Below are 72,089 nucleotides of genomic sequence, written 5' to 3'. Positions count from 1 at the left end.
TTTCTCATTTTGCTTGTATATAGTAAGTAGCAAAACCACACAGGAGCAAACTTATTCAGATATTAATCTCCAACAAAACATTCTCTTAAATTCAATTTGCCTTCTCTAATTTTTTTTAATTTTAAATTTTTTTAATTTTAATTTTAATTTCTGAGAGAGAGAGACAGAGTGAGAAGGGGAGGATCAGGGAGAGAGAGAGACACACAGAATCTGAAACAGGCTCCAGCCTCTGATCTAGCTGTCAGCACAGACCCTGACGTGGGGCTCGAACCAACGAACCATGAGATCATGACCTGAGACGAAGTCGGCCACCCAACCAACTGAGCCATCCAGACGCCCCTGCCTTCTCTAATTTTTAAAGGTTCCTCAGGAACTGTTGGTAGATCTTCTTCTCTCTATCTCTATCCCCTTTACTTAGATGATCACTCTTTTTAAATACTTCGTACGTTATTTCACTGATCTGCAGTTTCCCTACACAGTGCCTATGCTGGATTTATTATTTTTTTTTATGTTTCCTATTCTTCAGTTTGAGAAGTGATGTCTTTGATCAGTTTTGGAAATGTAGCAGCATTGCTTTTTCAATTATTGCCACTTTTCTCTTCATCCGATCCTATCTATCTGTTTGGAACTCCTAAGAGATATGTGCTGGTCCATTTCACACTATCTTCCATAAATAAGTAATCTTTAATCTTTTTGATTGTTGCCACCTATTATTTATAATCTGAGATATTTCCTCAGCTCCATCTTCCATGGCTGAAGTTTCTGCAGAGCAAGAGCCTACTATTTAATTCCCATTGCATTTGTAAGTTCACTTGTTATAACAGTCTTTTCAAGAATTCCATCTTGTCCTTTTTTTTTTTTTTCCTGTCCTGGTCTCTCGTTCTTCTTCTATATTTGTTTTAATATTTTTAATTACTTTCCACATTACTGATTCATAGTCAGCTCCAGGTTATTTATTGCTTCAAGTGATTAGAGCAATAATTCTCCAGTGTGTTGTGCCTATAAATTTTGTTTCATGATAAATGAGTCCTTTATATTTTAACTTTTAATTCTGCACTCTTGAAGAGGGACTTGGTTTTTGCTGGAGCCTGGTTGCTGACTGGTTGGGAGACTGGTCCTCAGAGGAAGTTTTCCCTCACTTCTTCTATTTATCCAAAAGGCATCACAAGGACCAACTTTTATGTTAATTTCTCAGCTGGATGACTCTGGCCTTCTCAGATACTGCAGAGTTAGACTCCAACCAAAATGGGACAGAACTTCAGCTTCTGATTGCTTGGTGTAGCTTTTTTCCCCACTTGACACTTATGAGTTTCCTCATCAAATGCTGGGTCATGGGGCAGATATTTATGTCCATGTTTCACTGAAGTTTCAGTCTTCTATGGTTCAGATTTTGTGAAAGAGTATTTTTCACAAAGATTCCTGAACCTTTGCCTTGCACTGTCCATATATAAGAACTAAAAATCCAGTCCTGTGCTATTTTCACAAGGAGTGTGGAACCCCTCTGGCTCCTGTATCAGGGCTACCACAGCATCAGCTCTGTGTTTATTTACTTAAGCTTCATTCTTCTTTATTATTTATTATTATTCTATTGCTTGGATATTTTCTTTCTTTCTATGTTCTCAATGTTAAATTTGTGGTATTGTTGTATTTTACCAAGCCCTTTAAACATGGTGGGAGAGTTTCTGCATTTATTTGATATCCTCCAATGCTTTTCCTCCAATTCTCAGAGTAAATGCTGCTCAGTCTTCAGGTCTCAGTTTAAATACCCCTCCTCCAGAAGGCCTTAAGTTGTGCCCCAATCTGTAACACATCTTCTCTATTATTTCTCACAGCATTTATTCAACTTTTAGTGTTATTGTTCATATTTGCTCCTAAATATAAGTTGCTGCACATAATCAAGAACCATGTCTGTTGAGTTCACTATTTTTTCTTGGGCCTGGCAGGCATTCAGAAAATATTTGTTGAAGGAGTTAATGTGTACCAGAAATTCAACAGGAATCATCACTAGGCTAACACCAGCTTTAGAGATTCTGGAATCTTGAATGTATAAGGACTTCGAGTTTTAGGTGTATGCCTGAATACAGACTATGGAATAAGCTATTTACAGCTGCTAAATAGTTAATGCAGTGTATAATATAGATACATATAATATGCACATATATATTATAAATGTCTGTGTATATATTATATACATACATATATATATATATGTGCATGTATATAAGATGTGTATATCTTACGGGTATATATGTGTATTAAATATATGCATACACATATATAATATAGTATGCACAACATATAACAATGTTTCTAATATAGTGCATGTACTAAATTCATATTTATATGTATTCTATAATATGAATATGTTTTATATATTATAATTTGGTTTTAATCTTCAAAACCAATACTGGAATTAATCAAACTTTCATATGGCTTTGATATCAGAGACATTTCTTTCCCACATATTTATAAATCCTTTACACTTTGGTTGTCCTGGTCCCTAAGTGACCTGCTCATTTTTTTCCTGTTTCATAAAGTCCTACATCCAATGCCAATATCTTCAAAATAATCACTTTATTTCCTATCTCTTTCTTTTCTATTTTCCAAAATCCAGGTTTTCAGTGTTTGTCATTTCTATTTTTATAGCTTTAAGTATTTTACGACTCCTACCTGGAAACTAGGTAATTGCAATCCTTTTTAGAATGGCATAGAGATATACATTAATAAAAATAAATCACTTACCATATAAATGCATGTCTTGATAGGTAAAATATAGAGCTTTGTGTTTCAACAGTCGCATTTCATAAAATGGGTTTACTAACTAATACTTTGGGGATGGCTTCTCTCTACCATGTCCACATTATGGCCATGAAATAGATTTGAGAGACTCTATTAGCTTTATAAGAAAGAATATGGTATTCTTAAAAAGCACCTCATAACCCCCTCCGAAGAAACTGGACTGAAGCCATGAATTTCATATTGTTTCATGCGTCACAATCTCAGATACCCTATTGGCTATAAACTTTGAAGCTGTTTCACGCTCACGGTGAGACAGCTGCATAGAGAGTCCCAATGTTCTTGAAGACCTGTGCACGCCTATCTATAAAATGAGATGTGTATATCTGACCTCTCAATCTTCCACAATCCTCAATATAAAGTTCCAAAGCTTTATTTAAGCCAACCAAATAGATATTTAATTGTTGAGCATGTACTGGGGACTTATTACTGTTTTTAGGAGTGCTGTCACTCACACAACTGGAAACAAGAATGCAAACAATGTTTCAATCACAGCAATGGCATAAAATTTTATAAAGTTTTACTGTTTAGTCATAAAAATAAGCTTTTTTGTATGACTGTAAGTGAAAGTAAGAATTCTTTCCCAGCACAGAGCTGATTTTATATGAGTTTAAATGTGTTCTTTATTTTTTTTTCAATCTCTTGCTTTAAAACACACTAACTAATCAGTTGACCAAAGCTCTACTGGCTATTATATCTACTTGCAAACTAGCAAATTCAATTTTCAACATAACAACACAAAGTAAAATGAAGTGGAATGCTGTGATTTTAAGGGGGCTTTGCCCTCCTTTGTTCTGTGAACTTTACTGGCTTTCACACCACAGCAGTCTCACAGCTCTTTGTTCAAACTCAACATCGAATGTAAAGAATGGCTTTACATTGTGATTTTCTTACCGGAGGAATCCAAATGCATCAAGGAAAATGCTCATCAAGGCTTGGAACAGACAGAGGTATTTATTTTACATGTGCCCTAGTTCTGTGTAACTCAACATCATGACAAATGAATTGAGATGACAATTGAGAGTTGAAATTCTCTTTGTCTCCTATGAATAGTAAAGCTGCAACACATGGCCCAATCTAACACTTTTAATATTAGTTACCGATAGTGGGAAACATGAAGCATCACCATCTCACATACATCAGTAGAACCAGACATGTCTGAGATATCACAAACTTGAGTGGCTTCTGCTTATCTCTATCAGATGTCTATTAGCCCATTTTTCCACTTAAACACCTGCCATAGTTTCTGCAGTTTATCTCAGTGTATATAAGAAATAAAAATTCTATCAGGGAGGTCAGTCACTGTGACAGAGGGGAGAGAGCCCTGGATGGAATTGGGAAGGCAGTGTGGCCTAATCATAATAAGCATACATTGTAAAGTCAAGTAGATTTGGATATGAATCCCAGTTTGATCACTTCCTTCCTCTGTTGCTGGACAAATTATTAACTTCTCCATTCTTCCATTTTCTCATTTGTCAGATAGAGTCATGAAGACTAAATTGGATGGATAATATTTTTAAGTGCATCACACCATGACAATTTCATACTAGGAACTTGATGTGGGTGGCTGTTATTAGTAAATTAGAAGAAATGCCATATTTTTTTCACACCACAATTTTCTGGAACTCATATGTAATCATTTTCAAAATATAAATGAAAAACTTGTACCATAAAAGCCTAAATAACAACCAGATCTCCAACTGTGTCTGTGCTATCCATTATTTGCCTCTTGCTTTATCTCATCCTTTTTCAGTTGATTTAAATGGTGACTATACTTATATAAGAAATTTTAAAGTGTCAAAAGATAAGAAAAGCAAGAGTTTTTTAAGGTACTCAGTAAGAACAAAGCTAATTTAGTTGTCATTTGTCTAAGCAGCAAAAACAAAGCTATGGACTTTTTGAGAAAAAAAAAACACAGAGGGGGGAAATGTAGATAGAGCCTTAGGGGAAGTGAGGAAACCATAAGAACACAAAGAATTCTAAATTCTGCTTCTCTGTGTCCTAGAGAAAGAGGGGGGAAATCAGCATTAATGGAAAAGAGAAAGAATCACTGGAGATTTTGCAAAAACGATATGGCTGTATATTGCAGAAAAGTTATTCCAATGGCCAGAAATTATATATATATATATGCATATATATATATATTTTTAGGCAGTATATATTTTTTTATTTACAAATAGTTTATTGTCAAATTAGTTTCTACATAACACTCAGTGCTCATCCCCAAAGTGCCCTCCTTCATGCCCATCCCCCCCTCCCCCCCACATCCATCAGTCCTCAGTTTTTGTCAGCATTCAAGAGTCTCTCATGGTTTGCCTCTCTCCCTTTCCCCCACCATTTCCCCCCTTCTTCTCCCCTTTGTTCCTCCGTCAAGTTCCTCCTAATCCTCCTATACGTGCAAACATATGATATTTGTCCTTCTCTGCCTGACTTATTTCGCTCAGCATAACACCCTCAAGGTCCATCCATGTTGCTACACATGGCCAGATTTCATTGTTTCTCATTGCCATGTAGTATTCCATCGTATAGATAAACCACATCTTCTTGATCCATTCGTCCATTGATGGACACTTAGGCTCTTTCCATGTTTTAGCTATTGTGGAGAGGGCTGCTATGAACATTGGGGTACATGTGCCCCTATGCATCAGCACTCTTGTATCCTTGGGTAAATTCCTAGCAGTGCTATTGCTGGGTCATAGGGGAGTTCTATTGTTAGTCTCCTTAGAAACCTCCACACTGTTTTCCAGAGGGGCTGCACCAGTTTACATTCCCACCAAAGGGTGCCCGTTTCTCCACATCCTCGCCAGCATCTCGTGTTCTCTGATGTGCTCATTTTAGCCACTCTGACTGGCGTGAGGTGGTATCTCAGTGTGGTTTTGATTTGTATTTCCCTGATGAGGAGGGATGCTGAGCATCGTTTCATGTGTCTGTTGGCCATCTGGATGTCCTCTTTGGAGAAGTGTCTGTTCATATCTTCTGCCCATTTCTTCACTGGGTTGTTTGTTTTTCGGGCGTGTAGTTTGGTGAGTTCCTTATAGAGTCTGGATATTAACCCTTTATCTGATATGTCATTTGCAACTATCTTTTCCCATTCTGTTGGTTGCCTATTAGTTTTGTGGGTTGTTTCCTTGGCTGTGCAGAAGCTTTTAATCTTGATGAGGTCCCAACAGTTTATTTTTGCTCTTGATTCCCTTGCTTTTGGGGATGTGTCAAGTAAGAAGTTGCTGCGGTGGAGGTCAAGGAGGTTGTTTCCTGCTTTCTCCTCTAGGGTGTTGATAGTTTCCTTTCTCACGTTCAGGTCCTTTATCCATTTTGAGTTTATTTTTGTGCATGGTGTGAGAAAATGATCTAGTTTCATTCTTCTGCATGTTGCTGTCCAATTCTCCCAACACCATCTGTTAAAAAGGCTGTCTTTTTTCCATTGGATATTCTTTCCTGCTTTGTCAAAGATCAGTTGGCTGTATACTTTTGGGTCCACTTCTGAGTTCTCAATTTTGTTCCGTTGGTCTATGTGTCTGTTTTTGTCAATGGCCAGAAATTATATTGAAGAGGCTTCTAGAAAAGAAAATAGAAGTAGCAATTCTGCAATGCAGTTAAAAACAAAATGTAAAGAACAAAGAATACTGCTCATAACAGAGCAATGATCTGAGATACAGAAGGCTCTTGAAAGGAACACCAAAGAAAACAGGATGCAGAGGGACAGCTTCCTGAACTTTGCTGTCTGGTTCCCATTACTCTTACTCTCCCAAAAATGTCATCTATTTCTTTCAGAGCGGAACATTTTGCCAAATATGTTATTTAAATATTGATCGTGGAACATTTCCTTGATTTGAAAGTATACTACCATGATTGTCAAAAATCCAAACTCTCTTTCTGTAGCCTTTGTCATGATTTATATGGGTAGTTTTTCCTACCAAGACAAAATGGAAAAAGAGCAAAATGTGAACTGCACAATACACACAATTCCTGATGAACAAATGCATTGGCCAGAGGTATTGTGGACTATATTGGAGATTTTACTCAAGAGATTCTGATTATGTACACAAATATATCTGAAGAATCATGTTTCAGTTTTTAATAGGAACATTTTAAAGCAGAAAGGGTAGGGTAAGAGAACACTGTAAAATTAGTTCTTCCTATGTATGAAAAAATTTTGGTTATTTTGGCTAATGCCTCTGATTGCTATTATACCACATATATACAAATATCAACCATGCAGTTTAATTTTCAAAGATTTGAAGAAAGGGGGCTGCTAAAGATGCGTGTGCTCACTTATTTTTTACTCCTATATCTCAAGATCTAAAGCAGTGCTTGGTACCTACCTGGCACTCAACAAATATTTGTTACCTGAATGAATAAAAAAGCCCCCCCCCCCAGAAATATCAAATTAGCAAATAAACTCTGTAATCATCACTAGCTGAGAGCTAATTAGGCCAGAACATCCTGAGATATAAATTTGATCTCATGGTTTGGGGCACCCCAACCTGAGTTCCGAGCCTCAATCCTGATTATAGTAAGTAGTTTGGTTTATAATCAACTGAGAAGAGAAATCAGCTTGTTTGCTATGAAGAAAAAGAAAAAGAAACAATCTAGCTCCTTATCTAGGTTTATTGCTTCATGTATTTGCCCACGTGTGTGTATGCGTGCACGCACGTGCACGTGTGTGTGTGTGTGTATGTGTTGCTTCATCCATTCTTCTGATTGCTTCTCAATAATACAAACTCAAGTGACCTTCTTTGGTTTATATAAGCCTCTTTAGATAATACAGATATGGCGACTATATCTGAAGAAAATATCTCTAAAGCCCTAAGCAGCCTGTTTTATGTAGTGTTTCCAGAATATCTTTTCAAGTTGTCTCCAATAGCAATATTTTTGCTCAGAATTGTTAGTTAATTCACTTTGGATCTTAAAGTATGCAATGGTCCACAATTAGGTGTGAAAAATACTTTATAGTTAGACCCATCTGACCTAATCCCTTGATTATCTTATGCCTAAGCAATTTCTTTTTTTTCTTTTTTTTCTTTTTTTTAATGTCTATTCATCTTTGAAAGAGAGAGAGACAGAGCGTGAGAGGGGAAGGGGCAGAGAGAGAGAGAGACACAGAATTTGAAGCGGGCTTCAGGCTCTGAGCTGTCAGCACAGAGCCCGACGCAGCTCAAACTCACAAACCACAAGATCATGACCTGCGCTGAAGTTGGAAGCTTAACCGACTGGGGCACCCAGGCTCCCCATGCCTAAGCAATTTCCAAAACTTTCTAAATTATTTCTCCATGTCTTCCCTACCTTGTCCTCCCAACACACATGCCAATCAACTCTAAGAAACACTTTTATGACATGGCTCCCTTGCCTAAGAACTTATAATGGCCTCTCAGTAAACATGGCAGGAGAAAAATGGCATAATGTTATTCTTAGGACCACCCAAATTAATACAGAAAATAAAAACATGAGAAAGAATGATATTTCTAGTAGAAAGCTGTAAAACGACTTATCACCAAACCAGAAAACACTGTGTAGATTTCCTTGAAAATAAGCGATAGGGTTCTAAAAGACGTAATTAAAAGAAAATGGGATTATACCAGCAAAGACACTGCCAGTGTGGACTAAAAGGGACAAGAGAAAGCAGGACAGAAGAAGGGAGGCTCTCAAGTTGGCTGACTGCAGTTCATGAGACTTCTCAACCTTCATTACTGCATAATCAACAAGATGAGACTATAAAGGGCTATAAACGTGTCCTATTACTCAGAAAGAAAAGGGAAGAATGTGCCAAAGGTGATTCAGAGATCATTAGTACTGCTGTTTTCACCAGAGGCCAAGGGGGCAGAACTGGAGAGCTGCCCTCCCAGAGAGTCAGGAGTGCAGGTCCCTTGCCAAGAGCATTGATGTGATGACAGACTAAAGGAGTAAGACCAAGCCGTGGACCTGTGAGGGTGAAGTTGCCACCCCATTGGGCCTTGGAGGTGGGACATCAAGCCAAAGAGAAGGATCGTTCTTGACACTTAAAAGCCAATGAAATTTGTCTTTTTTAATTTTTTTATGTTTATTTATTTATTTTGAAAGAGAGAGAGACAGCGTAAGCAGAGGCGGGGCAGAGAAAGAGGGAGAGAGAGAATCCCAAGCAGGCTCCGTGCTAGCAGCTCAGAACCCAGTGCAGGGCTTGACTTCATGAACTGTTAGATCATGACCTGAGCTGAAATCAAGAGGCAGATGCTTAACAGATTGAGCCATACAGGCACCCCAAAATTTGCCTATCTTTCAATTTACTTGGGACCCATCACCCATTTCTTCTTTCCTATTTGTCCCTTTTGGAATGGGAATGTTTCTCCTATGCCTGTCCCACGTCTGTATTTTGGAAGTACATAACTTGTCTGGTTTCACACATTCACAACTGGAGAAGAATTTTGCTTCAGAATGAATCATAGCTCAAGTCTACCCAAAATGTGCTTTAGATGATTTTGAGATGAGACTTTGGACTTTAGATTTTACAGTTGATGCTGGAAAAAGTTAAGACATTTTGGGCTCTTTGCATATAGAATGAATGTATTTTGTGTATGTATATGTATTTTGGAAGGGCTAGTACTATGGACTGAATTGTGTCACCGTGAAATTCACATGTTGAATCCCTCAGTGTGATGGTATTTGGAAATGGGGCCTGGGGAAGGTTTAGATAAGGTCATGATGGTGGAATATTCATCGTCATCTTAGTCCTCCTATAAGCAGAGACACCCAAGAACTTGTGCTCTCTCCACCTCCATACACCAAGGAGGTGAAGGCCATGTGAAGACACAATAAAAAGGTGGCCATCTACAACGTAAAGAGAGAGCCCTTTCCAGACACTGGCCCTGCTAGCATCTGGATCTTGAACTTCCACCCTCCAGTATTGTAAAAAATATATTCCTATTATTAAAGCCACCAAGTCTGTGGCATTTGTTAACACAGAGATCAAAACCCTAACCTAGATATGCTGCCTGGCAGATCAGGTAAGGGGGAGGAAAGAGGGGAGCCAGCAACTGCTGCTGAAGCCAGAAAATACAAACCCCACCACACAAGAAAATATGCAGAGACCTGTGTTCTACAGCAACACCGGCCAACACACTTTTCTACAAAGCTGGAAATGTTCTACATCTATGCTGATATGATAACATGATCTCCCGGAAGCACAAAGCATCTGACCGGTGGCTAGTGTGACTGAGGGAGTGAACTGTTTAATTGAACTGAATTTGAATTTGAATAGTTTTAGAAACTATTCCCTACTGTCTCAAAGAATATTTTTAAAAGTTCTTTGAAAAACGAGTTCAAACAAGAAGCGTGAAAAATGAAAAGTCAATAAAGAGTTAAGAAAGCAGCAAAAGATCAAAGCTGGGCTCTCCAAAAAAGAAATTTGAAGATAATAAAATCATTAGGAGAAATTAAGACGAATGGGAAGCAGGAAGAAGTGAAACAGATGGGGCTGAAAGAAAGAAACAGAAAGGAAACCCTTGAAAAAATAGTCCATTATGTTAAAAAAAACTTGCAGAAGTAAGCAAAAAAGGGAAATACAAATGATTCCGAGGCAGAGTCCATACACACATAATAAATCTCTTTACCTGAACACAAAATAGAATAGAACCAACAAAATATTCAAATATATATTGTAAAAATCTTCCTAAATTGAAAGAATCTAGAAATATGTTGATTCCATGTTATGCTCCAGGAATATTTGATGCAGAACAACTAACTTACGACACATACTACTGTGGGGCGCCTGAGTGGCTAAGTCGGTTAAGCGTCCGACTTCAGCTCAGGTCATGATCTCGCAGTTCGTGGGTTTGAGCCCCACATCAGGCTCTGTGCTGACATCTCAGAGCCTGGAGCCTGTATTCGGATTCTATGTCTCCCTCTCTCGTTGCCCTTCCCCCATTCATGTTCTGTCTCTCTCTGCCTCAAAAAGAAATAAACTTAAAAAAAAAAAAAAGACACATACTGAGAATTTATTAAAATTAAAGAATAAAAAAAGAATTCAACACACATCGAACCCAGAAAAGCAAATGACCTACTAGTTAAAGGAAAACACACACACACATACACACACACACACACACAACCTGGCCTCTGAAATTTTATCTGCAATGTTCAATGCCAAGTGACAGTGTTATAATGTCTACAGACTTCCAAAGGTATTTTGTTTTGAAAAAATAAGTGTGGAATCCAAATTTTAAATCACCAGGCTGACATTTACCTACCTAAATAAAACAGAATGCTATACACAAATGAGCAAATCTCGCTGAATATGGAACTCATGGGTAAGTCTGCAAAAATCATTTGGTGATGAAGCTAGTCAGCAAAGAGATGAATGAGGAAAACAAACAAAAACCTCAAGAATGAAGAAGCTGTCATTGATGGTGGACAGTAAATCCATTTAAATATAGAATTAATGCACCTATAACAAAGTGAAAAGCAAAAAGTAAATATTAAGAAGATTAACATCTAAGCATGATGATAAACATTTTAGAAGTTTTTTTGTGAAGGAAAAAAGTTGGGTGGCTTGGCGAAATTAAGAGCATGAACATCTTTATCTGTTATAGGAAGAACTCATGATATAATTTCTGAAACTGATAAATTAGAAAAGGACCTAATTACCTTAGAAACTAATTATAGGTTTGCCATCCATTTCAATGATCACAAAAGCTATCCACCTAGATTAAGTTGAAGCAAAAAAGTGAATTAAAAAAGAACTTTGAGGAAACCAAAAATTGGAAGGGATCTCCAGAGCAACTAACATGACGGAGTAAAAAGGCACCGGACCTCCCCATCTCACCGACCAGGACCTCTGAGGGTTTCACTTAATCTGTCCTCTGTCTCTATACTTAATTTTCTCCACTCACATAGAGGAAAGTCTAAGATGTCCATAAAATGAACCATAGTTGCTTTAGTCCTGGGCCTTTCATCTTTTTCCATTCTAAAATTCTGAGCAAGTTTTCCAATTAACCTACTTAAGTCAGGTGTTCAATTTTGAACCAATCATGAGAAAAAACAGAGTTGAATAGAGAGACTGTGATTGGCCCAGCATTAAGCATTGAACTTAACAACTATGGCCTAGGAGCCCAGGCCGAGGTGAAGTTGGAGGGTGGCAGGAAACCGGGATATCCTTAAAGAAGAGGGTAATTTGATAGACAGTAATAGATTTAGGATATGTTTGCTTCAAATATAATCAGAACCACCACTGGAAGTTTTCACGATCTGCTGTAGTTATCAACATTACTTATCAGACAGTTCAAATTTCCCTGCTCTCCAGACTGTTTTTGTCCAGTTAGTTGAGGCAAAGTGTAAAGCCCTTCGGAACTTTCTTTCACTCTGGTACAAAAGTGGAAACATCCAGGCTGCCTCATCTGGTTGAGTCCCTAGGTGTTTATGCATAGCAAATTCTCCTGCCAAGTTGTGGTGGACATATGCTGTGAGAAATCTATGCTTATTGCTTTAAGCAACTGAGATTTGATGGCATTTTGTTACTACAGCATTACTTAGCCTACCTCGTTGATATTCCATTCTTCTATTTCCCACTGTGATTCTTCACTGTCCATTGGCTACTAACTATATCACAGCAGAACAATTCCACTCCAATGCACTTTGCTACTCTTTTTCCCGTGCTGCAGGTAAGGAGACACCTTCCACTTCTTTTGACCCTTTGTCAGAGGAGGCTCCGACACAGCTGTCAGGCTCCTGGTGAGAATATGGCTTCTTTATATTCCAGGCATCTTCTCCAAGACTATAGACACGGGCCTCTGGAACAGAGGAAGTTAGGGCAGATTTTCAAGCACTTCTGCCTCAACCACCATCCATTCCAAAAATTTTACCCTGATACTTAATTTGTTATATGCTCCTAGATTTATTCTTCACCTAAAATTTTTACTTGAGAGCCCAGTATGTCCCTTCCTCCCTTTGTATGTTTTCTTTAATTGATCTCTTTCTCCAAACCATCAGACCTCTTAGGTCTCTGAGTGATGCCATGTTATGAGGCAATACAATCTAATACAAGGAATATGACAGAGAAAACCTTCATTAGCTGAATGCAAAAGGACAAAAAAATTAAAAGGTTTACTGTTTATGGAAAGATAGTACTTTCTACCAACGAATGTACTAAAGCATAAAGGACGAATCGTTCTCAACCGGGGAATGGCTTTACCTCTTAAGAGGACATTTTGCAATATCAGGAGACATTCTGGTTGTCACAACTTGAAGGGGCATTACTACTGACATCTAGTAGGTAGCCCAGGCTAATGTCAAGATTTAATAAGCAATTTATGTCTCTAATTAGAAATTTGCTATACTAGACGCTGCCACATCACTCATCTTTAAACATAACATGCTATCTCCACTTGCAGCCAGCAATAAGTAAGACAAAGGAAATGATACAATATGAACAGCGAATAGTATTGTCACCATAGTCACCAAAACTCAAGTTCTATATTATAACTGTCACTTATTACCTGATTAAAAGAGTGAAAGATAGCCTTAAGAGAAGATATAAATTATTTCATCACTCTCTTAAGAAAGGCCCAAATCTTGCAAGCTTCACGATAGTGTATTCTCACAAAATTGGATAAGATATCTGAATCACAGTTTTTGTTTTATACAAAGTTACAATGAGGTAAAAAAAATAAATGTTGACCTCAATTTTAACACCCCTGAGGGCCTGGAAACAAGGACACAGAACAAGATCTCTTGTTCTCCTAAACAGAAGTTGAGCCAATAACATAGGGTACTTTATGAGCCAAATAATGTCTGGTGTCCTGGAGCTAAAGAAAATGTTGGCACATCTTGCAAAATCACAGCTGTTTCGGTCTCATTTAGTGACTGGTTCCACTCTCTGCAGCCCAGTTTGCCTTTTGAAATATAGCCCAGCTAGCTATTCTGCAGCATGTGATTAAAGACACTGACAAGGGAGGTTTTATTTTTTAGCTCTTTGTCTCAGAAGCTTTAGAAATCTTGACAAGTACTGCTAAGAAATACAGATTACCTTTTTTTTAGAAAGGAGATGCATAGAGATTTCTTAATGTGTACATAATCGTGCATGTTTTTATCAGTAAATTAAATGCACTTGGGAATTACGATGGTAAAAAGGTAAATTTCTAAGATGAAAAAAAATAGTTAAACTAAGTTAACCATATGCAATGCTGTTGTTAAGAAAAGATTTCTGTGACTTCATTCACTTACCATGTACAGTTTTAGGTTGCAAGCCAGTCTGCCAGCAACCCTTCTGAGTCAGACCTTTGAACTAGATAATCAACTGATAATCTTTAAAAAATTAAAAGAGTAAATGAAAATAGCTCAAAGTGCTAATCACATGGTACCCTTCAGTTCTTAAAGTATATAATTATGTTTTGCAAGATTGTTAAAATTTTCAAAAATTTAAAACCATGACTCTCAAGCAAACAGAATATGACTCTGTAGTCAAAAGTGTATAAAGGCAAAATTTTCAACAACAACAAAAAAGTAAAACTGCAATCCCTGTGCAAATATAAAATGAACATATGTCAAAGATTTTATTTAAGTCATTAATTAATGCATGGACCAGTAAGTTGGTAAAACCATTTCAAAGAGTATTTTGAAAACTAAGTATCTACAGACAATGTTAGGATAAGATTGCTGGACTAGTTATAAAACTGGTCAATGTCCAACAGGGTAATAAACTGCAAACCCATTAGGGTTGTCTTTTCCACCAGGCAGAAATTATTTGCATCTCTATGGGACAAAAATCTACAAGTTGACCTCTGCCCTACCACATTGTTAAATAGACCATTCAACACAAAAGCAAGCCCAGCTTTGCACTGAAAGAACACTCAAAAATCTCTTCTGGCTATTTCCAAGTGTTCCAACTTTTCTAACAAGTCAAGTTATCTTTCATGAATGAAAGTTCTTAATTCTTGATGATACTAGTTTTTAGAGGAAGGTCTTTATCATCTTTATTTGACCCATGTACAATTTCCATATCCTGTTTTCAGACTAGTGCTCTAAATGGGCCCTAACTTGTTCTGTGCTGAGATAAACATTAGAATGTCGTAAGACACTGTAGATAATCCACATCTGGGTTATTTTATTCATTAGATATAATGTAATGTATATTTAAAGATACAGTGGAATAAACAGACTATTATACAAGTTCAGAGATTATAAATACTTTGAGCATAGGCTGAAGATACTTTATATTTTGATAAATTCTCTAGTTGCCTAATAAACTTAATAAATAAGAGTGTTCTATGGAAAACCTTAACTCTAAGCCTCATCCCCAGCAAAGAAAAACAAAAATTAACCTCTTACAGTTTGTGATACCTGTTAACTAATTTGCATACCACCTAAAACAATGCTATACACACACCAAGAGAAAGCATATCACTAGTAACAATACCAAATATATGCATACACAAACACATTCCAATAAAACTCTTAATTGTTCAATTGTTTGTTTCATCATGGACAACGGTAGCAAACAGTCTTCTACCCTTAACTTCTGAAGAGTAGCCTCTGTACAAAAGAAAACTCATTTACAAAATAAAAAGCATACATCTTTAATTTCTAATATTTTTATTATAGGGTTTTGAGCTATGCATTTATTTTCATATTATCAGCTTGAAGAAAATAAGTCACATGACAACCAACTTTTGTATGTCTGCCAAGGATAATTGTTTTATTTTAAATTTATCAAGTTATAAATAAGCCACATAATATGCTTATGTGAACCAAACCACAGCATAATCTGAGTATATTTGAAATGTTCAGAGTACTCTCATTGTTTCAGTAAGAGAAAAGAGCATTACGTAGAATTAAAAGCCTGGCCTTGCAGCTATCCATTATTCAAAAATAATACAGCATGAATTATTCACTGATTATAACACAAAATACATTGTTATAAAGCAAAGGTGACTAAAATAAACATGTGTTCCTGGACCTTTCATTTAATAATAAGCATGTCAGAATAACTGATGAGAAATAAGGAAAGCTAGATCCTGGTAAGGAGAACTAAACTGCCCAAAAGCAGTGTAGCTTGAGACACAAAATTAAAGTTCATTTCTAAGGAGACTGGAATTCCCACCACCAATTTCACAAATTTAGGTAAAGAGGATATATTCCATAAAAAGCATATTAAAATGCAAACATGACACCTCAATAAGGCAAAGTCTAAGGCAACGTCACAAAGAGTTATTTCAAGTCAATGGCTCAAAATAAAACCTGGGTCACCAAACTTTTGTTAGGCCAATTTTTTAGTAATATACTGATTAATGAGAGAAAGAAGGACTAATACAGAAGGTAAAAGTGAAGATGCAGGAGAGCCAGAGTTTGCTGAGTGCATCGAATCAAGGAGGAACTCAGAGCTGTAAAGGGATAATTGAAGAGAAGAATGGTCTGAAGACCACTTCTCCAAGGGTCAGCTGAACAAATAAGGATGCTAAAAAATAGCACATGAATGTGAGCCTAGAAAAGTTATAATCAGATAATCAAATGACACCTCTCTCCTTGGCCTTACCAAGGCAACTACCTCTTATAGTTACCCTGTGTTGCTTTGACATTTTGCCCCTACACTTTTGGATAAATTAGAGTCTATAGGTATGTTAAAAAAAAATACTAGTCTTCATTGTAATGCCTTTAATAGTTCTAATTTATGGTGATATTAAGTTACCCTTGATTAGAACAAAGAAAATGCAGTGGTTTAGCAATAACATGAAGCACTGAGAAAACAGAAGATAGAATGTATTACATTCTTGTATTTTTAAACTTCCAGGGAAAAAAGAAGTCACTATATCAGCTTTTAAATAGTCTGAGGGGGTGGGGAGAAATGACTTATTCCAGATCTGAAAGCTCTATATGAACATCTATCATATGTGATGACATGGGTATCTTCCCAAAACCCAAAGGCCCAATACGTGAATACTATATGTCCATGTCCCTATGCCTAATTAAAATGATGGTAGAGGGAGCTTGGGGAAAATTATTTGAGCTTTAATATTTTCCAAATTCACTGTTTTAGTTCTAGTCATTGAGGAGAATTGAAAAGAGTCAGGTTTTAAATTATTTTGTTCATATCTCTCATATTAGAATAAGTCAAACAATATATTTAAACACATTCAATATCTGGTTCTATTGCCAATATCTGAGCAATATCAATTAAATCAGTCTAATTATAATTAGAACAAATTTGAAGAAATCCACTATTATTAATAAAATATACAAAAACTATAGTATATCCTCTGTAAAAATGACAAAATTTTTCAAAAGAGCATCCATTTAAAAAGGCACTCTATAATTATAGTTTCAAATAGGTAACATACCTTAAAATTATTTAATTTCTAAACCACTAGACATAAATTGGACTCAAATTGGGAAAGCAAAACTATCTACTATACAAATTGCAGATTTGGATGGTTTCTTTTCTGAAAACAAAATTAATTTATCTTAAAAAATGGAAAATGTGATTTCTATACTGAAAACAAAATAAATGTATTTAAAAAATAGAAAATGCTCAGAATCACAGAGATGGCTGATCAATTATAGAGAAAATTAAAGGGAATATATACTGGTGCTTTTGCAAATAACCCACCGTTTCTGTGTAGAATTATTGTATGCCCTGATGTTTTTGTAGATCACAGCCTCAGTTTCCCTAGGCACAATTTTCTCTGCGGTCATATTGGGACTGCTGTGTTTTAACAATCAGCAACTGAAGACTATTAAGAATCATTCCCATCAGTAGTCAGTCAGACCAGTCAGTATGGCATAAAATATGCTTTGTTAAAGGAGCCCACACCTTTGGTTTATGCCGTTCTGCTAAGTGGCATGATAAAGCTAGCTGGAATAATAATTGCAACCATTCTGTAACCGGATGTTGAGACTCCTATGATATGATGTTAGAAAAAAATATAAACAAATATTTTTTGAGCGGTATGTTTCTCAAAAGGCTTTAAGTCTGCTTATAGCATTGAGATCCATGCTATATATTTGCTTAAGTTCATTTATTTTATGTATTCATGTACACTGCCCCATTCCTAAAAAGACTTGAAGTTTGTGTACTTGATTTTTTTAAAAAACACAAAACAAAATGCATAAATATATCTAGTATTCTAGCCAGAAGATGCTTTTGTTATTCATTCATAGGTAATACTTTGGCCCCATGTGCGTTGATGTAGGTGAGAAGGATTTTGGCTCTCTGTTCTATTACATCAATAAGCTTTTCAATTCCTTGTCTACCTCCTTGACTTTCCCAATAAACTTTATCAAGAAACAGGGACTGAAGGAGTTTCTGCCGCAAGTGCTGGCTCTTCAAAACAGAAACTGCAGATTCGGGAAACCTGAGAAGATAAAATGATATTTCACTCTTAGTAATTGCTTAGAAATATTATGCCTTACCCAATTGCTTTGCCCTTCATTAATCTGGCATAAATCACAGTATCATATAGTACCCGGAGAATGAAAACATTCTTGTCACTGTCAAGCTGACACACTTCTCTTAATAATAATATACTAGAAGAATATGTTTCAGGGAACTGAATTTTCTATGCTGAATTTTCCATTGAGAACTTGACACACTAATGTCTTACTTGAGGTCATTATCTGTAGGCAAAGAGAGGCACAGAATTAAAAAGAGTTCTGTTATCCTGGCAAAAGCACTTTCTTTGATCTTAAACTCCATTTTACCCACGGAAACCTCTTCAATCTGTCAAGTAGAATGGTATCCTCATAAGTGTCAATGTGGGGTTTTATGCAAGAAAATATAAGAAGCAAAATGCTGACAAATGCATGCCTGAATTTAGTGTGAAATAATCCAGAAAAAGAAAAAAAGGAAGGAAAAAGAGGGAAAAAAAAATCATTCCATAATGCCCAATTAAATAAAGAATGGCTTCTGATTCAGATTATACTTCAGGAATTCTGAGAATCTAGGAGCATGTCACTAAACTAGAATACTAAATTGTTTTCAAGTGAATTGAGCAAAACTCAAGTTTTAGAGGCAGGGCATTCATCCCACCATGAACCATCCCTGGAAAACCTGAAGCCAATCTGGAATGGTCTTTGCTGAACTACGTTAAGAGGGTGTAATGTGTCAAAACAGGGCCTAGCACATACATTATTTGAAGAACTTTGTCAAGTTTCTGGTTCAAAATCTTAAGGAACTTTTGACTGAATCTCGCATTGGCCCCATCCAGCTTTCATTCAAATATCGATGAAAGCACAATAAATATATGGGGTTTATTAGTAATTTTCAAGTAAACTTAGTTGCTTCTTAAAGACAAAAACAAGAATATATTCTTGTCTGAGGAGTACGAATAGCCTGAAGATTCAGGCCTCCAAAACACCTTTTCCAAATTTCAATGGAGTGAGCTAGGGGTGGCATTCAAGGAGCATGAATGCTGCAGAAGGACCAAAGGCCACACACCTGGACATGCTTACTGAGTCTGAGTAAGAACGGAATTAAATAATGCTGATAAGATGCTCTGAGCTCCCTGAAGACATGTACGATATAATTTAGTGGCCATAGTATTAATTAAGTAAGCATTTTTCCTCTATGAAATATTAATAATCCATGATTTATAAATTCTATGACCCTTCAACTAATTTAGCTATAGCAGGATGTATGAGATGAAATTGTTAAAACCATGGATCTCTTTAGTGACTAATCCTTTTCATAAAGGAAAATCAAAAAATTACCTGTCTGTGCATTATATTGATTAATAGGAATAGTCTACACATAAATCTGGGCTAGAAAAGTCCGCATTGCTTTTCAAAGTGTGACTTACCTATTCAAGGAAAATTTAACTTTAAACTCATTACTCCTCATATTTCATTTAATGTTAAATCTTCTTTGAAAGCATTAATAAAACAGTATTCACATTAATATGAATGTATAGAATGGATGGACCATATTCTCAGGCACTTCTAATTCCAAAAGAAAATTTAGAGATTTAAGAAGATTCCATGATATCAACTCAGTAAGTGCTGCATTTGGTAAATTTTTCTACATATAAAATTTCCTTAGTTTAACACTTTAAAGAAAGAATCTGTTATATATTCTACCTAAACTCCACAAAAAGATGGAAGAACAAGTATTAACAGGGCAAGACATGGCAAAATCTCATGAACTTGGGGCTCATGAAACTCTCATAGGAACAGTAACATCTTTAGTCTTGTAAGTACATAAAATCCAAATTACCTGATTTGGAGTGCTAGGAAGAACTAACGAAATAGACCTAAATGTTATTAACAAGAGTAACAGTAACAGCATGAATTATACAAGTTACTGCATGTAAATGATTGAACTTGGATTTGGAAGACTGAAGTTCTACCCTCAATTTTAGATGCATTCATGTGCTCTCCATAAGTCACTTAGCTTCACAGACCTGGTTAAGTCTTTCACAAATGCAACCCCTTATTTTCAAGTCTCAAACATATCCATGTCTCAATCACTCTAATTTCTGACTAAGGTAGGAAGACTATGAAGAGTAGCTATGAGCTGGGGCCTGAAATCCAGCCTCAGTCCCAGCTAATGTTGAATAGCCTAGACTCAACAGGAGGGTTTCTGTTAGTTTCCTTTTTTCAAATAGATAAGCTCAAGATACTATTCCCTATAGTCTGTGTCTACTGGAAAGATTTCCAAATGCTCCAAAACACTCCCACCTGAATTAAACAGCCATTGTCCTTTAATACTGTGTCCTACTCAGCAGATGAGCTCTAACTTCCTACTGCATTCAGAAGTCTCTTGGGTTTATTATGCCCTTGGACATCCTGCCATGTCAATATCTGCATGTCTGTTAGTTCCCCTGCCCCAAGCCTTGATAATCAAGCTTCTTCCACATGTTCATCCATGCGCTGTCAGCTCCTATTACAGAGCTCCCTGCATGCCTCCACCCTTACCCACATGGATTTTCACAGCAAGGGCCAAGCAATGCAATAGATATGAAATGTAGCAAAAGTTTTCTAGGTTGCATGGATTGGTGATAGTGACATCATGGCTGGGATCTTGTCCTTTTTTGATTAGGTCTGTTTCCCATTACTGGGTCTCCATTCCCAGATTCCAGATCTACAATTCCATTCAAGGGTTAATCAGCCAGATATAGGATTTAAGTTTTTTCAAAACCTTACTACTTATTTCATACACATGTGATGTCCTCCAGATGTTACAATAGCATAAAACTTACTCTTTGATGCCTTCTAATAGTTTGAAGTTTAAGTTATCTTCACTTCTGTCAAAGAAACCCTTGTTGTCTATAAAAACCAAATGCCTTGGGTCATGCTTTCTCTGGATAATGTGTGCTAGAGCCACAGAATCTTGGTTGTCACATTTTGGCCTCAGTCCATTCTGTACACAGGCATCTTCCTTTCGAGGTCTGAATCCACAGCAATTTATATCTAAGCGATTATAAATCTGAAAATGGAAAACGAAAACAAAATCCAAGATGCTGAGTAAAAACAAAACTTTGAAAAGCTTGATTTCCCAAGAAGTAGTGCTTTCTAAATTGCTGCCTTGCCAGAATCTAATAAGGTCAGGCTCATTTAATTAAAGGCAACTGTCAGAATAAGTCCAAGGTTCATATCCTTCTGACTCAGCCATGGTTAAAAGCATTTCCAGCTTCTAACAGCTCCAAAGTCAGATTATCCAAGTTAGACATCTCCACCCTTAGTATTAAAACTTCCCACTGACATCATATATAGGCACATGGCCAGAAGAATCTCTGACTCCATTCATGAGAGAAGATAGAAACCACTGCACTTTTACAGAGCTAAGGGCTATATCTTGTTTTCTTCCTTGGGTTGGTTATAGAAAACCTGAGTTATCTCAGTAGCTCTAAAAGTTTACTGTATCTCTTAGCCTCTCTGGACTTTCATATTATACTATCTAACCTGAAATAACATAGAACAAATCTTTTGAAAAGACATGACATTCAATAATGATAACAAAAAAAAACCAACATTACCTGCATGGAACCCACAGCTAGATTCTAAATAAGCAAGCAGAATGAACAAAACTATTGGGCCTAGTGGGGTTTACTATAGGGAAAGGCTTCTACCCTGTAGAAGACATAAATAGATTAATTATAAAGGGAGAATTGTGCTATTTTCATTTCTTTTGGGCATGAAAGAAATAATATTTATTAATCAGGGTAAATTAAAGCCTCAGCTTAGGTGCCTGTGGGTGGCTCAGTCAGTTAAGCATCTAACTCTTCATCTTGGCTCAGGTCTTGATCTCACAGGTCGTGAATTTGAGCCCCACACTGGGCTCTGTGCTGGGAGTGAAGTCTACTTTTTTAAAAAAAAGCCTCAGCTTAGGAATTAAATAAATTCCAAGTCAAATCTCTGTTCTCACACTTAGCTATGCAATCCTGTGTGGATTTCTTTGCATCACTGACTCAATTTAATTACCTATATAATGGGAATGAAACTATTGTACTATACCTTTTACAGTTAGGAAGATTAATTAAAATGTTTATACACTCTCCAGACCTGACCCAGGCATCTAGAAGATACTCAAAACAATGAAAACATTTATAATTGTTAAGACATACGCATACCCACTGTATGACATGATTTACCTCAAAACAAGCTTCCAAGAGAAAAGGCAATTTCTCCATGCTAATGAAGAGAAACTGAGCTCAGAGCTGTCACTTTTATTCCTTTGGCACTAAATTCCTATCCTTTCTCTTCCCTTGTGTTTTTACAGGTCCTGTGCGGCTGGCCACTCTAGGAGCCCAATAGCTCAGGAAGGAATGCAGAAAGAGTAATACCAAATGTAGCCTACTTTGAAATGATCATCATTCATTCATTCATTCATCCAACGAATGTTTATTGCACATCTTCTACCACTTATCAGTGGGGTGAGCACCAAGGAAAAGAGTTGCCCATGATCATCAGTACCATGGCATCACCACTATTCCCAGAGAAAAAGGAAGTGGCTATTGAATTGTGCCTCATTACCACAGCAAACTTTAAGAACTGGACAAATGATTTTCCTCTCTGTTTTCTGCATAGAAGTGGACTTTGTACCAAAGAGCATATTTTGAGAAACAAGGATTATAAAAGAAGTCAGCCTATGCCAATTTTCTATGACATTTATGTAAAACCAGTCACATGGGACAGGGGTGGTCAGTGAGCCAAGAGGCATTTGGATAGCTCAGAGGATACACTGCTGATCTACAAACAATCTACAGATAAAGGGAGGCCTCTGTCAGGATAGGTTCCAGGAATCTGGTCCATGGAGCTATAAGTCTAAGCAATGATTTCTCCAAAAGGTCACATAGGCTGATTGCAGAGAACAGTAAGTTCCCACTTCTGGTTAAAGTGTATTTGTCTGACATGAGGATGGGGTTACCCAAAGGTGAGCCAGAGTGCCCTAATCACTATAGGTTAGATGAAAAAAAGTGCAAATCTTTATAGGTTAGATGAAGAAAAGTGCAAATCACTATAGGTGAGATGAAAAAAAGCACAGATTAGAAACTATTAGAAAGATTTATTGAGCCCTTTCTCTTCAAACAATTTGATTCATTTTGTGTAGTACCTTGACTGCCTTTGAATTTAAGAGAAACCAACTGACATAAAGAGATTGCATCTGATTGGCAATTATTTAAGCTAAGATCAGGGAGTTAGGGAGAACATGAAAAATAAGATTTCTAGGAGCTGCTTCTCATCCAACCCCCCCTTTTTATATACATTAACTAATAATTCTCCAAAACTCTCTATTCCATTGTCCCATCATCATATGTTTATTTCCAGTTACAACGGCACTATCTATGGGAAAAATAAATCTTATTTACTTTTGACTACAACATCAAGGTCTGTTGTGTTGGATAAATGGTTTAGAGCTTAAATTATAAGGACCAATCTATCAAACACTTCACAAAGGACGCCCTGAACCCAGAGATTTCTTCATTGTTGATTTCATACGATTGATGAAAGGACTAAGACCTATAGCTACATTTCTGTTGTTTCTACAACAAAGCCATGAGTATCAAATATATTAATGTTAAATGACAAGCACTTTAAAAGTTTAGACCCCAAATTTTGGTACTATAAATATTATACTTTTCTATTTTTAAACTACAAGAAAGCATTAAAAGTTAGAGGTGGAAAAGACCGATTTAGGTCATTTTTTTTATTGCTTTCCCAGCATGAGATTGTTTCTTACAGTGTATTTTTAAAGTGCTTTGTCTGATCTAATTTTGAATCACTCAGAAGTCTGTGATGATTTCACCATTTCCCTGACAGACTGTTGTGCCATTCAAGTCTAACAGACCTTATTATTAAAAATGGGTGTATGTGTTCAACTCAACTTTTCTTCCATAAAATGTTTACCCCTCCTTTTATTCAGATCTACACGTGAAGGTGGTGGCTATGTTAACACATGTTGAGTGTGTGTGTGTACACCTACAGATATAGAATCAGTTTGTAAGGCCTAAATAATCTGGATTTCACTTCGTTTTTCTTATCCTCTAACTGTAGTAAATTATGTCTTTGTATTATTGCTCTTGTCTAGCAAGGGCTTAAGTAGCTCTTAAATCTTAGTCCCTAGATCTTCTCAGAATTTTGTTTATGGTCTTCCCTTTGAATTCACATTCAATGTACCAAAAATAATTTGACCACAAAACCATTATCCATCCCCTTAAATTCAGTGCCATGTTGCTTGGCATTGAATTTAGTTACATATTGAATATATTTCTTCTTACTTCCAAGAGAGTTTACCTATTTTAAAGCCTAATAAAGCATATCCTAGGTAGCCATGAATCCATAATATGGTGCTAATATACTTTTTTAGTGCACACATTAAAACAATCATTTCATTTAACTATCACTTAATTAAGTACTGTAGTTCACATCCACATGTCTGCATCCTTAGATAATTACCCTAACAAGGAAGGCTCACTGGGGGTAAATTGTATCAGGTAAGTGACTATGAGTATTGATCACCATCTCTGCAACTTGTTCAAATTCACATCCTCTCACCCTTTAAAACAAGGAGAGTCTTTAACAAAATTGAACTTCTGAATCGGAAGACTATTGAATAAAATTACTCTTTCCTCTTTTAGAAGAATATATCTTTTCAATGTTTACCTAACTAAAATTATACTCAGAAAAATCCAGGTGTTCCAGCCAAATTTTTTTTGTTGGTCGTGGCAATATTTTTAGGCATGCTGCCTTCCCCTAAAGTTTCTTTTTTTAATTCCATTTTCCTTTTGGCAGTGTTACTTTTGCCTGCATGAAAAAGTATCTCATGAGTGACTCAGTTATGTTTACAGAGACTAAACAAGGATGCCTCTGCTGCACTGACTAGCTCTCCAAAGCCCCTTAGGAATTTACAGAAATCAAATGACTTTCCACCCTTTTGCACACCACTCATTCTAGCTGTGCCTTCAAAATGTGGGTCTATCAGGGCACCTCAGTGGTCAGTTGGTTAAGTATCTGACTTCAGCTCAGGTCATGATCTCGCAGTTTGTGAGTTCAAGCCCCACATCAGGTTCCGTGCTGATAGCTTGGAGCCTGGAACCTGCTTCAGATTCTGTGTCTCCCTCTCTCAGCCCCTTCCTCCATCTCTCTTTCTCTCTCAAAAATAAATAAATATTAAAAATTTAAGAAAAAATGCGAGTCTATCAAAGCAATTGAGGTACCTCCTTCACATTTTCTTTTCCCTCAAAATAATGGGATTAAATAACTAATTTCAGGCAATGCCTAAACAAAAGCAAGAAAAATATCCTAAAAGTGCAGCTAATATTAATGAAAAACATAACAGCGGTCATTTACTGATTGTTTACTTTGTGTCAGGAACTGTGTGCTTAATGCTTTACATGTGTCGCTTCATTTAATCCTCATAGCAACCTGAAGAGATGGCTGTTACCAACAGTCCTATCTGATAAGCAAAGACAGAGAGGCACAGGAGGCTGGTTGACTGACCCAAGGTCCCTTCGTTCATAAATGACAGAACTCAGGATTCTAACCCAGATGTCTATGATCTCAAAGTCCATGCTCTTACCCATCCTGGTTGTATCTCTCACATGTAGCCAGGGTGGCACTGCAAAAAAGCCAAGTGCATTTGTATAGAATATTAAATGTTACTGCATTCAGCAAATGCTGTTATAAGGTTTCAGCAGAAATACGAAGAATCGCAGTGTAGGAATTTAGGTAAAAATGCATGAAGGAGAGGATATTTTAGTTGTGTTTTGAAAGACAGGAAGTATTAGTTAAAACAATAAGAAAAGGTGTGAAGGTAGGAAGTCAAAAGACACCTTTAGAAAAACTAAGAGCACATTAGACCAGAGTCTCTCAGACCATCTGTAGTAAAAGACAGTGGTTTTGTTTTTTCTTTCCCTCAGCCCCACAATTCGTGTGAGTTGTTAAATTTAGCAAAGTTTTTTTTTTGTTAAATAATAATAATAGGGGCACCTGGGTGGCTCAGTTGGTTAAGCACATCTGATTCTTGGGCTCAGCTCAGGTCATGGGTGGGACCGAGCCCCACATCAGGGCTTTGCTGAAAGCATGGAGCCTGCATGGGATTCTCTCTTTCTCCTTCTCTCTCTGCCTCTCCCCTGCTTGCACTCGTGCTCTCTCTCACTCTCTCTCAAAATAAAAAAATAAACTTAAAAAAGTAATAATCTGCTACTAGAGACATAAAATTTTAGTTTATTTATTTTGAGAGAGAGCAAGCACATGTGGGGGAGGGGCAGAGAGAGATGGAGATACAGAATCCCAAGCAGCCTCCGTGCTCACAGCACAGAGCTGGACGGGCCTCAGTCCCATGCAAGATCATGACCTGAGTCGAAACCAAGAGTCAGATGCTTAACCCAGGCACCCTCAGAGAAATAAAATTTTTAAAAGTACAAAATACCAGCCAAACATTTTGTTAGAACCAACAGATAAAATTACCAAATTGCTACCAAAGTTTCTAAGTGTTGACTTACAATTTTTGTACTTGTCATGGACTAGTAAATCAGCAGGGTCCTTGAATCACACTTTGAGTAGCACAGTGCAAGACTATGCTGTGGCTAAGGAGGAAGTCAGGTAGCAGAAGAAAAGGTGAGGGAGAGTATTGTGCCTATAAGGGAAGCCAAAAAATCTGATGTGTCTTAAGGTTCACTATCATTTTCTCATGTAGAGCTGGAAGAAAGGTAAAAAGCAAGTGAACAGGAATCAGGGGAAATGTTGGAAGAACAAAAACTGAAGAGAACCCAGGCAAGCTGAAGAGAGAATCAAATGAAGATGTTCTTCCTAACCTAGATGAGAAAACCCTCTGATTCAGATATTTTCGTCACTCAACTTTTTTAGTTAAACTACATAACCCTGTAAATTTTTTTCTACCTCAGTTTTCACATACCTCTTAAAGGGTCTCAGTGAGTGTTTGCATGTATGTATGCGTGTTTCTGGTTGGCAAGTCACTATCACCATCTCTTTTCAAGCTATATGCTTTTTTAACCTCTTAAAAACTGCACCTGTATAAAGAAAATTGCATTTTTAGAGAGCTTATGTAATACAATAAGACATGGAATAGATGGAATTTCACAATTCACCATAGTAACTCATCCAATGCCAGGCAGCTAGTAGGCACTGGATAAATTTCTATTGTGAAAAGAACTGCTGAAAGTTGGTATTCACTTTTTTTTTTAATGTTTATTTCTCTGTTTTGAGAGAGAGAGCATTCATGCACGAGCAGAGGAGGGGCAGAGAGAGAAGGAAAGAGAGAATCCCAAGCAGTCTCTACGGTGAATCCAATGTGGGACTCAAACTCAAGAACCATGAGTCATGATTTGAGCTGAAATCAAGAGTAAGATGCTTAACCGACTGAGCCACCCAGGTGCTCCTGAAATGCAAAAAGACAGTGAGATTCACTACCATTAACAGCCCCACCCTAGGTACAAAGAAACACAAAACATACAAGCTACTTATAAGCTATTAATTCACATTGGAAAATCCTTGTGTGAATTTGTCTTGATGTCTTGATGTGAACCAGGGTATGTTATCAGTGAAAACCAAGATGGATCCCTGTAGTCTAATGAATGTGTGAAGGTAGACCAGATCATAAAGAACAACTTCAAACAAAACCTATAGTCTCCATGGTACTTATTAATATAGACTTAGTGTCTTACCTTGGGAACCACACGCACGCAAAATCAAAAATGTTCTCACCAGGGGCGCCTGGGTGGCTCAGTCGGTTAAGTGTCCGACTTCAGCTCATGTCATGATCTCACGGTCAGTGAGTTCGAGTCCCACATCGGGTTCTGTGCTGACAGCTCAGAGCCTGGAGCCTGCTTAAGATTCTGTGTCTCCCTCTTTCTCTGTCCCTCCACTACTCAGGCTCCGTGGTGGAGCCCTCTCTCTGTCTCTCAAAAATGAATAAATGTTAGGGGCGCCTGGGTGGCTCAGTCGGTTGGGTGACCGACTTTCGCTTAGGTCATGATCTCGCGGTTCGTGAGTTCGAGCTCAGCGTCAGGCTCTGTGCTGACAGCTAGCTCAGAGCCTGGAGCCTGCTTCCGATTCTGTGTCTCCCTCTCTCTCTGACCCTCCCCTGCTCAGGCTCTCTCTCTCTCTCTCTCAGAAATAAATAAAACATTTAAAAAAATGAATAAACGTTAAAAAAAAAGTGGTCTCACCAGCCTATACTGGTATCACTTGGGAACTCTCACCTCATAAAACAATAGATTTCATTTTTGTTCTGTGCTGTCATGGCAACAGGTGTCTGTTAAATCACTATGCCTATATATGCGACTAGCAGAACGATGAGAATGTTGATGAACGATGAGAAAAGTAAAATCAGTTTGCAATACATACATCTAACAATGGCCATCGTCTCTCTTTTACCTTTGCCTCTGTAAAACAGCAGCCACTGCTCTATACTACCTAATCTCTAGAATTCACTTAAGATATCTATCAATATGAACCAACTAAATGCAAGAATCTCTAGTTTCTTCCATGTTACTGAATCATAAGTGAAGGAATGACAGTATTTATGCATAAAAACATTTTTAAGGCTGTAATATATTTGGATCTATTTCTATGGAAGCAGTGTTTAGAATCCATGTATTGTACCTCATAAGTACCTGAAGTCAAACATCATTCTTCCACATAAAGACTCTGGAGAGAATCACCAAGCAAGTAATGATCTCTTTTTAGAGAAACTTCCCATTCTGTAACCTGCACAAACAGGGCTGCTTGGAAATGGCCTCTGCCAAAGGCACACCCACTTTCCTGTAAAGATTTATAAACACTCAGACTAAGAAAAATAATAATTTTTACATTTTATAAAGTTCTGATTTATGAATGAGTTTCTATTAAAGAAATATAAAACAAGAATAAAGTAAGCATGATATAAGTAAAATGTTTAAAACTTACTTTCTTTTGAGGAAATGAAACACCATTTTTAACAATTTAACATTAAATAGAGTTGTAAACAAGCTCAAGATTACGTACATTTACATCTGAGGGAATACCATCCCTGAAAACTATTTGCTTGATTTGACTGTATGTGCCTTTAATATTATTATGGAATTTCCATCAATTTTAGTTTCCCAATAACATAGTATTTTATTACAAGGAAATTGGCAAAAATAAGGTCATCTAAATGGCTACATGAAAACACAATTTTTTTTTTTTTTACAAATAGTTTATTGTCAAATTAGTTTCCACATAACACAATTCTTATTACAGTGACAAAGATTCTTTGCTTGACTTAACTTTAGGCAGGCTCGTGAAACTTCCTCCTAGGCCTACTTGTGTGCTTCCATATCAAATCTAGTTTTAGCAAAACCCTGTAAGTCAATTTAACCAGAACCCCCCACCACTGATCCCTGATCACTCTCAAATCTTATCAGCTTCTTCATCTTCCACAGACCCCCACGGTGACTCTGATTACCCTGGTCTGTCTTCAGCAAGAATCTGGTTAGGCCAGTTAAACCAGAAATCCTCTTACTCCTGGTGTTTCCTCTTCATAACTGACCATCCACTGACCCCCATCCTGCTCCGTGGATGTATATTCACACTTGCCCATGCTACATTCAGAGTGGGGCCTCATCTCTCTCCCTGCACTGGAAAATTCCATTGTAATGGTCCCTATTCCTACAAGGATTGTTCTGAATCGTCTTCTTTACCTTCCTTAACAAGTGTCACTGACTCTTTCTTTAACCATGATTAACACAATCTAATATAGCATATCCCAAAGCTATTTAAATTCACATCTTTCAATGGAAATTGGTTCTCATTATAAAAAGCTAATTAATTCTGACAGATGGATTATTCTCTGGTTATTGAAAAATAAGTACTGCTTGAATGTAGTATGGTGGTTGCCAAGGGCTGGGAAGTGGAGAGATGAAAGGATGTTGGTCAAAAGGTACAAGCTTTTAGTTGCCAGAGGGGTACATTCTGAGGCTCAGACTATAGCTAATAATACTATAGTATATGCTGAGTAAATCTTAAACATTCTTAATTTGCTGAGTAAATCTTAAACATTCTCTTTCATACACACACAAAAAGTAATGGTGCAAAGTGATAAAGGTGTAAATTACCTCGATTGTGGCAAATATTTTGCAATATATACGAATGTCAAATCATCACATTGTACACTTTAAATATACACAATTGTGTTTGTCAAGTATACTTCAAAAGAGTTGGGGAAAAAGTAAATAAATAAATTCTGCTTCCTCAATTAAACCTTTTGCAAAGACTACTGCTACTTGTTACATATAGAAGTTCCCATTTGAAGATAGATTTGCTTTTATGCTCCTTGAGTTAGCAAATAGCTATACAGTAAAGCCCTTTATGCAACTTGGATACAAAATCCCAGGATACTGATAAAACACTTTATATCATAAAGTTTCTAATTATCAAAATAACCTAAAGGATACATATCATTTTCCCCCACATGACAACTAAGAAAAAAGCTCAGAGATCCTAAGTAACTTGTCCAAGGAGACACCACTAGCATATGATGTGAATTTCTACCAACTTCTGCCTGAGTCATCACACTGCCACCCAAGGTAGAAAAGACAAGTTTCTGTTTTCATGGAGATTACAATCTGATGCTTCTAAGTATGATTCACTGTGTATCTTCCACATCGATCAACATCACATCTTGCACAGCGCACATGCTCAATAATTGTTGAAAAAATGAAGGAATGATTGCCAGCTTCAGTCAGCTCACCTATTGAAACCTATCTAATGCAGATAGCTAACTACCAAAAGACCTCTCCTTAGACCAGACCTCCATGTTTTCCTCTATCCATTTTCTTGTGAAAAGCTCAGAATCATGAAATCAAAATCACAGAATCTTAGAATCACAGAGTTGTAATACTCATGAAGTTATAAGCTACTATACAAAGGGAAGTTTATTTCAGAAAATGACCCTAGGCCATGCTTCTCAAACTTTAAGAACCTTTGACACACACAGTTATTGAAGACACCAAAAAGGATTAATTTATGTGGTCTATTTACCATATAGAAATTAGACCTAAAAAAATGAACTACTTATGTATTAATTCATTTAAAAATAACACTGGGGGGCACTTGTGATGGGTGTTATATGTAAGAAATAAATCACTAAATTCTGCTCATGAAACCGATATTACACTATATGTTAACTAACTAGAATTTAAATCAAAGTTTTAAAAAATCATAACTCAATAAATAATTTGGGGAAAAAATTAAAAATAAAAATAACACTGACACATCCACCAAATGTTAAACTCTTTTTAAAGAAATTGCTATACTTTCCGGGGTACCTGGGTGGCTCAGTCAGTTAAGCGTCCGACTTTGGCTCAGTTCATGACCTCATGGTTTGTGGGTTTGAGCCTCTCATCAGGCTCTGTGCTGACAGCTCAGAGCCTGGAGTCTCCTTCGGATTCTGTGTCTCCCTCTCTCTCTGCCCTTCCCCCTCTCACTCTCTGTCTCTGTCTCTCAAAATAAAATAAAGACATGAAAAAAATTTTTTAAAAAGAAATTGCTTTACTTTCCAACAAAATAAATAAGAGAAATGGAATTGTTTCATCAAGTTAAAATGATGTTTAATGAAGAAAGCAGCTAGTTCAGCTCACAATTCAAACAATTGCATAAGCAGTTTTCTTCAAGACAAACATTGCACTGTGGGAGGCATTACAAGTTCCTTAGGCATTCTTCCCATGTTGTCACACAGAATTTTTAAAAGATGTATATTTACAGTAGAGATTTAAGAAAATCAATAGTTTTGTTGCCTCATCAAGGACATTCTTAAGTGAATCAGGCATTTTTTCCTGTACTTTTTCATGTGAGCACAGAGGCAGTGAAGAGTAGGACAGCTGTTGGTAAAATTTGGTGCCAGCTTTGATTCATGCTGAGGCACCAACAGATTCACCCACTACTGCAGATATCAACATAATGAAAAAAGCAAAAAATGGTCTCAACATTATGGAAATAGTGTTGATCTCGTGAACCCCTTGAAATAGACACAAGAAAAGCCATTGCTCTAAACAATCCCATCTGATGATAATATTTTTAAGTTCCATTTATCTCTTAGTTATTTATGTCCATAAACAAAAACTTGAATAAGGTTGCTAAGGGCATGGAACTAATTACGTCTTTATGCACCAGCTCTCACTTAACCCTCTTTGAATCTATTTCATTGGGCAAAATCATTTTTTTCATGTTTATTTATTTATTTTGAGAGATAGAGAGACAGAGAGAGCATGCACAAGCAAAGGAGAGGCAGAGAGAATCCCAAGCAGTTTCTGCACTGATGTGGGGCTCGATGTGGGGCTCAAACTCAAGGACTGTGAGATCATGACCTAAACTGAAATCAGGAGTCAGCCACAACTGAGTAAGCCACCTAGGCACCCCTGGGCAAAATTGATTTTGAAATAAATCTTTTAAAAATAATTACATCAAAAAATACATTGAGCCAGATGATTATCTGTCTGCCCTCTCAAATGTTCCTATGAAATTACAATTTATACTGAGTTTTCCACAGTTTTCTTATCTGCTTCCTAGTGGATTTATGCAGGTCTGATGCTTAGATCTTGTATTTTCCTGGAACACAGCAGTTAAGGTCGCTTTCAAAATGTGTGGGGTTCAATGACATAGGATTAGTGGGGAAACCAATCCCAAAGCTAGCTCAAATGATACATCAAACAATCTTTGAATATTGAAAGGTTGTTATGGAATCACACAGTCTTCCTCAAATCCCTGATCTCTATGTATACAAGACTTAGGATTGAGACATAGTAACTATGCACTAATCAATTTCAGCACAGTCTATAAATTCCATGGCAAGGGTTGAAATAAGCAAAACTGGCATATAATTAAATAACATGTACTGTCCTTTGGGTTAATAATTAAATTAGAATTGACCCTGGAATGCCCAGTTGGATGTCACTTAGCAATATGAAGTTTATGAATATAACTTATTTGATCAGACATTCTCCCCTTTGATTCAGACTGATAAAAGAGCAAAGGACCAATTTCCTAGTCCACATTTTATGCAAATTAGGCTTTAGTATAATCAATGCCAGAAATCTCCAAGAATAAATGCTTGACAGTAGGCAGAAAGAATATATAAAATTCTAAAAGCTTTTAAGTTGGAAGCAGACATCTGAGGAACCTATACGATCCTTAACAAGAGATGGGCTTTGAAACAGAGAAGTCTTAACAGGAAGTGGACCAGGATCCAGACAAATGCATTCTTGTCATAAAGGCCAGGTAGCTAATAAGCCATGATTCCGCGATAAACCAGGGTCCGCATGGCTAGACAACTGTTTCTCTTCAAAGTTGTCTTTATGAAAAACCAAATAGTTTATACGCTGTGAAGTAAGAGAATGGAGTTTCTGAAAGTCAGATCTGCACTAGAGCGATGATGTCAAAGCCCAAAACAGAGACTAACAGGCCAGTGGCTTTGAGTTTACTTTCTCAATCCTGTCATATTGCTGTAGAAAATTTTTAGCGGCAGGCGTACATTCCACTTAAAAGTCATAAAAAGTGAAACTATTTGCCTTTTGAAGTACAGGCCAATACAATTCTACTTTTGGTTTCATAATGTCTCCAAGGTTCTGAGGCCTAACTGCTAAAGGGGCAGGTACAATCTAGCAAGTCAGTTTCTTCAGTGAGGGGGGTGGATTTCACAGACTTCTGAAGACTTTTATCAGACTGTCTTTGGAAGACAGGATTCTGACGGAATCGGCATGTGTAAACGGGATGTATTCCATGAATAGTCAAAGGGGAATTGGCTGTGTGGATTAACCAAGAGGACATCTGGAAAGGAATTACACTGAGAAACAAGAGTACAATAGTTCCCAGGCATAGAAATGACATTGTGTCAGATTCAAAGCCAAGTTTCAAAATCTCAAATGATGACTGAGCCTCACAGATTGATTAGGAATTGTCTAGACAGAACACAGAAATTCCTCAGTTCACGTTTGTTGAACTGAATTGAATTGACTCTCATAAGCAGTATCTTGTATACTTATAATCCCTGGTTTTTGTTTATAAAGTAAAATTAAAAGTACTACGCTATGCAAACAGGAAAAAGAACAAATGATTATAAAGCAAACTATTTAAATAAAACACCTTCGAAGCCAAGAAAGCTTTTCATATGATGCTAAAGTGGCCAAAAGCAATAAATAAATGCTGTAAGGTATTTGCTACATTAAGATGCTGTTTCAATCAGGGAATATTTCTTGGCTTTTGACCTGTAGATCGATGTTCTCGGGAATAGAGCATTCCTAATACTCACCTCCCACAACATATCTTTTACTGGCATCATAAAACCATAGCCTAAACCCTGCTTCTCTCTAATTTTTAAAAGTATAGGAGTAATATGTGGTCAACTGCATTTAAAGTATCTAAGTTTTTAAAAACACACAAATATCTACTTATTATGCACATAAAATTATTTTTTAATTGGCTGAAAAAATGCATACTAGTCCATGACAGTGATCATCTGTATGGAAAGAGTGCAGGAAGGGGACTTTAAGTCATTTTAATGCATTTACATTTCTAAAGTAATATTATAAAATTATAAAAGTAAATATGCAAAAGAAAAATGTTGCCAGGATAATCCTACAATGTGGAAACATTGTATTTGTTATGTTAGCCTTTGTTCTCTGAGGTGTTTTTGTTTTGTTTTCAAAGTCTCAACAAACGGAATGGAGACACTGAGGAACAGAATCTCAGAATATAAACCAAAGCAGCTTCCCAGGTTCTGTGGGCTGAGAACCTTTCAGTTACCAAACATGTAAGGAGGTTTTCTCTGAAGTTCCCCCACCAGTGCAAAAAGGACAGCCTGAGTGACAGATCCACGGAAACAACTTTATATGATCTCGTGATTTCCTACAGCATCAAATGCTATAATGAGCAGCTCTTGATTGCAGAAAATTCATGGAAAAACCTACATGAGTCCTACTACTAAAGACTTGCAGTATTTGGAGATTCAGGAAATCATAGCTATGTGTACATATATACATTCAAATTCTTATAAACTGGGGGATTCTAGATGATATTCATGCTGATCTATTGAGGACTTGCTATCTACCAGTGCATTAGTCCATGCGCACTGCCTCACCAAAATACCACAGTCTGGGTACTTCATAAACACTCATTTCTCACAGCTCTAATGGCTAGAAGTGCGATAACAGGGTGCCAACATCGTCTGTTTTGGGTAAAGTTCCTCTTCCCAATTGCAGCCTCACTCTGTCCTCACCTGGTAGAAGAACTAGGGAGTTCTGTCAAGACTCTTTTCCAAGGGTACTAATCCCACTCACAGGGCTCTGTCCTCATGGCCTAATCACCTTCCAAAGGCCCCACCTTCTAATATCATCACCATAGGGGCTAAGATTCAATGTATGAATTTTGGTGAGACACGAACATTCAGACCATAGGCAGGCAGGTGCTATGATAAGCATTTTATGTGATAAGCATTTCGTTTCACATCAGTCTCCAACTAAAGTAAAGTCATTCTCCATTTAAGTAATAAAGAAAGCAAAAACTCACAGATTATAAACGTGCCCAAGATTACAGATCTGACCATTGAAGAAGTTCGCATTTGAAGCCAGCTTTACATCATTCTATTGTTTTACTTCTGTTTTACATCAATACTATTCGATGTTGTTGCCCTGTGAATTTAATATACTAAAAACTTGTGGAAATTTTTTACAATGATACTAGACATTCAGAGGAAAGAGGGAGCTTAATACTATTGAGTTAGTTCCAGAAGACTTTGCAGAGAAGGGATTTGATTGGTTTGACAGACAGGCTGCATATTAGCTAACAGAACAGAAACATTGGCACAGTGGTGAGTAAAGTATTGGGGAGGGGAGCCCAATAGACAGTAAATAAACCAAACTATAACAAAGATGCACACACACACAACCCTGCAGTTAACAACCATATACCTCTTTATGTGTTTGCTAACTACAGGCAGATAAGAATGGAAAGGAAATTAGGAGGTCAAGTCATCGTGTTTCTTTTTCTAATTATTATTCTTTTTAAGTTTACTTATTGATTTTGAGAGAGAGAGGCAGAAAGACAGAGAGGGAGAGAGAATCCCAATCAGACTCTGCACTGTCAGTGCAGAGCACAATGTGGGGCCAGAACCCACAAACTGTGAATCGTGACCTGAGCCAGAATCAAGAGTCAGATGCTCAACTGACAGAGATACCCAGGTATCCCAGGTCATGGTGTTTCTTAAAAGCGATGTTAATATTTTTCTATATAAATTGTACCACTAGACAACCAGGTATTATGTTAACTATACCAACTATAACTAGATAAGATATGAAGAGAAATTACTCCTTAGAGAAGTATTCAACTAATAAAGGAAGAAGTGATGAGAGAATTAGAATATCTGTTTCTCAATGCCTAGTGGATTGATGGATCAACATTGAGCATCAATAGCTCTACTGTTGCAAAAAAGAAAGACCAACCAGACATTATCTCTCCCAGTAGAATATGTCACTATCTATGAAGAAGTCTTGAGAAAATAAGTGAAATCTAAACTTCATCAAGTTTGTAAACTCCACACCAATGTATATGGGATACAGGTGACAGGGGGACAAATAAGGACACCACAAGTGTAACCAGAAAACTCCAGGTTCTGCAACTTGTAGAAAACAAGACATATGCTTTCTTCAAAAGACTAATGGGAAGGGAAAGAATAAGTGGGGGTGAAATCTATAGATTAAAAGACATATCAACTGAGCACAAAGTATAAGCTTTATTTGAATCCTGATTCAAATAAACAACCTGAAATAATAAATACATAAGCAAACAAACAAATAAATAAATAAAACACTTATAAGACAAAAACTTGAACACTGACTGGATATGTGACTGGCATTATTGCTAATTTTTCTTTTGGGTGTGTTTTATATTCTAGTGATACATACTGAAATATTTACAGATGAAAGAATATTATGTCTGGGATTTGTTCCAAATTAATGTGGGCATGGGAAGTAGACTGGGATACAGATAAAACAAGCCTGATTATGAGTTGATTAATTGTTGAATTTCGATGACAGGTACCTGAGGGTTCATTTTTTTGTGTGTATCTTTTCATTTCTCCACTAAGGCAACGAAGCATTTAAAATTTGTTTTCCAATCCCATGGAAGTCTTCTGAGATTTTTTTCTGGAAGCAATTAATACAATTAAAAGGAAAGTAAGAAAAATAAACTCGGCAATGGTTTGCACAGCAAATCTCAGTTGGGGAAGATGGAGAGAAGGACATCAGCTAGAAGTCTCTTACAACATCTGGACCTCTGTTGATAGAGTCTGATTAGAAAGCATTAATAGAGATAAAAAGGAAACCATAATTGGAGTGATTTTGAGGACTGTCAAAGTTTACTGCTACTCAAATATGAGGCACAAAGCAAAAGATGACTCAAAAATGACTCAAAGATTTCTGACCTGGATGATTTTAAAAATACTAATATTATGAATAGAAACAGGTAAGTCAAGAGAGCCAATTGTCAGGGCATGAGGTGACACATTTGCTTCTAGACATCAAATTTGAGATGCTGAAATGACCATTTGCTACTTAAAGTGAAGCATTCTTTAGCTATATTTGCATAAAATGATGTTCTTTGTGCTCTCTCCAATTGTGATGACTTATTTAAAACTCGTCAAAAGTTGTATAATAAAATAATTAAATAAAAATATATAAGTCAAACCTCCTTAAACTATTAACATAGCCCAAACCCTTCCTTAATAAAAATACTTTCTTGGCATGGTTTACCCATCTCATCTATATCCTTTTCTCTACAAAAATCTCTATGATCTTTGCTACAGAAACAAATCTGTATGCTTCTTTTACATCACTTTACCTGTCTCTATGTCTATGAATATGTAAAGCAATATAGACGTTATAGGTGTTCAGTAAATACCAGCTTTTCTGCCCAATTTGCTCATGTATGGTAAGCAGTACTTGGAAGAATAAAACTATAATGTCACAAAATAATTTGATGAGGCTTCCGACGCCTCTGTAAATAAAATGATCCCCGTGATCAAATAAAGCATCAAATAAAATGATGCTGTTATTATAGCATCAATAATACTGAAAATAATTTCTCCTAGTGACAAAGCATAAACAGGTATATAGTAGAACCTATGTCAAAGTCAGACATTTGACTTTCATTTATAACAACAAGCATACTTAGCTTTATACAATTAAAATTCTCTAGAAACCATGTTTCAGTTCTTAGCACGCCCACACCTTCAAAGTTTAGAGTTGGTCATTTTTAATGCGTAGAATAACACACCCCCACGTCCTTTACCTTAGAAAGATATTCTCTGTAATCAAGTGAACAACTGTGATTCTCATCACAAAAAGAAATTGTCAAGATTTTTTCAACAAAGAACAAAAAGCAGTAACATATATTTTCTAAACCCTTTGGTGTTTGGCCATCTTTGTTCCCTAGGTCCCTGTCAATTCAGCATGCCAACCAGTGTGGTCAAAGCTAATACCAGACTTTTATCACTACTTGAAGACAAGACAGTATCTGACTTATATCATCTCTCATTGTTTGCTAGCAAATGAACAAAAAGCTATATTAATTGCTTGCTTATACTTATCAATAAGTACAAGGCTAAAGGCTCTTTACTTTGGCAGTATGCAAAAACAATAGAACTACCCAAACTTAGAAATCCCAGTGTCCAAGACCCTGGATTGGTATGTCTCTTGTTGTCTGAACACCTGTCTGTGAGTGATCTCTGAAAGTCAGAGGCAAGAGCCTTGATCGCTGAGTAGTAGGGATAAAAGGAGGGGAGGAGGGGATGCTTGGAAGACCCTCATAGTCTATCATGGAGGCTACAGTTGGAATCTTCTTTGCCTAGCATTTGGATATTCCTACAGAAACAAATAGTCTTTTAGTGAGAACTTACATTTCTCTTGTATAGATGATAGTTGGTTGGAATTTTTACTTTTACTATTATCACATCAGTAAGTGAAAAAAAATGATGCATAAAGAAAGAGTGGAAGGCAATGTATCAAAGATTAACATCTGTTAAGCCAATGTATTACATACAGGAACTACATCATTAGAAGCCAGGTAAGAGGTAGGAAAGTTAACTGATAAAAGACAACTTGGTAGGTCAGGGTTGGGGGGGAGCAGATAAGACTTACCAGTTCATACTGTTGTTGCTTGTTGAACTTGTGAATGTGACTTTATTACTCACAGCCACCTGGGAGAAAACTACCTACTGGAACAGGAAGTTTCCATAAGCATAATTTTTCCCGCTCTGAACTTTTTCACAGTTTTAGCTTTTTGTTAGAATCCCTCTCTGAAACTCTCTTCCTATCTCCTAACTCACCTGATTTCTGCAAAATTTTGTTTCTAGATTAAATGTCACGTTTTTTGTCCACATTCTCTACTAATCTATAAGATGTGATAGCATCTTATGTATTTCTAAAAAATGTTAAACTTAACTCGATTATGATGCCTAATACATTTTGTTATGATGATCTGTCTATACTATTGAGGTCAGGGACACTGTCTCAACCATCTGATCACCAGCAATAAGCCTGCCAATTGTCTGGAACAAAAAAGGGCCCAAAAAAGAAAGGGCCCAGAAAAGGACCCAAGTGCAAAGAAATATGTGTAACTTACTTCATTGAAGGTGGAAGCAATCATCTCCCCAAACACATCTCGGTTAGTCCTCCTCTGTCTAAACACTCCTTAATTTTTCATCAAATAAACAGTTATTCTTAGAAAATATGAGTACAGGAAGAACTTCATTAAATAGTAAAATTATTAAATATTTTCTACTCATTTGATTTTTATTTTCTAAACTTCTAATTCTCTCTCTTCTCTTAATGGACTTTATTTCTTTATTACAATTACACTTCTATTCCTTTCACTTTTAACATCTTTGACACTTTTGGTTCAATATTTTAATAAAGTAAGTAGTTTCCTTTGATCAAAAAAATGACTTCCTGAGTGTGACATTTTCAGATACTCTGCCATTAATTGGAAGGTTACAGAGTTGGATAAGACAAGGACTTGCTCTTGAGAAATTTACAGCATATTAAAAAAAATGGACTATGGGGCGTCTGGGTGGTTCAGTCGGTTAAGCGTCCAACTTCAGGTCATGATCTCACAGTCTGTGGATTCGAGCCCCGCGTCGGGCTCTGTGCTGATAGCTAGCTCAGAGCCTGGAGCCTGCTTCAGATTCTGTGTGTGTCTCTCTCTCTCTCTCTGACCCTCCCTTGCTCACACACACTCTCTCTCTCTCTCACAGAAATAAATAAAACATTAAAAAATTTAAATAAGGAAAGATGAACTAGTCAAAAATAATTAAAACATAATAGGCTAAGATCTATAATATAAGCATGAAAGTCCATAAGAGTAGAAAAAATTGAATGATTTGGGAATGCTTATAATTTAATGAATAAAAATAATGATAAAATACTTTAATTCTTACATTGGTATTGACCTCTACTATTATTTCTGGAGGATCAATTTCTTAATATGTAATGAACCCATTATGTATCAAGCATTATTCTAAACCCTTCATATGTGTAAAAGTATCGAAATCTCTCAATGGCCCTTTATGTAAATAATATAATTATTCCTGAGAATACCAAGGCAATGACAGATTAAGTAGCTTCTCAATGTTAGGAAATTTGTATTGGTAATTGGGATTGAAATTTACAAGTCTGGCTCCATAATCTCAACTCCTAAGCATTATACAGACTCTCTCTGAGCTCAAAAAGCAAGTTTTCCATATCCTAAGTATTTTCCTGTTATTTTCTATGAACTTTTGATAGAAATTTCCCAATCTTAAAAATTCAAATGTTCTTTCGAATACTACCCTTTGTCATCCCAACAGAGGTAAATTTTTGTCTATGTAGTTCATACCCCCACGCTTCAAGAATAAAAGGTTACTTGTGCCTCCGTCACATTTTACAGGCCCAGTAAAATGGCATGGCCTTTATTAATGTAGATTTGTTGATTGGGTAAAACAAAAAGGATGTTGTGTACAGAAAATTAACAACTCCGTTCTGTACTCTCTTGCCTTGCTATAGCCTCATAGAAGAAGTGATTTTCATTTGTTTCAGGCAGAACTTTCCTAGGATTGTTAACAAAATCCATCCAATACATTCCCAACACATTCCCAACCACCATTTAAATGAGGCATATATTCGACTTTAAAGTAGACATTGCAAGTGTAATTGATGAGAAGGATTATTGTAGAAAAGATAACTATTATGGTACTCATGAAAAATGGCCTATGTGTATTCATTTATTCAGCACTTTCTTTTTTTTATTTTTAGCAAACATTTTCAATAAACACCTCTCTGTAAACAATGTCTGATGCTAAATACAGGAAGTAAAAAAGATCAATTAAGGTATAATATTATTAAGTGTGCCTGGGTGGCTCAGTAGGTTAAGTGTCCAACTTCGGCTCAGGTCATGATTTCGCAGTTCATGGGTTCAAGCCCCATGTCAGGCTCTGTGCTGACAGTTCAGAGTTCAGAGCCTGGAGCCTGCTTCAAACTCTGTGTCTCCCTCTCTCTCTTTCCCTACCCTGCTCGCACTCTTTTTCACTCTCTCTCTCAAAAACAAACATAAAAATATTTTTTAAAGAAATAATTATTAAAAAATGTAAAATTTCTCTGGAGTGGTATCTACTATGAGTGAAGTCAAATGAAAAACAACAAAGTAAAAAAAAAAATATTTGAGACATATAGGCATGGATAAAGGTTAATTTTTGTGATATACAAAATGTCTTTATAAATCAATAAGGAAAAGCTATGGAACGCAATAAAAAGGGCAATAATTTAAACAGGCAACTCACAAAAAAAAGAACTGTAAATAATTAATATTTTAAAATATGGTATCCTTAATCTCACTTATAATGAAAGAACTAAAAATATAGCAAAGACCCTGTTACCCTCCATTAAATCAGTAAAAATATTATTCAGTTTTCCCCTTCCCAAGGTTGGCAAAAGAGAAGGAAATAGACACTCTCGTACCTTATGGGTAAAATAATAAAATGCTACAGCAACTATAGGAAATTAGCCTCTTGTCTGCGCACTGTGGGAAGTAAGTAAATATTGGATGATAAAAAAATGTAAGTTGATTCTCACAGATGCCATCCTCATATGCATAATTTGATATACTCTTTTAGATACTAACCAAATTAACTCTTAACAGCCGGATTACCTTCTGACTTTCAAGATTCAGTGCTTCAGCCAAAGCCAAAATTGGAAACTCCAATCTTGGTGTCATACCTTGAATGGGTTCCAGTAAAGTCTTGCAGAGATCACAGCCTTGTGGATTATCAAGAATGTGAAGGACACTCCCTCCACTTCCCCCAGGCAGCAGGAGCGAGAAGGTAGACTACTAATAGAACTGACCTGCCAACAGAATCAGTTTCTGCAGTAGTGGCAGCAGCCCGATGCCCAATATCTCAAGCCAAATGTGATCTTGCCTCATCCAGTTTGAGTGGACTGGAGGGAGTCATGCAGGTAATAATTGGCAAAGCCTGAACTAGGATAGGAGCACAAGCCATACCTAACAGAAGATGGACTGGTGTGATCTCAAGGATTTGGTCACAGTATGCATGTGAGCATAAGTGTCACAAGGCATATAAATGACTCCCAAATTCTTGGATTACAAAAATGCAAGATGGTGGTGCCATTAACCTATAAAATGAATGGAAGGAATCATTGCTTAGAAGTTTGCCTCTTAAGCCAGAACTCATGAATTGGACTCCAAATTCTATTGGATACCAGAGATGTGGCCCTAACCAAATTACTTACTTTCTCTTTGTCTTGATTTCCTCAATTCTAAAATATGAAGAATAATAATAATATCTACTTCATAGAATTGTTATGAGGCTTAAATAAGTTAATATCTTAGTGCTTAGAATAGAATGCTTAGAACAGTGCCAAGCACATAGAAAGTTTTATATAATTGTTAGATTATCAATAGTATTAGCTTAAGGATTTAAAATACTTATCTTTGTTGAAAACATATCATAGTGATGTGTCTAGATTTATCCTAAAGACCACAGACCATGGACATGATGATAGAAGCTGCTGACACACTCAAGAGGCTATGGCTCAGCTGGAATTCATCCTCACTCCATCAAGGTAATGAAAAGAGCATGACAATGTGAACACACCTCTTGTGAAAAAAGCTCTCTATCTCCATGATCTATGATATCTCTTATAGGCAGGGAGCATCACTACTTCTCTAAATGACTCTGTTTCAGACAAATGGTACACTTAGGATGCCCTAAATATCCTATGAATATTACCAACCCCATGTCTATCTCTTTATCATTTATACCCTGCAATCTTACTCAAACTCTCCCTTCTTTACTATTTTATGGCAAAATGCTCTCCCTTGCTTAACCTTATAACAGTAAGAAATTTTATATTATTTCATCCAGCCATTCTTATATGTATTTATTGTTGTTTCATGCACTATTCTTTCCTAAGTGATTAAAAAAAATCAGGGATTAGGCAGGAGGGATAAACCATCTTTACTACTTTGCTACACTTGTGTCAGTTTCCTACAGTATAATATACAGTACATATTACATAAACACATCATTATTCGTTGAACAATAGTTGTAGTTTCCCTTGATAGAAAGGAGAATGACAAAGTCACAAGGTAGGTTGAGATTTAGTTGAAGATTCCAGAATTAAAACAAATGTCTTTAGAAACAACTTCTAAAGAGTTTGCCCTTGGGGCGCCTGGGTGGCTCAGTTGGTTGAGCGTCCATCCGACTTCGGCTCAGGTCATGATCTCGCAGTTTGTGGGTTTGAGCCCCACATCAGGCTCTGTGTTGACAGCTCAGAACCCGGAGCCTGTTTTCAGATTCTGTGTCTCCCTCTCTCTCTGACCCTCCTCTGCTCATGCTGTCTCTGTCACTCTCGCAAAAATAAATAAAACATTAAAAAATTAAAAATAAAATAAAGGGTTTGCGCTTTATTCAGTGAAAGTTAGCTCTTAATGTGACTCAGTTACAAACCGTAAGGTCATTTCTTTCTCATATACTTCACTTCCAAGTTCATGGATTTCCTCTCCATCCTGCCCTTAGTCATCACACTCACGAACTTCAACATCTATATTGACCACTCCCCAAACACTTGGCCTCATCATAAGTACCTTTACCTACTTAGCCCTAAAAGTCTTCACTTATTCTTCATTTTATTGCTAATATATTTTATTATATCAACTCCCTTAGTTAATCCAAGAATAACCTAGTAGTTGTCATACAGTAATGGTTAAGTATATAGAATCTAGCCGAACCTGCTGACACCTCTATTTGGGAACTTACTACCTATATAATACCAAACAAGTTTTAGGTAACTGTCGAGAAACAATTCTCTAATGCAATCTTCTGCAATTTTACATCAGATTTTGCTCTGCACTGTCTCTTCAAGGATGTTAATAGAGCAAATAGCCTTGCAAGACACAAAAAGTATCTCCCTCTGATGTGGAAAGCAGATCTGATTTGTCTCCTGACCAAGATAATGTCTCCTTCCAGAGAAATGTTGGGCGGATTTGCTAGCAGTCTCATATAATATTGGGGGTTTCCTAAGCTTCTTGTTCCTCTGTAGTGACCCAAACCCACTCTGTGCAGCATTCACCAGGGCCACCCCAATGGCCCTTGAGGGGAAAAGAAACATGAAGCTCATATCACTTTCTATACCATGAGTAATGAAGCCATTTGTCTGTCTCTTACCCAGGAGTCTTTTGTCGTCTGCTAGCATTTATGAACAGGTGGCTGGCTAATTTGTTAGCTTTCAAGAAAGGTAAGATCTCAGATTTTCCACAGTTCTTGATAATAATCTCTTTATGCTTCAGTTTCCTTTTACTCAGCTATAAAATGGAGAAAAGATGCCTATCTCATAGAGTTAGTGTGTAAATTATATGGAATAATGAGATAATGTCTATACAATGCTTAAAACCAGTCTGAGCCTCATAGCTGGACTCAATAACCGTTTTTGGTGACTTGACTGTCTCCTTGCCAAATGGCCTGGTCTCCAGCTCAGTTCTCACTGGTAGCTTTGCAGAACTGACACCATATATCATCCTCTTCTTAGAAGTTCCTAAGCCCTAGACTGTGACTCTGCACTAAATTGGTTTCCTTCTTACAATTTTATCTCTTTCTAGCTCCTTCCCAAAATCACACACACACACACACACACACACACACACACACACACGGAATTAACAAAAGGACAAAAGGAGAGGGGCACTTGGGTGGCTCAGTTGGTTAAGCATCTGACTTTGGCTCAGGTCATGATCTCACAGTTCATGGATTCGAGCCCCACTTTGGGCTCTGTGCTGACAGCTTGGAGCCTGGAGCCTGCTTAAAGATTCTGTGTCTCCCTCTTTCTCTGGCCCTCCCCCACTTGCGTTCTATCTCTCTCTCTCAAAAATGAATAAAAATATTTTTTAAAAATTAAAAAATAAAAACAAAAGGAGAATGTTTTGAAAATGTCCTAAGACAGTCCTAAATTTCCACAAAATACTACTTAACAATGCAGTAACAGTAGTCACCCAGTTTTTCTAAAATGGAGGAAGGGAAAAGCAGAAATCAGAATGAAGAGATCAAGAGTAATAAGATCCTTAGCAAAAGGAGATAAGAGTTATAAGAAACCTGTACCATTCTGAGTCATTCAGTTATGTAGATGGTCAATATTTATTATTCTCCAATGTCCAATCTTAATTAAATACTTGCAAAAAAAAAAGTACTGGAAAGAAAACAAGAGAAATGGTGGCTATAAGCTACATGACCAAGTGACCAGTGAAACACAATGTGGAATGATGGAACTACAGTGTAGAAAGAAGACAAATTTTTACTATCAACAGATCCCAGGGAACCCCAGCTCCAGCTTTTAGTAGTTGTAAGAACATGGGTGAGTTCCTTAACCTTATCAAACATCAGTTTATCCGCTTCACAAATAGGGGAAGACCATTCACCTTGAAGAGTTGCCCATGGGTTTCCTCAATAAACTGGAAACTAAATGATTATTGCAGAACTGAAGAACTGAAGAATTACTCCTTTGGAAACTAATAAAAAAGCTAAGGGGCATTTCTGAATATTTCCCAAAGGAATATAAAATTTTGTAATGTGGTATATACTTGCCAAATATAGCCCTGTAGAACTTAAACTCTGGCTTCATGAAAGCTCAAGGTACAGAAAATTTCTTAGTGTCAGACTTATATAACTCAGTATCAGTCTTAGGTAACCACTTGCATGATTTGATAAACTTACCTGTAACAGAAAATCAAAGAGTGCCAGCTTGGACCACTCATGGTGATGTATTTCAGTACAACCCCATTCAGGTTTGGGTACCCGGCCATTCTGCCAGCACTTCTGTTTCAATGACTGTTGGTAAGCTCCCCAGGTGAGCTTAACAGAAGAGTGAGTCTCATTACTTGTTGGAGATAAAGATGAGTCCCAGAGAATGACAGGGCATGGGCGGCCATCTACAGAATCCAAAAACAAACACACTTTAGCATGATATTAATTCACTATGTGCCTTCAATCACTCATAGCTTCAATCTCTCACCTACCAAAATCAGGAGTTTGATTAGATGATATTTCATGGCCTTTGGTGGATGATGAAAGGAAAGATTTTTGAAACAAGACCATTTATAGATGTGGCCCAGGAATAAGCCACTAATCACCAATAACAACGTCCTCTGGTTAATGTGGTTTTATTCCACATCTAAAAGCAGCTACCACGAAAAAGGAAAGAATCCTGGCATTTATAATTGTCTGTTCAATGTCTGAGTGGAGCTGCTATTTGTCTGATTTTCTGAGGCCACAGAAAAAGAATTTTTAGAAGTCACAAATTTAAAAGTGAAATTGTTTGGTTCACATCAATCACTATACTCTCCAAAGACACAAAAAAGGAGCAAGATGGAAACTTTTCTCTTTTCTGATGGAAACAGCACTCTTCATAATTGATGTTTATTCACACATAACCTCACAAAGTGCATTTAAGCAAATGTCATTTCTTCAACTGCATGTGCATAGATGATATTTTCAAAGAATACCTGTCACCCTAATTGCTTTTGCCTCACTCTTGATAGTTTAGAAATTTCACTGTTAAACTGTATAAATAATGATGAGCCTGAGTGAAGTCATCATAAACAGAAAAGACCACAAGGCTCCATTAAATGACACTTCAAGCTTAAAACCAATAACATCACTTTTAAGCCCCCATTTCTGCCAAATAAAGTCACTGAGAGATGATGTTAAGTGTCTTTGCTTACAACTTAAAAATCAGAATGATGCTCTTGGGGGGAAAAATAAGACATAAAGATCTGGAAAAGCTCACTTAACTCATTGTTAACAGGCCTGGACAAGAGAAGCCTCTGAAATTATGACTGGAATGTCTAAGATACATCACAGGAATTTTTAAAAAGCCCTTTCACATAACCTGAGAGATACTCAATCTATAACTGTATTCCTTTTTGTTAAAGGCACTTATTTTACCATCTTGCTCATTTGCCTTCTTGCAGAGTTCTTGTGTCTATTTGACATAAGAGTAGAGTTCTTTGTCTCTTAGTTAAGTTTGCTATTACAGTGACTTCAGTAATGCTAGTAGCATTCACTTAATCATTCTGATAAACCTGCATTCCAATCTTGTTCAAAAAAGACATCTTCCTCTATTTAACCTTACCACTTAGACCTGGGTATGCATGAAGTCCTTTAGATTTTGGAAATTGTGTCACAGTCATTGACACACAATTTTTAAAAAGTAGAGAAAGAACAAAGATCCATGCTAAAGAACTTCATTGGCAACATCGATCTCCCCTTTCTATTTCCTTCAACTTTTCTAAATGATTTGGGGGCTGCTGGGACCCAACCGTCTTCTTAGATAGAAAATAAATACAATTTTCAATGAGTGCACTCCAAATACTACACCAGTGTGAAAAATCATAATAATAAATCCCACGTAAGAGCAGTCCATCGTGCAGTGGGAGACATGTAGAGACCAGTGTAATCAAATATGAGTAGAAGACATAACATGGCTTTCAAAGATGCATGTACTTCAGACTTCTAAAGATAAACACCAAGAAGTTCTAGCCATCAGTGTCTTTAGACTAAAGTTATACACAGATAGCACTTTAGATTTTCAGGGCTAGGAAGTGCTCAAAGGGAGTTGAAACCTAATACTGAGGCTCAACAACACAAACCAATACAGGAGACAGACAGGCCAGGAGTTTCCTCAGCAAGTCACAGGAGGCCCGCAGAGAAACATGGAAATTATCTACATAAACAATTGGAACAGTTAACCTTCCGGGCTGTTTTCCTTTCCCTTAGATACATTTGTTTCTTATTTTTAAAGCAATTAAAAGCAAATCTACTCATTTTAGAAAATGGGGGAAAACATTAAAATATAAGGCTAAGAAAACAAAAATCATCTATAATCTTCTGTCCCAGTAATTGGTTCTATTATTTATATACTGACCTCTGGGTATTTTCTCCATCTCTTTCTTTCTCACCTAAAAAATGGAAATTGTTTTTAGAAATTTAAGAAGTATAGCTTATGATTAGAGCCTAGACTCTGGAACCAAACAGATCTTTTGAATTCCGGTCACATTACTTCTTAACTTTGTAACATTAGACAAGTTAAGCAATCTCTCAAACCTTGCTTTCATCCTCTGTAAAATTGGGGGGGGGGGAGGGCATAACACACCTTCTAAAACTGCCTTTTAGGATTAAATGGACTCATGCATTTAAAGCCTCAACCTGATGCCTAACATATATGCACATCCCAGAAAACTTTCACTGTAACTATTATTACACGTATACATTATGGAATCGCACAATTCATCAGTCTTTGACTGACTTTATTTGTTTTTTGAGTATCTACTGTATGCCACGCATTGTTCTAGAAACTGCAAATAAACTAATTAATTAATAAATGCCAGTTTCTATTTATTTTCTTGGAGTTTCCATTTCCACCAGGGGAAAGACGCAAGCAGGCAAAGAAAGTAAACATTTGGGACTGTCTTGTATATACAGTGCATTACAATCGTTTTACTAAATATTTTGCCAAAAGTATTTCTCTTATAATTAAATATTTTTAACTAGGATCACTCTAACTGTCATATAATACTCTAGCCCAGTGGTCAGAAAACTGTCAAAAGTAGATAGAAAAATATTTTAGGCTTTGACAGCCATCCAGTCTTCATCACAACTATTCCCCCAGAAAGTGGTCAACTCTGCTACAGCACAAAAGCAGTCAGAAACAATATGTCAACAAGTAGACTGACTGTGTTCCAATAAAACTTTATTACTGACTGGAGGAACAAGGGGGAGAAAAAGGGGGGAAATGGTGGGGGAAAGGGAGAGAGGCAAACCATGAGAGACTCTTGAATACTGACAAAGGACTGATGGATGTGTGGGGGAGGAGGGATGGGCATGGAGGAGGGCACTTGTGGGGATGAGCATTGAGTGTTATGTGGAAACTAATTTGACAATAAACTATTTGTAAAAAAAAAAAAAAAACAACACTTTATTACTGACATTGAAATTTGCATTTCATATAATTTTCTAATGTCATAGAAACATTATTCTTTAGATTTTTTTTCAACCATTTAAAATTGGAGAAAGCATTTGTAGCTCACAGGCCATTCAAAACAGGCAAGGGACCAGCTTTGGCTCATAGACTGTAGTGTATCAGCCCCTGTTCTACTCTATGAGCATAGTCTATTTCATTTACCATTTCTCTACTTTAGCACATTGAATTTTTTGAGTGATACATTTTCTAAACTATTGTTTTTAAAGCTGTTCTCAAACTGCCAAAGGGAGCTTTCAGCTGGATAGGAATAATTCACTTTCAATTAGTATTCTGGGTTTTTCTCCACATCCATTCACATCCCCTCAGCAAAATATTTTGAGTACTGACTATAGCATAAAAATGTTCCGTCCTGCTCTGCTGGAAATCCATGCACCTCACACAACAAGGATTTCTAGAAAGCCAGAAGAAAGTAGGGTGAGTAGTAACTCTCAGTTTGAGCCTGGGTGGGTGGGTCCCATCCACACACTGATCTTGCTTGAGTCTCCGTGTTTATGGCCCTTGAGATGACAGTAGTTGGTATGGCTCCAGATCTCAGGGCTATGAGTACTACTGTGAAAAGAATTCTACTTTTTATAAAATATGGCTGTTAAAAGAATTAAATGAACTTTGATAGACCTGAAGGGATGACAGAAAAATAGCCTCTGAAAACAAGAAACTGGTTAAAGCCACTTACCCTGAAGTGTTTCAGAGATGAGGAGCATTCATCTCTTCACATTCAGGTTTGTCAGAATGATGCAGTACTGTACTCTCTAGAGAAATCTTAACAGTGAAGAGATAAAATTTTAACTGTCAGAGTGGTGAGAAAGCAGGTTTGAAAAGATATGTGGGTGTTCATGTGAATTAAAGGTTATAAAGCTGCCTTAAAAAATGAGACTTGCCAGAAAACTTATTTTTCCCAAAAATCTGAATATCTCCCCTACTTTTGGTGTTTTCCCAAGTCATACTTTATTCAAAAGACAAAGAAGACATTCTTTTGAGAAGATGAATGTGAAAATTCACCAAGAATGTGCTATAAACAATCTCCTTTGCCTGGATTTATGAAATGCCCTTCACTTGGAACATTAGCTGCCTGGTTTTATTGAACTATAGGTGAAAGCTAAGTATGCTGGGCGAAGATATGAGTGTCTGTCTGCATTTCTCCCTGAGCAAAAATTAGTAAGAATGTTTTGAGCTCTGAAATCAAAAAATCCTCTCTATCCCCTGGGCCAAGTTCCAAGACTGTTCTAAGACTCCCCTTGAACAAGACAAAAAGGAAAGTGGCAGTTCAGTTCAGGGCCCTTCGTTCAAAATGACTCTACAAAGCCTATTAAAGAAAACAAAGGCCAATCAAAACTTGAGACTCATCTTTGTTATACGAAATGAATTTTTCTGGGTTCTACCACAAGTATCAACAAGGCATCGAAGGAAAACCTTAATGCCTTGGATCTCTAATTGCTAAAGGCAATTGTTGGTGATGATGTAACTCCAATGATGGTGTAGTAGATGTCTAGTTGCTAAAGATCCCCAGATCCTACTGTCTGGTCTATTTTTCTACAGTGCCTATCCCAGGAGGGTTTTGGCAATTAAAAATATTAGACTGAAGGAAAAAGTCAGGTAAGATCTCTTGGCTTAGATTTGGTCAATGTGAACAAGTCAGTGAATGTGAGGGCTCGTAAAACGGGATCGCAAGATTCCAGGACAGCCTTGAGGGAGGAGGAAATTTGAAGGATTCGATGCAATTTTACTTCTGCTCAGCGTTTTAAATATTGTTAATTTACTTATTCAAAATACAAATGTTTACAATGGTCCCTCAATTGTCCTCAAGTGGACCTATTAGTTTCCGGGTTTCAGACAGAAAGAATTCAGTGAGGCATAGCAAACATGGAGGACTTACCAGATCCCCAGGCCAGGCAAGCCCAGGCCTCAGAGTGTTTAGGGTTTAGTAGAAAAAAGACAAGTGTGCACACATTATAACAATCAAATCGAAATATTTGCCAGTTGAACGACTGTTTGAAGGGAATAAGTGAAAGACTAATATAAAGACTGAGCTTTTAGGGCAAAGTGAAGAAATGAAGAACTGCTGTGTCCTAGACTAGCTATGTGCTGAAATGTCACAGTTAATAGGGGGAAGAGACATTGCTGAAAAGGAGCTAAGAATATGGGGTGTGGCAGAAAGAAAATCACAAATGTTGATTCTACCCCTGACTTATCACTGGTCTCCACAGAATGTGAGCCAGGTCCTTCAGCCACCTTGACTGAGGCACTGAGTTCCCCAAAGTCTGAGAAGAATGCCTTCCAAATCTATCTCAGGGGTGTGTGAGAATCTGAGAAATACAGAAAAATACAGCACTGTCAAGTATTAAAAAGAACCAAACTTGAGTTAGGTATTCATGATTTTAAAAAATGAGAGGCAAAAGAAAGAAAAGAATTCTATAGATTTCCTATGTATAGGTTCCCAGGTTCCAACCAAATCCTGATTACAGGGACTTGTCCCAGAAATAGATTTCTGGGTGATTTATAACATATTTCTTCAAACAACAAAAAAAGTATTTATTTACTTACATAACTGTTTTTTCCCTTTATAACTTGTTTCCTCTGGGTTGGACTGAGTTAAAATAATCTCTGTATTTCCTCAAGAGTTAGCTAAGTGTGAAGCTGAGGAAGCAGGAAAGGAGATTGTGACTTCCTCCATCACAAATGACTTAAACAACCTAAATCATCAGCTCTGCTTTAAAAACAAAGTGTCCTTCTCTGGTATGAACAGACTAAAGGACAGGAACTTATGCTTTCTAGGTCTGCCCTGGACTGCCACGGTATAAATGAAACCTCCCAGAAAATTCCTATCTCGATATTCCATTTAGAAAAAGAGATATCAAACGTGACTTCCAAGGGTGGTTATGATGGGGTCACCGTGCCAGGCTCCACCAACAATCATATTTTGTGAACAAAGTCCTGGTCACATTAGGGTGACCCAGTCCTGGGCAATTTTGGTGTTTATTAATGTAGATAAAGGAGCCATGAATTCCTGCCCAGGGTGACCTTCCTACAATGCAAAACTCATTATATCACTCCTTTTCTTAAAACCCTTCAATGATTCCCCATTATCTGCAAGATAAAATCCATGTCCTTACATGACATAAAACCCAGCCACTCCCACGGACCACAGCTTTATCTTACTTCTTCCCCACCCACAACCCTCCTAAACCCTCGTTTCCTTCCGAATTCTGCAGTTTCCTAAGTACCTCTGCCTTCACAAGTTTTCCACACATCTATTCTCTCTACCCTTCCGACACCCACCCCATCTCTCACTCTACCCACAGTGACTTAAGATCCAGTTCAGACATTAGCTCTCTGGAAAGTTTTTACAAGGCTCCACCCACCACCCTATGCACATATTCTCAGCTAAATTTTTCCCTCTCTATGCCTGCAAGGTCTCCTAAAAATATCTCCACTGAAGTCTTTATCATACCCATTTTCTATGATGCATCTGCTTAGCTGTCGCTACTCTCTAAGCTGAGAGCTCTGTGAGAACAGGGACTATTTCTTAAGCACTTTTGGACCTCCATCTCCTGACATGATGTCTGCATGAAAGCAAGCATTCAAAAAATGTTAGTGAATGAATGAGTGAATTTCAGAATCCCTTAAGTTTCCTCTATAGCTCTGAAGATCCAAGGAATAGTCGATGGTCTCAGAATCGAAGTTTGGTTAGTGTGATATCCTTGCAGTAAGCTGGGATTTCATTGTCCTCACTCTAAGTGAGTTAAGATTAGAGAGAAACTTGAGAAATGGAGGTGAGGATATGCAGAGGTTTCCATGACCTGGTTCTATCCACCTTGTGCTCAATAGTCACTCCCATGTTTCCATAATCCTGTGAGTCACTGGAATGATGAAAATGGGGGTAGTAGGAAGATCCACCTGACTCTCTCCTCCTGACCCCAGATCACTGTCATGAGAAGGGGAACAGTTAAGGCATCATGGCCATATTCAGGAATCAGACTGAAGGACAGTAGAAAAACAGGTTAAAATCCCAATATGTGATTAACTGGGAAAGCCCCAGCTACAACCACTGCAGGCTAACACATGACATGAAGGGCCCATGGGAGATAGGATAGCAGAGTGATGAACACCAAGGTTATCGGGTTCTTCCAACCCTGCTACACACGACCTGTGGACCTTTGGAGGACATGTGTTATCCTCTGAGCCTCACTTTTTCCACAGAAAATCTGTCTAATAATATCTGCTGCATGGGGCCATTGTGAAATTCAGTGACAACGTAAAGTGTTCAGCACTCCGCAGATGAGAGATACTGGTATAATCCACTAGCAACGCCAAGCACTTTCCTTAAATGACCACTTTAGGTGCCTGTTTACTTAGTTCAAGTAAGCATTAATCTAGATAAACAAATTAAGAAAGTCTAAGCAAACATATCACAAAGAGCTAAATCAGCTTTAAAACCAGGTGAAAATAAAAGGTAACATTTACTGAGTCTTACAATGTGTTAGGCACTTTTAGAAATATTTTTTACATATCAGCTTACTTCATTTGCACAACTTGATGAGCTAAGCACTGTCATCATCATTATTTTTACTGTCATCATCCCTATTATACTAATGAAGAAACAAGTTCACAGTGACTAAGTTAATTTATACCTGGTCACACAGCCACTTGATTCACAACTGGTATAGAACCAGGATTCAAACTCAGAAGTCTAGATTGCCAGTTATTATGAACTGAATTGTGTTCCCCTAAATTTATATGTTGACGCTGTCAGTACCTCAGAATGTGCTTGTATCTGGAGATAGGACCTTTACAGAGGTACTTAAACAATGCCTGGGTGGCTCAGTCAGGTAAGTGTCTGACTTCGGCTCAAGTCATGATCTTGTGATTTGTGAGTTTGAGCCCCACATTGGGCTCTCTGCTGTCAGTGCAGAGCCTGCTTCTGATTCTGTCTCCCTCTCTCTCTGCCTCTCACCCTCACTCTCTCTCTCCCAAAAGTAAATAGAACATTACAAAGATATTTTTAAAAAGAGGTAGTTAAAACGAGGCCATTATGGTGGACCCCCATCCAAAATGACTGGTGTTGTTATAAGAAAGTATTAGAATTCAAAGAGACACCAGGGATGGGCACACACAAAGGAGAAGCCATGTGAGAAAAATAAGAGAAGGTGGCCCATCTGCAAGCCAAGAAGAGAAGTCTCAGAAGAAAGTACCTGTGGACACCTTGGTCTTAGATATCCATCCTCCAGAACCGTGGGAAAATAAACATATGTGTTTAAGCCACCACACCTGTGGTATTTTGTGACCACAGCCCTAGAAAGCTAATATGACAGCCCACACCCTTAACTACAAAGCTATTTGAATTAGAGAGCTCACAGCTTCTTCTCCATGTTTAGAATAGTGTTTAGAATACATAAAAAACAAATGCTATCAATTACAACTAAATATGACGGCAATATTGCCCATTCGCTGAAATTGGAGGGAGGCTGTCTAGTCCTTTTGCACCCGTGTGGTCCCTAGACCATTCCAAAGATGGCGGCAGATTCAGTACTAGTGGAAAAATCATAATCTTGAGCTCAGGAAGGTTCTGAGTGGATCCAGAAATCAGTGGCAAAAGAAGGTTCCCTTCAGGCCACCGAATTCTCATATGGCCCACTGGTGTCAGCCCCACAGAGCTTCTTGACTTATTTGCTCACCCCTATGGCCCCCAATGACTAGAAGAGCAGCTGGACCTAAGCAGGTGCTCAATAATGCATTTCTTAAAAGGAGAAAAGATGAATGTGACCAGATTGCACGGAACTGAGGCACATGCATGTTTTATGCTGTGGTAACTAGTCATGTTCTTTCTACCACAGCCATGTGTGGGATCAATGAACAAGTTGCAGCGGCCTGGCAGACAAGGTTACCAGGTCCCCTCACTTGTCTACGAAGGTATGTAGTGAGCAAACAGGAGGACACTGGAACCGAGTGCTGCTAGGAGGAGATGCCCAGCAAACTTGTGTCCGCCAGTGAATGAAAGTAGTAAGCTGACCGACTCAATTTGATTGCTAAAGAAATACCTTTAGGGCTTTCCTAATAAAGAACACAATGTGCTTTCCATCCAGATCTTTAACAATTAAACGTGATTTCCATACTCCCAAATACGTATTTTAAGAAAGTCGGTACCTATGTCCACGATTTTTAGGATTTGGAGGCCATGTGTTTCCAGGTTGTGAGGACATCGAGATTATGCTCATTCCTCCCTACAAAATGTTTCTGTCCTTACCTGGGAGCCTAAACCCACATGAAATGTGCAGGCGCTGTCCCTCTGCTCTGGCAACTGCCCCATCACCATACAGTGCTGTCCACACAGACTCAATAAGAGAGTGGAAAATTCACACTATATTTCTCCTACTTTTTCATAAGATGAGGCAATGCAGGTTGGAAAACAGTGAGCAACTGGGAATCTACAATGAATTTAAATGGAAGTTGGTGGGGTGCCTAGAGTTTGTCATCTAAGCAGCCTTGACATACGGAATTCCTGGAACCAGGCTACCCTAATTCGGTATGACAGCTCTGTGGCAATAAGGCAGCATCCTAAAAATAAAGCATACATAATGCATCTTCCATGCGGGGCAAGAGAAACAGGATAATGTTTAAATGCTACCAAAATGGCATCCCTCGGGATTCATCACCGTTACTGTGCAGACTGCTAGGGAAGTTTTGGCAAAGCTGCTAAATCGAAGATCACAGAGGGGTGCTGGATCTTCTCAGGCTCTTGACTTTTATATGAATTAGTCTGCTTTCCTAATCTTAGACAAACATTTTAGAATACTTTGTTAAAAAAATTAAATGTATCAGCACCATATAGTATCTGGTGACCTTTGAAATGATTTAGGATGTTTGCAAGGATAGTTTGGCAGAAAACACACTAGTATGCTCAGTCACGTTTGCATATATATGATCATTTACGGTAAAACAAGAAAATCTAGTAAGCATTGGCTTGCATTAAAAAAATCGAAAACTTTGCAGAAATGTTCAAAGTGATGTCATACTTCCCTTGCATAAAAATATCATCCATGTTGAACTGTTGACTTGAAAAAATAAATTAGGTAGATATGTTGATGTAGTGGCAAATTAGAAATCACCATGCTAAAATTTGCCCATTTTTGCCACTATCCTATAATTATACCAAGTCATATAAGAGAGACGATATGGGTCAAGAGAATCAACTTGCCAGGATAGGGGCTATGATGAATATGGAGATGGATGATGTGAGGGGTCGTAGGGGCTCTTTGGTAAATAGTTTTAGGGCGTCTGCGATAGGTTGTAGCAGTCCAAATGGTCCTACGATGTTGGGTCCTTTGCGTAGTTGTATATAGCCTAGCACTTTGCGCTCTACTAAAGTTAGGAAAGCTACGGCTAGGAGAATGGGAATAGTTAGTGAGAGAATGTTGAGTGTGGGCATGTTGTTAGGGAGAGGAGTTGAACCTCTGATAGTAAAGGTTTAAGTTTTATGCAATTACCGGGCTCTGCCACCCTAACAAGCCCGAGGTTCTTGGGCGGCGGGTTGTGTGAGTTGTTTAGATTAAGATTATATCATCTATTGTACTTAGGGCGCTTTAGTGAAGTAGGCCCCATTTCTCTTGTCCTTTCGTACTGGGAGAAATTGCGTAATAGATAGAAACCGACCTGGATTGCTCTGGTCTGAACTCAGATCACGTAGGACTTTAATCGTTGAACAAACGAACCTTTGATAGCTGCTGCACCATCGGGATGTCCTGATCCAACATCGAGGTCGTAAACCCTATTGTCGATATGGACTCTAGAATAGGATTGCGCTGTTATCCCTAGGGTAACTTGTTCCGTTGATCAAGTGTATTGGATCAATAAGTGATGTTATATTTTTGACTGGTTAGTCTAGATTAAAATCACTCGGAGGAGGCTTTGGTATCAGACAGAATGGTTACAAATTCTAGTTCCATTGCTCACTAGCTACGTGTCCTTGGGCAAGTTTCATAAATCTTGCCGAATTTCAGGATTCCTGTATTTAAAGTATCAATAGTATCTACTTTATAGAATGGTGAAGTTATATATTAGACATAGGACACCAAATCCAGCACAGAAATGGTGTGATGCATAACACTAGATTCATTGTAAATTCGCAATTGAAGAAGATGTCATTATTGCAGAAATTGATTTTTTAAAAACAGCCCTCTGATGCTATTTTGAATGTACCGCATAGACAGGCACAGAATAGGCATCTGCTCCAGTGATAATTGCTAGATTTTGTAGTCTGGTACACCAGTGGCACTCCTTACCTAATGACAACCTTGCCTTTCTCCAAGTACACCCATCTCCTTTTTTGGGTTCTCTTTGGAGAAGCACCTGTCAAAAACTGGTCTGGTATACAGTACAAGGTCAGCAGGTCCACTAATTTCACATACATGTTATTTGTAGTCAAGGAGAATCACATAGAGCTCATCAAGTTATACAGTCAAGGACCTGTCCCAAGCAATCCAGAGCTAGTGGCTCTGTGCCGAAAGCATCACCCACCCCAGTTTTAGTAATTAAGAAACAAACAAACAAAACCTGAAGACGAGCTTTTGAGACCTTTTGTCTTTGGACTGAATCAACAGAAAGATACACCTGAGAGGCTGGGGGCAGGTAGATGATTTAATCACTGCATTTGATTCTCTTTTATATCTCCCCTTGCACCTCATGTATCCTTTTCACATACAGGCAATTTATATGACTTCGAGCAAAGTTCGTAATTACTCTGGGCCTCCACCTCCACGTCTACAAAACGTTTTTTCATAGAGTACTCGCCTTGTAAAATTTTTACGAGGATTTAATGAGATAACTCATGCACAGTACCTAAAACAGTACCTCAATATCATAACCTCAACATTACTTTTGCTGTGGTTAGGGTAGTTGCCTCCTTGATAAAAAAAAAAAAAAAAAATGAGGCTCTCATAGCGTGTACAGTTGCATCACTGCGTAAGCCATCTAGTTTGCTATATTAAATAACCAGACATACTAATATGTTGTGGTGATGGAGAGAGAAGATATATATTAAGGTCCCTTAATGAATTTGTTGAAAAAGCAGATTGATGAAAATAGGAAAGACCAGAACCTTCTTTCTGGATAACCAACTCATTGTATGACCTAGAGCAATCTTCTTCTATCTTTTATCAACTTAAAACTAAGGTTAAAAATTTTTTCTACTGCATAGGTTTCTTGGAAATATTTACTGAGATAAGCAAAATATCTATATTTGATTCACAGTACATACTAGCTATGTTCTTGGTACTGAACGTGAATTTATTTTTACAAACATTAATCAAAAGTCAGAGAACAGAAACAATGCTTAGGACAGAATTACTTACAGGATTTTCTCATTACTCACTCTCCCAGATATTAAAATATCTACTTTTAGACCAAGCCAGGTCATCAGAGAAATATATACCTCAACTAAATCCAACACTTCCTCCTACAGAAAATGCATTATTGAATTACATTATAGTGTGAGGCCAGCAGACAATATTGATGGTCCTCATAAGAAGAAGCTCTATTAACCTTATTATTTGCATAATACAGAGACTTCTAAGGACATATTTCATTACCTCTACAATGAGCTTTTTATAAGATTCTCCAGGAGAAATCTAGGCCTGACTCTAGGACTAAAAATGGTAGTACTTGTCCTGAGTACGGGAAGCTGGAGGCAAATACAGATTTACTGTTAGGAGTCAGTGGAACAGGCCAAGAATATGTCCCTGCATTCATTCAAAAATGTTTACTGAACACCTACTATGTGCCAGACTCTCCACTAGACCTAGAAATGATAAACAAGACAGGAAATATCTCTGCCTTCACAGACCTAGAGCCCTAGGAATTCCTAGGTGTTCCTAAGTGTTCCTAGATGTCCCTTTTTGTTCCTAGTGGGAACAAAAAGATGATGATATGAACGACTATAATACAAAGAGATGATACAGAATGAAGGAAAAATAGGTCCTGAGTAACTAGATAGAATCTATCACCTCCTTAGGTAGATAAGGAGGCTGAAATAAATCTAAGCTTGGATCAAAAGAAGAATAAGAGGACCCCAGAGGAAAGTACACACTTCTGTGGAAATCAGGAGAGGGAAGACATGTCAAGAAAAGCCTAGAAATAGGTGGATGGAGTGAGATACCAAGGAGCTAAGACTGTCCACATCCATCTCCTACCATGACCAGAACTGAACTATTATGTACTTTATGTCAATATAATAACCTATGTATATAGAATTATATTGTATAGCATGTTCATAACTATATTTAAATCATCTCATAGACTCCTGAGGAAACTGGCTTGATTTTATGTCTCTAAATAACTACATAGGAGAAGTGGAAAAACAAAGACAGATCTAGTATTGTTGAAGATATAATCCTAGGTATTTAACTCATCACACTGAGAGTCCTATCAATACAACCTCATTGGTTTCTTTCCATCACTACTTACTTCCGAAACAAGAGAAGAATGCCAGGATATATTGGGATTATAAACCTCTCCTTCAACTTGAATGTAACTGTCCTCTTTATCCCCCAAAATGCTGGATATTCAGAGCACAGAATTAAATATATACAAGGAATCCTGGTTTTGGAAAGAAATGATATGCATGTGAGACTTGGGGGCTATGTGAATGACTCAGCAAACTTGGTACCTCATGTGTGTAGTGTAGTAACAAAAATAAACAATATTTATTGAAGGTTTACTGTGTGACAAGCACTCATTCCACGTGTTTTTCATGGATTTACTAACAATAACCTCATGAGGCAGATAGTATTGTCACTTTACAGTTGAGGAAACTGAGGCACACAGAGATAACATAACATTTCTGGGTCACGTGGTTGGTAAACTCAAACCCAGGCAGAACAGCTCCAAGTCCCTACCCACTATTTCATTCTTCCAAATTCCATCCACAAGCATCCCAGGGGAGTACCATATTGGAGAGTACCATGCCTCAGGATCTATTCAAGAATTCACCTTCTCCACTCAGGGGCTGTTATGACATGATGGTGAATGGCAGTATAGGATAACAAGAGTCACCCTAAGCTGCGCCCTGCTTTGCCCACGGTAGACTTGGTATATACCCGTTATCTCAAAGCCCACCAATATCTTCTTTTACTACAGGGTGTTCCACTTTGGATAATAAGTTACATAGTCACCTAAGCCCAGTGGTTAAGAGCTTACATTCCTGCAGTTTGCTGGGTCTATGTTTGAAACTCAACTTAGCCATTTACCAGCTGTGGAAGTTGAGACCAATGATTTTAGCTAAATAAGTCTCAATTTTCACTTCCACTAAATGGAAATAATAGTGGCATCTACCTTATAGCACTGTTGTGAGAAACATACAGTCAAGGCATGCATGAATTGTATGAATCAATTAGTATGCATAGCCAAGAGTGAGCACCCAATAAAAATTAGCTTTTACCAACCTTTCATTAAGTGTTTGAGAACTTACATCAGCACAGTCATGATGGACTATTCGGTGAACTCACGACATCAAAACATACCTGTTAATCTGAAGCACTTAGACATGAACTAGGATAAGTAAGGAATGCCAAGTACTTCTAAGTATGTCACCACTACTTCAAGAAGTACTGATTTTAAGACTAAATTATAATCCTAAAGCTACTGGAAATGCAATGGAAATAGCTTGGCCACTCCCAAGAATCTTAATCCATTCCAGTCCAGGCTCCATAAAATGCTAAATTTTATGATGACAAAAAGTAAGAAAACACTCCTTGGGTTTATGATCCCTTTGCGGTCCTTTTTAGCCTGTCGGGCCAGCCTAGATTCATACCGGCAACCTCTGGCATTATTCTGCTTGCAAACATGAGCCACTCACCCACCCTACTTTGTATTCAAAGCCTGGAACAGCCTCAAGATTCAGAGAATATCCTTTATATGGCCTAAGCGTGGCCACAGATCAGCCCCTTTGCCTGCAACTAAAGTGACTGGCTACATAGCACAGAAACTGCCAAACTGTCACCCAAGAGAGTCGTAAAAAACAGGCTTGAAGAAACTGTGGCCAGTTAGCATATATACTGAACAAATCACCTATTTCTGCTTCATTTTCTCTGTAAAATAAGGGGGTTAAATCCATTGTAAAAGAATCAAAGGGTCGAACTCACATGGTCTGGCCCTGGGCCCTTTAAAAAGATTCCATCTGCTGAAGAAAGATAACCCATTTCCCCTTTCCTTTTCAAAACTCCTAACGAATGAAATTCTACTTACTTCCATAGTAACCTCTCTAATAATATGCCTGACTGTCAGCAAGTTCTTTGCCTCCACCCGGCTTCCTCTTCTCATCATGCAAATTGCCACTGGCTTTAATTAGATTTAATAAGCCACTGGGAAGTGCAAGGAGGGAAATGGAGAGCAAAGATGACACAGTGTGGGCTACCCTTGCATGTTGAGTACAGCATTTCCCTGGAACCCTCATATCCTGCCGAAGCTGGGAAAGTAAAGAACGCCAAACGTATGGAAAGACATGCTGCTGCTGTCCAAATGCGCAACGTGGGTGGAGAAAATCATTTCGAAAAGGAGAGTGAGGGAAAAGGGAAAAATCAACCCGAATCTCCAACAGCTGCAAATAACGAAGCGTGTGAAGCCGTTACCTTGGGTGAACCCTGATTTCCTGCTCACAGACGGCAGGGTCCTGTTGAGCCCAAGGATCCTGTCCAGGTGGAAGGCGAACACCTCACTCATGTCCAAGGGCTGCTTGAGCAGTCCACAGGGGCTGGGGCCGCAGCCGGGCACAGAGTCCGCGGCGCTCCCCTGCAGCACCAGCAAACGCGCTCCGCTCTCAGAGGAAACGGGCTCAAGACCTGCCACTGCACGGTCCGCCAGCAGGCGCATTCCGAGAATGTCTTCTTTGCTCAGCCACGAGGGGGCGCTCTCGCTGTAGATCCTGATGTTACTCTCCTTGGTCTTGGGCCGCTGAAAATCCGAGCCCCCAACTTGCACCCCTGAGCCCCGTATCAACCTCCAGGGTCGTTCCCCAACCTTGCCCGGGTTTCCTCCCTGCACCTCAGCATCAGCTGCCCTTGCGGCATTCTGTGGCTGAAGGGATGGTCCAACCAAAGCCTCCTGCCCCAGCGCCGGAGATGCCACGGCATATTTCTTTCTGCGCTTGGGTTTCACCGTGCCACGGATATTGGCAGGCTTGCTGCGCTTGGAGCGTAGGGTAATGTACACCACATTGAGCTGCAGCGTGGTCCCATTGCCCTGGGAGTCTGGAGGGGCCAGGGTGCCATCCAAGGGTATCTCAGGGAAGGGTGCCTCGGCCGGGTCGCGGCCCTGGTGCGGCCCCTTTTCTGCTGCCCTTCCTTGCTGGAGAGAGGCGCGTCCCACCTGGCTCACCAGAAAGCCCAGGTAGATGGCGCAGGCTGTGCCCAGCAGGAGGTTCCTCCGGGTCCTTGGGCGCCGGCCGCTCCAGAGTTTACGCACCCGCGGGACGCACAGGGAGCAGATGAACCAGTTTATGAGTTGCCCTGGCTTGTCTGGACAGGTCATTTCTCTGCTGCCTCCACATGTTGAACCGACTTTAAAGTCTGCAGTTGGTTCCTGCTGACATGATGCATGGTTTCCTGAATTCAGCTGTCGCCTCCGCTTAGGTATCTAAGTGGTCTCCGGTGGGTAGAGTAGACGTGGAAATAGAAGGTTGGTGATGAAGTTGGGAATGTTTCTGCCACTCGCCACAACAAACCTTTTAAACTCCTATCAGCCTCTCCAAGGGGAAGTGTGGCTTGTGTCTGGGAATGAATGGAAACAGACTTAACTGAGTCACAATCTCAAACGAGTTCAGTTCCTCTTCAAGAGTAAAGGGGGAAAAAAGTAACCCTTTCCTTTCATAAACACCACCATCATGAAATGTTTTTTTAAAGAAAGTTTTAAAAATAGACTCAAGACAGATGTATAGATTTGATACTTAGTTTAGATTAATGGAAACAAACCCCTAAAATCCAAGAATATTTTACAACTTGTAGCTAGAGTCATTTAATTTGATTGCCAAAGAAAAGTATTAAAATTTGACCAACCCAGGCTTTTCCTTTCTAACATTTAGAAATAATTTAAGACAAGTGATAGATGGTTTTTAAAAACAATCATATCGCCATCTGATGTTTACTTTTTAAAGTCCTGCATTACAAATTGGGCAGAAGCATTCAGTATTAACCTTCAGTTTCAGAAACATAGTCTCTTAATCTGATGGTACAGTTTTTTCTTCAAGAGTATGTTTCAACATCCTGCATTAGGAACTATTGTAATATTAAGCCATAAATGCCCATATATCTTAACAAAAGTTACATTGATTCAGTCGTGCACACGCGCACACACACGCGCACACACACACACAAACACAAAACACAAATCCGACTGCTTTTCATTCCTTTTCTTCCCACAAAAGTCAGCTGAAAGAAAATAAAGGGATCTCTAGCTCTATTTTTTCGCATTATGAAAAAGAACTCACAAGCAACCTTACTTACTTACACAGCTGGCCCCATGCTTGGCTCCAGGAAGAATGTAATCCCTGACTGTAATGCAAAGAACTTTTAAAGGCTGAAGCATGTAAGTAGAACATATTTCATGGTCAAGAGTGTTCCACATTTCAAATATTTCAGCTTTAAAAGCTCCCTTGAAAACTACTGATTGCAAAGCAAAACGGTTACTTGTGAACTGGCTGCTGGTATCCGAGTTTTCAGATGCCTAAGTTTTTTTTTAATAGCTTAAAAAATAAACTTTAATTTTAAATTCTGGAAAAACAAAAGCCGTACAGAAGCAGTTTTCATTCAAATAATTTCCCACTTATTCTTAACCTCTGGGAGCCCTCTAGTGTCCTGTTTGGAAACAGACTCAGAAATGTCACTCTCATGCCGTTAAAAAGGGACTTAAAGTGTTTGCTTAGCAGCAGCCGGATAAATACTTTATAAAATGAGAAATTCCACTACCCTATGGTCCATCCCATGTAGCTGGGGATTTAGAGCACCCAGGTTCCCCGGGACTACGACTCACCTCACCGTCTTGACTGCTTACAGAGTAACATGTGTCTCCCAAGTCTGAGAAGAAGGGGCCTACAGGCCCCTATGTAGTCTTATAAAAAGATAAGAAAGGGTTAATGTCAGTGAGGAAAAAAATAGAACGGTGAGATAAGAGTACATACAGATAGGCGAAGACATTTATAGTGTACTCTTGCACAATGCAACAGCTCACCAAAAGAAGTCATGGATTCTCTCTGATTGGAGGTTGTTTTAAAAACAGGTTAGTAATTGGCTTGGAGAGTCTGCATGTCCTGGCACAAAGGCAGGGTTGATGATGACCTCTGGGTGTCATTTAAGCTCTTTTTTTGTTTGTTTGTTTCTACGGCAAATTGGGTCAGAAGGCGGGAAGGCGGGAAGGCGACAAGGAACGTTTTCCCCACTGGAAAAGAAGTTTGTGATATTGGGGTGGGGTGAGGGAGTAAGAGATCAGCATAGACATATAATCCTAAAACTACTACATTTCACAATGCAATAAAAAATAAAAGTCAAGGAATTAATATAGAGAAAAGGGAAAGGCAATCTTGTAAGTGATAAAATGCCAAAAAATTATAACTGTTACTTTAGCATTCGAACTCAGACCTCTGTGTTTTTTTAAAACTCTTTTCAGGCCGTTTTCTTGGGCAGCATTTAAAATGGCCAACAGGGTGGCTTTCTCATTTGGGCCTGTATATATCACCCACAAGTGGTCCAATGCACACAACCACCATCCTTTGCCACAGCAACACCAGGTCTTCCAATGCAGCAACGTATTTCCCTTGGCGTGGTGGAGCCTCCTTCTAGAATGTGGAAGCAGCTGCCATCCATGACTCGTGGTCACTGTTGAAACTGATCAGAAAGGTATATTCTACCATCGGCTGTTATGTGGCTCAAGAGAGAAGTTTAATTTTGTTTTGGAAAAATAAACATCAATTCCTTGAATGAGTACTGGCTTGAAAGTGTGTTGCCACAGTGTAGCATTCACATATACCTACAACATGTGCGTGCACATATAACACTCAAAATATTTATTATTGGTATTAATATTACATAATCAGAGACACTGATCAAATCCACATATCTAAAGTACTTTCTCTCCATAAAAAAAGTATCCATAAGGAAAACAAAGTGAAAAGACGATTATAAGGCCCATTAAAAGTACCTGGGAAACACTGGGGAGTCTGTGTGGCTCAGTCAGTGAAGCGTCTGACTTCAGCTCGGGTTATATCACAGTTCACGAGTTCAAATCCCACAGGAGGCTCTCTGTTGACAGCGCAGAGTCTCTTCAGATCTTCTGTCTCCCTTTCTTTCTACTCCTCCCCATCCTCTCAAAAGTAAGAATTAAAAAATATTTTTAATTCCCTGGGAAACTTTTTATGCTTTTTGGAGGCAAGAGAAAGTAATGAGGAGAAGCAACACGAACAGGGGCTAGAGCCTATGGTGGCGTTTGATTTCTTGACCTGTATGGTGTTTATGAAAGGACGTTTATCTTGGGACAATTTATTGGCTATACACTTATAATTTATGAAAGAGGTGGAAGATGGACAAATACTCTGTTGATAATCTTTATATCTTGTATATGCTCTACCTCTATCTAAAAAAGGAGAAGTAATAATTTTTACATATTTTTATTTACAATGAAGAGTTCATGATACTTTCAGCATTTAAAATTAAATGTAAAAAGTGAAAGAAAAGTAAGATCATTGAGAACTTTGAAAATGTATTGATACCAAGGCCCCCTCCAGCTCCCCAGAGATTCTAATTCAGTTGGTCTGAGGCAGAGCCCAGCAATCCATAGTTTGAGAAACTTCCAACATGCAGGGTTATAATTCACTCTTCTAAAAGTTAAATGGCTGGTTTCAGAAGCAAATGAACAACGCTTATGCAGTTAAGTGATAAGTCTTGGGTTTCATTGACAGTAAAATAATCTTTAGATCCTTCAAGGCTTCCAACTGTAAGAACGAAATGCGATAAAGGCTGATTCTCCTTGGGGCAGGGAAACACCAGGACCAGACAGGGCAGTGCGCAGGGCTCCAGATTTCTCCCTCACATTTCTCATTTCCCAGTTCCTGTCACGTTACCTTTTGCTGGTACTGTGGGCTCAGGCTCATCTACCTCTTCAGAACCATTCAAAAAGTGAAAAGGAATATATAAGGACTCCAGTCACTGAAAAGACAAGTATTAAAGCTTTTCCTTGCTGTCGTTGACCCTTGCGTGTTAGATAGATTACGGACCTACTACAAATGGACACTTCGTTCCTGGCTCCGTGCTGACGAGACCCTTCCACTGGGTTCCTCACCCTGGCTCACAAGCTTCTTGACTCTCTAGGACCTATAGCCCTTCTAGAACTATAATCTTGGCTTTAGCTTAGATTCTTAGGCACCTATTCCGTCCTGCTTGTCATGCAGAGTTTGCTAATACTTTTGCTATCCATTCTAACACCAGGCCTGGGCAGCCCCAAGCTGGCCTGTCCTGACCCTGAAAAACTCTTAGCTTTATCATCTTTGAAATGTTGTCATAAAGGTGTTCGACTGCTACCAAGAAGTTTGTGGTTTCTTAAATTGTGCTCTATATTATATCTGCCTTTAAAACTGTATGCAAAAGAAGTTACAGTTATTGGGTTGTATTTGATTTAAAAATATGTGCACTTTCATCTGACATTAAGTTATTCAGTCACTCCTAAGGACATCCTTCCTGTTGACCACTTGCTGTAGGGAGGAGCAACACTATAAAAGAAAACTACCTGTCTTCTCAGAGCTAGCCTTACAAATCTGTGAAGTGACGCTGGGAGCCATGGCTTGATCTCTCATGTGTGACCCAGAGGGTACAAGATAGGCACATTTCCAGAGGACAAAGTGCCTGACAATTCATTGCATTAGGTATCCTCCCCTCTATCTACTGTCATACCTGGCAAAGAGGAACATAAGCATCCTTGCCTTCTCCCGGTGTGGAAATCTCCCGCAATAATCCCTTTAGCCTCATTTCCCTGGGAGTGTTTGTGCCATTTACATAGCATTGTGTTTGTGTCAGGATGCTCCTGCCACATGACCAGATATCAAGCAATGTTTGTATGGACAGAGCATAATACAAGGAACAAATAAAATGTATGACAGCAAAGTTGACATATATTTGAATGAGCATATTTATATGGTTCTTATTTCCCTTCTAGATAATTAGATGATTTATACATGTTATAATAACCAGTGTTTTTTTATAGTTCTAAAACGCAAAAATGCATAGTGTCACCATAATCTGAGAAGAATTAGGTAAATCAGAAGCTACTGAGTTCCCTCTAAAAGCCCCTGGACAATCTGGATTAAGCTCCTCTTTTTCAGCCATGGGTACTGAACCCCTCACCCCCACTCCCAGGCCACAAACAGAAACTGGGAAAGGCACACCAGCCCTGGGTAATTCGTGGTTTAGGAAAGAAAAGCCCTAACCATTTGGGTCTATATCGACGATTAAAGGTTGGATAAAGCTATCTTAATCCTCAGGCTCCTTGCAGAAAATTATGCAGAGCTACAAATTATCTCTTTTCTCCTCACCTAAAGCATAGTTTGTATAAAAGAAATAAGCTGAGTACATTCAGTGGAAGGAAGTCCCCCTGGCTAGACTAGATTAAATTTGGCCGATTAGAAATGCAACGGGATTATAAACAAGCACCTTAAAAGTGCAAGAGAAGAAGCTAGAGAGAAATGTGGGGTCCTTTTGTTATTTGCATCTAGTCGTGTTGAGAATCCTCTGTGTCCCCCACTGTGATTCAGATGTGTTGTATCTCTGAGAAGTGGTTGGGGTGTGGAAACCGCACACGTATGTTTCATGAACTGATAGAGAAGCTGGGTTAGAAAAGACAGAAAGTGTTAATATCACATTCTCTGCCCAAACGCCCATTCCCGCATTCCCAGCCCTGTAGATTCAAGCCCCAGGAAATAACTACAGGCAAACACAGATGGAGATATTTTCCCATCTTGTTCTGTGATATGTCGAGGCATTAGCAGCCCGCTTTGATTTCCAAGCAAGGAAATGTGGTGCAGGATCAGGAATAATCCCATTTTCCTGACCGCTTCAAGGTATTGGCAGTTTTCGGGAGCACTGGTGTTCGGCGCCCCGGGCCTGGAGGCTCCTGCTCAGGCTTCCCTGCTTCTTGGAAGGCAGCAGCCGCAGCAGAAGGCTCGGCAGCGAGTCATCCTTAATGAGCTGCACAGACAGAAAACATCCATGAGAAGCTAGAATGTGGTAACCATAAATGACTGGGTGATAAGCATTAGCGTGACACACCCTGGCATCCTGTGGCACAGTGGCCTGCTTGTGTTGGCAGTCTTATTTTATGCAGGAGAGGGTAAGAGTCAGTGCCATTGAAGACCTCCCACTAAAGAGTGCTTGGTGCCCGTAGGCTGTTGAGACACGGAAATGCACAACCACTTAATATTTATGAAAGACCCACTAAATGCCAGCAATATCCCAATAAATATTGTGAATGAGTGAGTGAATGAAATAATGAATAAATGAATGAAAATATTAAGATGATAAAACACAATCTCCAGACCATCGTCTCTCAAAGTGTGGCCCTGGGCCATCAGCATCAACTTCATTTGGGAACTTACTAGTCATGCAAATCCTTGAACCACCCAAAACCTACTGGACTAGAAGCTCTGGAAGAAAAGATCTGCAAACTGTTTTGTAACAAGTCTGCAGATAATCTAATCTGTGCTGAAGTTTGAGAACCATTGCTCTAGTTGAGGAACCCCCAAAACAACAGGGCCAGACCAGGAAGGAGATAGGAAAACACCAAAGAAGGAAGAATAGAAAGAAGCAAAAAGTGGTAATAAGAGTCGAAACAGCTTTTGTAATTTATGTAAACTTATTCTGTACCTTTCTCCTCTTTATGAGAGTTCTTTTCAGCTTTGACACTTCATTCCTTGGATTGGAAAAGACAGACTATGCTAATATCACATGCTCTGCCCAGCCAGGCACCCTCACCTATCCAGCCGTACTGATTCTAGCCCTTTCTCAAAGCAAGGTCATAGCATGTAGATACTGGGAAAAGAAGTTTGAGAGCCACAAAAATTCACAAACCATAGAAAAAGAAAACCAGGAACACTCCTGGGTGTGGAGAGAGTGTCTAAGGAAAATTACAGGAAGAAATCAAATCCTCGGCAGGCTGTCACCAGATCTGTACCCATAAAGGCACTTTTTATAGGAAAATCACACTGTTATCCAAAGGCAGTGCTAAGGTTCCCATGGCCACATAATGTGTAGCATATACAAAACCTATGAGCCAGAAAGCTTTGGTGAGAAACCTGGAATGGGTTTCTGAAATGTAAAAAAAAAAAAAAAAGAGCAGATACAAAACAGTATAACACACAGAAGAAAACTAAAAACTTGTATAGGATGAACATGTCATTTCCCTAATTATAACACACCGCAATTCTTTTTCTAGAGGAAGTAACCAACGCTTTGGTTTAAGAATGTACATTATTTGCAGTTCTCTGGGCAATAAAGCAAACTTGATGGAGGTAGTCACCAGCTTGGAAGCAACACTACTTTTTTTTTTTTTAATCTTTGTACTAATTGTTCATAATATAGAAACAGCCAGAAATACAATTTATGAGAATACATCTGCATTTAATTCCACTGAGATGAGGAATTTGTAAACAAAATGTTCTGAGCTAGGTGCTTTTGGCAAAGGCTCTTCATTGAATGTGCCCCCCTTGAAATTCATATGTTGAGACTGTAATTATCAATATGATATAAATGGAGAGGGGGCCTCCAGGAAGTAACTAGGTCATAAAGGTAGAGCCCTCATGATGGACATTTTGCTCTTGTAATTCCTTTCTCTGGTGTCTGCCATGTGATGACACAGAAGGAAGGTAGCCATTTGTAAAACATTCACTTGTTCTTTTTTTCTTAGACGGATGATGCTAATGACTAAGCACTCTCTGAAGAGAACAGAGAGGGGCACGTGGGTGGCTCAGTTGGTTAAGCTTCTGACTTCGGCTCAGGTCATGATCTCACAGCTCCTGAGTTCAAGCCCCGTGTCAGGCTATGTGCTGACAGCTCAGAGCCTGGAGCCTGCCTCGGATCCTTTCTCTCTGCCCCTCCCCGACTCGAGGTCTGTCTCTGTCTCTCTGTCTCTCTCCTTCAAAACTAAATAAACATTAAAAAAATAAAAAATAAATAATAAATAAAATAAAGAGACCAGAGAAAGAAAACACTGATGAGATAAAACACTGATGAATACATAATTTCAGGTTCAAGAAATAGTGGTCAGTCTTACCAAGTCACCAGTGCAGTATGTTAGCCAGAATTTGCTCACTATCTCCCTCTGTACTTAACAAAGGACTTAAAATTAAGCAGGAGTTCGTTCTCTGGAAATGAATTATGCTACTTTGGATTCCAAAAAGATGCTCAGTGGTCTGGCAAGTTGCGCAGCATATAGGACCCAACCTTCCAGACTGGATTGTCTTTAAAAACTTTCAGTTCTGTCAGTTTTCCAGCTTCTTGCCCATGGACCACCCTTAGAATTTGCCCACATCTAACAAACACATCATCTAGGTTCAGATTTCAGATCTTCACATTGTCTTGTCGATCTGCTTACACACAGCATCAAATATGGCAATTCTAATCTGGCCAAATTTGTCATCTGCCAAGTAATGGTACTAGACTGGCTTATTAGTTTTATAGGTTATTCATTTTCATTTAATGAATAATTTACCTACCAATCCATCATAAATTTCAAACTGAACCAAAGCTTATTTTCACTTATTCTCTTTTTGGATCCTGGCAAAAGGGGGCATTTTTCTTTTCCTTAAGTAAGAAAAAAATCCTTTAAAATTAGTTGAATTTCTGATAGGAAGTAAGTAACTTTCCCTCTCAAATATATAGTTTTTTAGATAAACGTTTAATAGATGGGTTTGGAATTTCTGTAGCTAAAGCTTTTAAATGTCTAAGAAGCTTGGTGAAACTAAGTATATCACTAAACATTTGTATTGCTTTTCTAAATTTTCCATGGAGAGCATAATTCGAGATTAGAATACATAATTTCTGCCTTAGCAGTATATATGGCTAGATACTCTCAAAGGCCTTCTTACTTTAAATTTAGCCTCAGAATAAATAAGGAAAAACATATATAATCCACTGTTTACAAGTTTTCTGAAAAGGAAGGATTCTCAAATTTAAAACTTCCACAAATTGTTATAGTTTATATGAGGTGAATATAAAAAACACTAAGCATGCAAAGAAGGAAAAGCCCAGAAGTTTTAGAATTATC

The 72,089-nt window shown here is 38.1% G+C and overlaps 1 protein-coding gene across 2 annotated transcripts; it reads right to left on the bottom strand.

Moving 5' to 3' along the window:
* Positions 1–15,333: 15,333 nt before the first annotated feature.
* GASK1B (golgi associated kinase 1B) lies at positions 15,334–64,945 on the bottom strand. Of its 2 annotated transcripts, none has more exons than XM_039256875.1 (5): positions 64,818–64,945; positions 62,423–63,559; positions 46,481–46,695; positions 20,952–21,178; positions 15,334–18,110 (listed from the first exon to the last, which is right to left on the bottom strand). In XM_039256875.1, the coding sequence occupies exons 2-5, from the start codon at positions 63,318–63,320 to the stop codon at positions 17,903–17,905; spliced, it is 1,548 nt and encodes a 515-aa protein (XP_039112806.1). In that variant the 5' UTR covers positions 63,321–63,559; positions 64,818–64,945; the 3' UTR covers positions 15,334–17,902. The 2 variants fall into 2 exon arrangements, with proteins under 2 accessions (XP_039112806.1, XP_039112807.1); XM_039256876.1 differs by lacking the exon at positions 64,818–64,945 and adding an exon at positions 64,292–64,496.
* Positions 64,946–72,089: the final 7,144 nt, after the last annotated feature.

The sequence above is a fragment of the Hyaena hyaena genome, unplaced genomic scaffold, assembly GCF_003009895.1.
Source record: "Hyaena hyaena isolate Hyena2069 unplaced genomic scaffold, ASM300989v1 scaffold_592, whole genome shotgun sequence".
NCBI classification, from domain to species: Eukaryota; Metazoa; Chordata; class Mammalia; order Carnivora; family Hyaenidae; genus Hyaena; species Hyaena hyaena.
This window is presented reverse-complemented; position numbering and strand designations above follow the sequence as displayed.

What these genes read in the sequence shown, in the direction of transcription:
- GASK1B (XM_039256875.1), bottom strand. Translation starts at nt 63,320, where the DNA reads ATGACCTGTCCAGACAAGCCAGGGCAACTCATAAACTGGTTCATCTGC. An exon ending in TCTTTGATTTTCTGTTACAG is followed by an intron (nt 21,179 to 46,480) that starts GTAAGTTTATCA and finishes TTCCATTTTCAG; the next exon opens with ATTTATAATCGCTTAGATAT. An exon ending in CTATTAGAAGGCATCAAAGA is followed by an intron (nt 18,111 to 20,951) that starts GTAAGTTTTATG and finishes TTATCTTCTCAG; the next exon opens with GTTTCCCGAATCTGCAGTTT.